The sequence below is a fragment of the Mesoplodon densirostris genome, chromosome X (assembly GCF_025265405.1).
Source record: "Mesoplodon densirostris isolate mMesDen1 chromosome X, mMesDen1 primary haplotype, whole genome shotgun sequence".
Lineage (NCBI taxonomy): Eukaryota > Metazoa > Chordata > Mammalia > Artiodactyla > Ziphiidae > Mesoplodon > Mesoplodon densirostris.
This window is the reverse complement of record NC_082681.1, coordinates 90,530,706-90,602,523: the sequence shown is the minus strand read 5'-3', so window position 1 is coordinate 90,602,523 and position 71,818 is coordinate 90,530,706. Positions and strand designations below refer to the sequence as shown.

General features: G+C 42.4%; 2 protein-coding genes and 2 pseudogenes across 4 annotated transcripts; 1 reads left to right on the top strand and 3 right to left on the bottom strand.

Annotated features, from left to right (window-relative positions):
- Positions 1-13,701: 13,701 nt before the first annotated feature.
- On the top strand, positions 13,702-40,854 carry GNL3L (G protein nucleolar 3 like). 3 transcript variants are annotated; one of them, XM_060087274.1, is made up of 16 exons: positions 13,702-13,803; positions 16,049-16,117; positions 22,913-22,953; positions 23,787-23,894; positions 24,636-24,752; positions 25,492-25,575; positions 26,108-26,243; positions 27,169-27,272; positions 29,423-29,567; positions 31,607-31,694; positions 32,181-32,355; positions 32,442-32,584; positions 32,892-33,028; positions 34,835-34,962; positions 38,486-38,705; positions 40,546-40,854. In XM_060087274.1, exons 2-16 carry the CDS (start codon positions 16,099-16,101, stop codon positions 40,626-40,628), a joined length of 1,728 nt encoding a protein of 575 aa, XP_059943257.1. In that variant the 5' UTR covers positions 13,702-13,803; positions 16,049-16,098; the 3' UTR covers positions 40,629-40,854. The 3 variants fall into 3 exon arrangements, with proteins under 3 accessions (XP_059943257.1, XP_059943255.1, XP_059943256.1); XM_060087272.1 differs by having other exon boundaries at positions 26,108-26,264; XM_060087273.1 differs by having other exon boundaries at positions 13,798-13,876; positions 26,108-26,264.
- An 11,117-nt stretch (positions 40,855-51,971) lies between these two features.
- On the bottom strand, positions 51,972-52,876 carry LOC132482477 (bax inhibitor 1-like). Its single transcript, XM_060087797.1, has one exon. It carries the CDS (start codon positions 52,792-52,794, stop codon positions 52,081-52,083), a length of 714 nt encoding a protein of 237 aa, XP_059943780.1. The 5' UTR covers positions 52,795-52,876; the 3' UTR covers positions 51,972-52,080.
- Positions 52,877-57,206: 4,330 nt separating this feature from the next.
- Positions 57,207-58,527, bottom strand: LOC132481691 (ubiquilin-1-like; annotated as a pseudogene).
- A 3,882-nt stretch (positions 58,528-62,409) lies between these two features.
- On the bottom strand, positions 62,410-63,196 carry LOC132481891 (small ribosomal subunit protein eS4, X isoform-like; annotated as a pseudogene).
- Positions 63,197-71,818: the final 8,622 nt, after the last annotated feature.

Below are 71,818 nucleotides of genomic sequence, written 5' to 3'. Positions count from 1 at the left end.
CCATGATCAGGTGGGATTTATCCCAGGGATGCAAGGATTCTTCAATATATGCAAATCAATCTATGTGATACACCATATTAATAAACTGAAAATAAAAAGCATATGATCATCTCGATAGATGCAGAAAAAGCTTTTGACAAAATTCAACAAGCATTTATGGTAAAAACTCTCCAGAAAGTGGGCATAGAGGGAACCTACTTCAACATAATAAAGGCCATGTATGACAAAACCACAGCAAACATCATTCTCAATGGTGAAAAACTGAAAGCATTTCCTCTAAGACCAGGAACAAGACAAGGATGTCCACTCTTACCACTGTTATTCAACATAGTTTTGGAAGTCCTAGCCATGGCCATCAGAGAGGAAAATGAAATAAAAGGAATACAAATTGGAAAAGAAGAAGTAAAAGTGTTACTGTTTGCAGATGACATGACACTATACATAGAGAATCCGACAGATGCCACCAGAAAACTACTAGAGCTAATCAATGAATCTGGTAAAGTTGCAGGATACAAAATTAATGCACAGAAATCTCTTGCATTCCTATACACTAATGATGAAAAATCTGAAAGAGAAATTAAGGAAACACTCCCATTTACCACTCCAACAAAAAGAATAAAATACCTAGGAATAAACCTACCTAGGGAGACAAAAGATCTGTATGCAGAAAACTGAAAGACACTGATGAAAGAAATTAAAGATGATACTAACAGATGGAGAGATATACCATGTTCTTGGATTGGAAGAATCAATACTGTGAAAATGACTATAGTACCCAAAGCAATCTATAGATTCAATGTAATCCCTATCAAATTACCAATGGCAGTTTTTACAGAACTAGAACAAAAAATCTTCAAATTTGTATGGAGACACAAAAGACCCCAAATAGCCAAAGCAGTCTTTATTATTTTTTTAAAATTTATTTATTTTATTTTTGGCTGCGTTGGGTCTTTGCTGCTGCGCGCGGGCTTTTCTCTAGTTGCAGCAAGCGGGGGTTACTCTTCCTTGCGGTGCACAGGGTTCTCATTGTGGTGGCGTCTCTTGTTGAGGAGCACGGGCTCTAGGTGTGCGGGATTCAGTAGTTTCAGCACGCGGGCTCAGTAGTTGTGGTTCGCAGCTCTAGAGTGCAGACTCGGTAATTGTGGCGCATGGGCTTACTTGCTCTGTGGCATGTGGGATCTTCCTGGACCAGGGCTCGAACCCATGTCCCCTGCATTGGCAGGTGGATTCTTAACCACTGCGCCACCAGGGAAGCCCTAGCCAAAGCAGTCTTGAGGGATAAAAATGGAGCTGGAGGAATCAGACTCCCTGACTTCAGACTATACTACAAAGCTACAGTAATCAAGACAATATGGTACTGGCACAAAAACAGAAATATAGATCAATGGAACAGGATAGAAAGCCCAAAGATAAACCCAGCACCTACGCTCAACTAATCTATGACAAAGGAGGCAAGGATATACAATGTTGAAAAGACAGTCTCTTCAATAAGTGGTGCTGGGAAAACTGGACAGCTACATGTAAAAGAATGAAATTAGAACACTCCCTAACAACATACACAAAAATAAACTCAAAATGGATTAGAGACCTAAATGTAAAACTGGACACTATAAAACTGTTAGAGGAAAACACAGGAAGAACACTCTTTGACATAAATCACAGCACGATCTTTTTTGATCCACCTCGTATAGTAATGGAAATAAAAACAAAAATAAACAAATGGGACCTAATGAAACTTAAAAGCTTTTGCAAAGCAAAGGCAACTACAAAGAAGACGAAAAGACAGCCCTCAGAATGGGAGAAAGTATTTGCAAACGAATCAACGGACAAAGGATTAATCTCCAAAATATATAAACAGCTCATGCAGCTCAATATTAATAAAACAAACAACCCAATCCAAAACTGGGCAGAAAACCTAAATAGACATTTCTCCAAAGAAGACACAAATGGCCAAGAATCACATGAAAAGCTGCTCAACATCACTAATTATTAGAGAAATGCAAATCAAAACTACAATGAGGTATCATCTCACAGCAGTTAGAATGGGCATCATCAGAAAATCTACAAACAACAAATGCTGGAGAGGGTGTGGAGAAAACGGAACCCTCTTGCACTGCTGTGGGAATGTAAATTGATATAGCCAGTATGGAGAACAGTATGGAGGTTCCTTAAAAAACTCAAAGTAAAATTCCCATATGACTCAGCAATCCCACTACTAGGTATATCCCCAGAGAAAACCATAATTCAAAAAGACACATGTACCAAAATGTTCATAGCAGCTCTATTCACAATAGCCCGGAGATGGAAACAACCTAAGTGTCCATCATTGGATGAATGGATAAAGAAGATGTGGCACATATATACAATGGAATATTTCTCAGCCATAAAAAGAAACGAAACTGAGCTATTTGTAATGAGGTGGATAGACCTAGAGTCTGTCATACAGAGTGAAGTAAGTCAGAAAGAGAAAGACAAATACCGTATGCTAACACATATATATGGAATTTAAGAAAAAAAAATGTCAAGAAGAACCTAGGGGTAAAACAGGAATAAAGACACAGACCTACTTGAGAATGGACTTGAGGATATGGGGAGGGGGAAGGGTAAGCTGTGACAAAGCGAAAGATAGGCATGGACATATATACAGTACCAAACGTAAGGTAGATAGATAGTGGGAAGCAGCCGCATAGCACAGGGAGATCGGCTCGGTGCTTTGTGACTGCCTGGAGGGGTGGGATGGGGAGGGTGGGAGGGAGGGAGACGCAGGAGGGAAGGGAAGTGGGAACAGATGTATATGTATGACTGATTCACTTTGTTATAAAGCAGAAACTAAAAAAAAAAAAAAAAATACACATGCACCCCAACGTTCATTGCAGTGCTATTTACAATAGCCAGGTCATGGAAGCAACCTAAATGCCCATCGACAGACGAATGGATAAAGAAGATGTGGTACATATATACAAGGGAATATTACTCAGCCATAAAAAGGAACAAAATTGGGTCATTTGTAGAGACGTGGATGGATCTAGAGACGGTCATATAGAGTGAAGTAGGTCAGAAAAACAAATATCATATATTAACACATATGTGTGGAATGTAGAAAAATGGTACAGATGAACCAGTTTGCAGGGCAGAAATAGAGACACAGATGTAGAGAACAAACATATGGACACCAAGGTGGGAAAGTGGCAGAGGCATGGTGGTGTTGTGATGAATAGGGAGATTGGGATTGACATATATACACTAGTATGTATAAAACGGATAACTAATAAGGACCTGCTGTATAAAAAAATAAATAAAATTCATAAATCCAAAAAATAAAAGAAAACAAAAAAAAATTGAGTGTTAACTGATAAAAAAATCACAGAAAATAGACTACAAAGTAACATAATTTTAATATATAAAAATATAGCTAAAAAAGAAAATAAAACTTAATGTGACAATATTAACACCAAACATCTTTTGTGTCAATAAATATAAATGGTCTTAGCTCATCTATTTAAAGAAAAACGTTTTTCTGTTGGATCCCTGAGCAAAACCCAACTATGTATTCAAGAGAGTCAACTAAAACAAATAGATTCAGAGAGGTTAAAAATACAAGTAGGGCAAAGGTATACCAGTCAAATGCAAATAAAGCAAGCAGAGGTTGTAATCTTAATTATCAGCCAAGTTAGAAAGTCAGAATGAAAGGCATTAATTGACTGTCAATGTCATGAAAAGGAAAGACTAAGGAACTGTCCACAGGTTGGAGGAGATAATGATGACTAAATGCAATGTGGGATTCTGGTTTGGAGCCTGGAACAGAAAAAGGATATTAGTGGAAAAACTGGTGAAATCTGAATAAAGTCAGGAGTTTAGTTAATAGCAACGTACTAATGCTAATCTCTTAGTTTTCACAGATGTAGTCATATAAGATATTAACATGAGGGGCAACTAGATGAAGGGTTCTATAAAACTAAAATTATTCTGAAATAAAATACTTATTACAAAAAAGCATTAATGGAGACAAAAAAGGCCACAATTCACAATGAAAATATAAAGTTATGAGTATTTTTGTATCAAATAACATAGCAACTTTCACAAAGCTGAAATATTAAGAGATACAAGGAGAAATAGATAGTAGATTGAAACACACTAAAAACAGGAGAAATTTAACTCACCTTTCTCATTCCAGGACAGATCAAATGAACAACAACAGCAACAAAAACCCAGTAAGAATACAGAAAACCTAAACAACAAAATCAATATTAGGCCAAGAAGAAAATCTCAATAAATCCCAAAAGGTAGAACTAATACTGACAATGTTCTCTGATCACAACTGGATAAAAGTAGAAATCAATGTAAAAAAGATCTTCCATCTGAATATATAAAATTCTCTGTCAAACAATTCTTGGGTCAAAGGGCAAACTGAAACCAAAATTGCTGAACTTCTAGACAATAATAATAATGAAAACATTACGTATCAGAATCTATGGGTACAGATGAAGCAGCAGTCAGAGAAAAGTTCATTGCCTCAAAATACTTATACTAAAAACAAGGGAAAAAATTAAATGAACCCAACTCAGAAAGTTAGTGAAAGAGAAACAGAATAAACTTAAGGGGAACAGAAGGAAAGAATTAACAAAGAGAAAAGTTCAAATAAAAGAGTTAGAAAACAGGTAACAGTAGAACTAATAAATAAATAGATTAACCAATTCTGTGAAAAAGAAATACATAAGCCATTAAATAATAATCAAGAAAAGGAGAAAGCACAAAGACACAAACCAGGAAATGAAAAGTTGGACATAACCATAGTAAGAGGACTTTTTTTTTTTTTTTTTTTTTTGCGGTACGTGGCCTCTCACTGTTGCGGCCTCTCCCATTGCGGAGCACAGGCTCCGGACGCGCAGGCTCAGCGGCTATGGCTCACGGGCCCCGCCGCTCCGTGGCATGTGGGATCTTCCCGGACCGGGGCACGAACCCATGTCCCCTGCTTTGGCAGGTGGAGTCTCAACCACTGTGCCACCAGGGAAGCCCCAGTAAGTGGACATTTTAAACATTATAAAGGACTTCCTCATGCAACTCTATGCAAATCATTTTAAAGATCTTGAAGAAATGGAAAACATCCTAGGAGAATATAATTTACCAAAACTCTAAAAGAGAAAAGTCCATATAGACCAATTTCCATGGAAGAAATAGAAAAAGTTATAAAGAGATACTTTCCCCCAAAAGCACTGGGCCATGATGATTTCACTGGGGAAGTCTGCTAACACTGAAAAGCAGATCATTTGAATGCTATTTTTATTTTCCTGATCCTAGATAAAGAAGGAACACTTTCATATTCTTTTTATGAAGTGAGTATAACATTGATATCAAGATCTAACAAAGATTTCACAAGAAAAAGATATAAACCAATCTTCACTTATGAATATCGATGCAAAATCCTAAATAAAATATTAGCAAACAGAATCCCTGACTATGTGGAGTTTATTTCCAAGAATGCAAAAATCATTCAATATTAGGAAATCCATTAATACAATCTAACATATTGTTGAATCTAAGGAGAAAAATCGTATCATCATTTTCAGAGATGCCAAAGAACTATTTGACAAAATTCAATACCCATCCTTTACAAAAAATTCTTTATAAAAATTTCTTCCTTAATATAATTATGTCTGCCTATCTATCTATCTATCCACCCATCCATTCCCAAATCCAGCAATCCAGCACTTCACTTAACCAGTAAACACTAGCAGCATTTATATGCTAAACTCACAAGGGTATCTACTCTCTCCACTACAATTTAACATTATATTGGAGGTAGCAAAAGCATTGTGATTAGAAAAGAAAAAGAAATTAGAAATTACAATTGGAATGGAGGAGGTAAAGCTATCATTACTTACAGATAAGACTGTAGAGCCAGAAAACCCGAGCAAACCAATAGAAAACTATTACAAACAAGAGAACTCAGCAAGGTAGCAGGATATAAAATTAATATATAGAAATCATTCAGTTAGAAGATATATGGAAGAGAAGGCTCCATTTATCATAGCAACAAAAAAGACAAAATAATGTCTTAGTCTGTTGGGGCTGCTATAACAGAATACCACAGACTGGTTGGCTTATAAACAACCGAAATTTATTATTCTCAGTTCTAGAGGCTGGGAAGTCCAAGATCAAGACACTCAAAGATTTTATGTCTGGGGAGGGCCCACTTCCTGGTTCATAGACAGCCATCTTCTCGCTGTGTCCTCACATAGCAGGAGTGGCAAGGGAGCTCTCTTGGGTCTCTTTTATAAGGGCACTAATCCCAGTCATGAGGGCTCCAATCTCATGATCTAATCACCTGCCAAAGGTCCTACCTCCAAACACTATCACATTGGGGATTAGGTTTCAATGTAAAATTTGGGGGGTGGGGGCAGACACAAACATTCAGTCTACAGCAAATACGTAGAAACAAACTTAACAAGAAATGTCTAAATCCTTCAAGAGAAAACATTTGTAACACTCTGAAGAAACAAATAGAAAGGCACCCCATTTGCTTAAATAGGAAGACTCAAAATCATAAAGATGTAAAATTAACTTATAAATTTAGTATAAGCTAATTAAAAATACCATATCTTTTCTTTTTCTGAAACTAGACAAGCTGAATTAAAGATCAAATGGAAAAATAACAAACAAGCACAGCCAGAATATCTCTGAAAAGGAAGAACAATGATGGGGGACTATTGCTACAATAATTCTCTATAAAAAACCAAAATGAATATTTAGATACCCAAACTTAGACAGAGTCTATGGTCAGCTGAGAGGTTCTACGTGCTGGATCAGGCTCTGTTGATCTCAACTCTGCCAGCTCATGTGTCTGCACTGAGCTGGTGGCTTGGCTGGAGGTTGGCTGCTATAGGATGCCTTGGCTGGGAGGACCAGGCTCATTTCTATATGTCTCTCACATCCCTCCAGCAGACCAGCCTGGGTATGTTCTCATAGCAGTGGCAGGGGTCCAAGAGAGGAAGCAGAATATGCAAGAGCTTTCTCAGGTCTCTGCTTATATCAAATTTGCTACTATCCTGTTGGTTGAAGTAAATTATATGGCCAAACTCAGTCAGTATGGGAGGGCACTACCAAAGGGTGTGGAGACACATAAAAAATTGGGGTCATTAATGCAATCTATCACAAAAGTACAAATCAAAATCTAGAATCCATAAAAGAAAACATAGATAAATTTGTTTACATAAAAATAAAGTAAAATTTGCTTGGAAAAAAAATCCATTAGCAAAGTCAAAAGAACAACAAACTGGGAAAAAAATACTGACAACTGATATCATTCACAAAGGTCTAATTTCTCTAATTATATAACAAGCTTGTAGAAATCGAGAAAATAAACAGAGCGTATAAATAGACAACTCACAGGAAAAGACAAAAATGACCCTTAAACATATGAAAAGATGCTCAACCTCACTAATCGTAAGAGAAATGTCAATTAAAACTAGAGTGAGACACTGTTTTTCACCTATGACATTGGCAAAAATCCGAAAGTCTTTAATGATACACTTTCTGAGTGAGGTGGTGGTGAAACACATAAACTCATACATGGGTGGTAAGTGCAAAATGGTACACCTACGGAGGGAAATTTTGGCAATATCTACCAAAGTTACAAATGGGATTCTTAGAATTTATCCTATAGAAATATCTGCATACATATGAAATGTCTATTCATTATGGCACCATTTGTAATACCAAAGGACTGAAAATACCCTGAACATCCATCAGTAGGGTACTGCAGTTATTAAATCAACTATTACGCATCCACATAATGTAATGGTTTCTCAGCTTTCAACAGTTTCAAGTCATACTACATGACTTTCTATGTAGTGGAAACTTTCTAATGCTCTGATATGTAAGGACCTGCAGGATGTATCACGTGAAAAAAGCAACATGTATAACTGTATGTATAGTATAGTATGTCACCTTTTGTGTAAGAAAGAGGGAGCTGGAATAGGATATACATTTATACTTGTTTGTATCTGCATAAAGAAACACTGGAAGAATTAAAAAAAATGAATAAAACTGGTAACTGTGGGCGGTGTGTATGGTGGCAACTGGGTAGAATGGACAAAGATCAGTGACAATTCTCAAAGTATAATTTTTATATAGTTTTGCTATTCAAAATGCGTGTATATAATCTATTCAAAAAATAAAAATATTCAGGGCTTCCCTGGTGACGCAGTGGTTGATAGTCTGCCTGCCGATGCAGGGGACACGGGTTCGTGCCCCAATCCGGGGGATCCCACGTGCCGCGGAGTGGCTGGGCCCGTGAGCCATGGCCGCTGAGCCTGCACGTCTGGAGCCTGTGCTCTGTGGCAGGAGAGCCCACAGCAGTGAGAGGCCCACGTACCGCAAAAAAAAAAAAAAAAAAAAAAAAATCAGAATAGTAACAAAAACTGTAAAGCCACTAGGAATTAACTTAGTAAAAAACACACAAAAATTCTAAAGAGAAAACTTTAAACTCTTAATAAAGAGCACAGATAGAAGGTCAACTGAACAAATGAGGAGATATTCCATGATCTTGGATGAGACAAGTTAATATTTTGATGGTGTCAACTCCCCCAAATTAATCTATAAATTCAGTGCAATCCTAATCAAAATTACAGTTGGTTTTTTGAAGAGCTTGATAAAATTTTTAAAATTTATGCAGAGATATAGTTAAGACAACTCAAAAGACGACTAAAGAGGAGGGGACTTGCCCTATGAGATTTAAGATACATTACAAAATATTAAAAACAAGGTGGTATTAGTACAAGAACAGAAACAGACCTATGTGTGTATGTTTCATAATATATGACAAAGGTGGCATGGTAAATCAATGAAAAAGGAAGGATTGTTTAGTATTTGGTGGTGGGAAATGTGGCTCATTATGTGGAAAAAATAAAATTGCATACCTACCTATCACCACATATGAGCATGGATTCTAAATGGATTAAAACCTAAAGGTGAAAGGTAAAACTATAAAGTTAATAGAAAAAAAATAGAAGAATATCTTTGTGACCTAGGAGGAGGGAGCTACTTTTTAAGTAAAACCCCCCAAACCGGGCTTCCCTGGTGGCGCAGTGGTTGAGAGTCTGCCTGCCGATGCAGGGGACACGGGTTCGTGCCCTGGTCCGGGAAGATCCCACATGCCGAGGAGCGGCTGGGCCCGTGAGCCGTGGCTGCTGAGCCTGCGCGTCCGGAGCCTGTGCTCCACAACGGGAGAGGCCACAACAGTGAGAGGCCCGCGTACCGCAAAAAAAAACAACAACAAAAAAACAAAAAAACCCAAACCAAAAACCATAAAGCAAAAATGTGATGCATTTGACTACATTAAAATTAACAGTTTCTGTTCAAATATGGCTATCATGGGCAAAGTTAAAACAGGGGGAGAATCCTGTTGGTTTCAGGGGACTGAAACCAACAGGGGACTAATAGCTAGACTATATAAGGAACTCTAGCAGATCAACAGGAAAGATAGGAACCCTAATAGAAAAAAATGGCCTAACTATACAAGCAGGCAATTTACAGAAGAGGCGTCTGACACACATCTAAAGAGATGCTCAAAAATTAATTAGTGGTAATTCCCTGGTGGTCCGGTGGTTAGGACTCTGTGCTTTCACTGCTGAGGGCACAGGTTCAATCCCTGGTCGGGGGACTAAGATCCCACAAGCCGTGAGACACGGCCAAAAAAAAAATTAATTAATAATCAGAGAAATGTAAACTAAAGCAAGGTAAGATATAGTAATACCTATTAAACCTAATAGACCAGTAAAAACTAGAAAGCTGGAAAATGTTATGTGTCAGTGAGGATGTAGGGATCCAGGAATCTTTGTACACTGGTGGTAAAACTGGACTGGTGTAGCCATCCCAGAGAACCATTTAGCAGTATTAGTATTCTTAGTCAAACTAAGTATATGCACACTTCATGATGCAATCATTCTGTTCCTGGATATATGTTTCAAAAGAAATTCTCATACAGGCCAATAAGGAGACATGCACAAGGATGTTCATCACAGTATTACTTGTGGTGTCATGGAGCTGGAGGCAATCTTGCTGTCCATCATCGGGGGAACATTCAGGGAAAATGTGGTGAAGGCACACTGGTTAGCATGAGCAGTTAGAAGCAATGGATTAGATGTATACACAGCAATATGGATAGACTTTAAAAACAAAAGGCTGAATGAAAAAAGTAAGAAACAAGATTGAGATACCATTTATATAAAACAAAAATGCACAGACACAAAACATTCTCCACAGTGGGACAACCTGGTGTTATGTGCCTCCTGAGGAGACACAATATGAAGTAAGTGGTATCCTCTATGTACTGTTATTGCTGAAATTATTTAACCTGAATCTAATCATGTGGAAAGAGCAGATGAATCCAGATATTCTGTGGGACATTCTACAAGAAACTGGCCTGGACTCTTGAAAAGTATCAGTGTAATATCAAACACACAAAAAATCTAGGGGTACTATTTTAGATTAAAAGAGGTTAAAGTGCTACAACAACCAAACATAATACACAAACCTTAATTAGATACTGGGATCAAAAAATCAGAGCAGGTCTAAGAACATTTTGGGCTCAATTGGAAAATCTGAATATAGGGTATCTTTGATGGTATTATTGAATTAGTAAGTTTTCTTAGGTGTGATAATGGTATTGTGGTTATGCTGGAGAATGTCCTTATTCTAGTAGATGTGTGCTGAAGTTTTTAGGGGTGAGCTGTTATACTGCCTGCAAGAAGATGCATACATATACATATAAAGAGAAGTAGAACAAATTTGGCAAAATATTAAGAGTATATGGGCTTTCATTGTACTATTTTTTCAACTGTTCTGAATTTTGAAAAACGGAAAAATGAAAATTTTGGGGAAATACGTGCATGTAAAACAACAATACATATTTTGCAAGAACACATATATACAAAAAGCTATGTATAAAACACTTTAAAATGCTTACCTAGGGCTTCCCTGGTGGCACAGTGGTTGAGAGTCCACCTGCTGATGCAGGGGACACGGGTTCGTGCCCCGGTCCGGGAAGATCTCACATGCCGCAGAGCGGCTGGGTCCGTGAGCCATGGCCGCTGAGCCTGCGCGACCGGAGCCTGTGCTCCGCAACGGGAGAGGCCACAACGGTGAGAGGCCCGCATACCACACACAAAAAAAATGCTTGCCTACATGAAGGAAATGAGAGTGGGAAGTAGAGATGAAAGAGAATTTAAAAAACAACAAAAACCTCTCCCTAAAGTAACACTCACTCATTGAATACATGGAAAACAAAGAAAAGCACAATGAAGAAAACTAAATTCATTGATAATTTCATTTTCTCTGTCAGCAGTTCTCAAAATGTGGTACCTGGACTAGCAACAGCAGCAGCTTCATCATCATCAACTTCTTCATCTTCTTCATCATCATCATCATCACCATCACCACCACCACCACCACCACTACCACCATCACCACCAACACCACCATCACCACCTGGGAACTTGTTAGAAATGCAAATTCCTGGGCTCTACTACAGGCTTAACTAAAACACAATTCTGGGTGTGGGGCCCAGCATCTGGTATTTTAACAAGCTCTCCCAAGTGATTCTGCTGCAGCCCAAGTTTGAGAACCACTGATCTAGATTTAGACACTATTAATTTTGTTATAGATCCTCATAGTCTTTCTAAAAAAATATGAAATACTTCAGGCATACAAATAAGTATGAAGAATAATATAGCACACACCCATGTACCTATTACCCAGATAAAATATTAGACAGTCAAAGTCCCCTGTGTATTTCTCTCTCATTTTGTTTCCCAGAGGTAATCACCATTCTGCATTGGTGTTTAATTCCTTTGTTTAAAAAATATTGTTTACATATTTATGTAATTGATAAACAAAATAGTGCATTGTATTCTAGTTTAAAAAAATCTATATAAATGATCTCACACATCATGTATCCTTCCACAACTTGCATTTTATCACAGCATTATGTTTCTGAAATTTATCTGGATTGATATACCCAATTCTGGTTCATTTTTTTCACTGTTGTATATAGTATTCTGTTGTGTGGCTATACCACTATTTATTTATTCTCCTTTTGGTGAACTTTTAGATTGTTGAGATTTTTTTCTCTATTACTAACAGTTCTGCAATGAATATTGCTGGGTCCCAGGGCCATCTTTAACTATTCTGATGACTTCTTGTTTTCCAAAGTAGTAATACCAATTTTCATTCCTATCAAAGACTTCATCACAAATTTTTTCCTCATGGTTTGTGCATTTGGGACTTTGTTTAAAAAGTCCTTCCACAGTCCTAGGTCACAAAGATATTCTCCACCCTCTCATGTGGAAATAAATAGGGATCCAGTTTTAGTTTTCTCGTTATGGTGAGCCAAACTTCCCAGCACTATCTACTGAAATGTCCATTTCCCATTGATTTGTGGTGTAGGCCTGTAAACTTACCCATTTAACAAACATTTGCTGAAGCATGCCTTGTACCAGTCTTGTGCTGGGTCCTGCTGAGGGTGCGAAGATATATGGCCCCTAGTCTCAGGGAATTCACTCTCCTGTGGAGATACAGCCACATAAATGATTACAGTACTAAGTGATAAATGCAACAACGTGCTCTGAGTTTCTCAGCTGGGAAAGTGCATAGAAGCGACAAGAGTTAGGTCTTAAAGAAAAAGGAAGAATTTGCTAATGCAGGGGGGAAGGTGGAGGTGGCCAGGGCTGGTCTGGGGTCCAGAGGAGTTGTGTTTCTCTAGGGTAAGAGTTTAGAAGCCTTCCATGGACGTAGGGGCAGTGAGTCCTTCGTATGTAAGAGGTAGGAGTAGGCAGAGGAAGTTATTTTCTGCCTGGATATGCTAGAGGTTGATATCCTTGGGGTAGAGGGGCTCGGCCTCACCCCAAAGTTTAGGCTAGAGGAAGAGGAGTGGCTGGAACTAAATTATCAGGAAGAAGACATTTTCAGACTGGTAATTACTTTTTTAAGGGGGAGACCTCATTCTCCAGCCAGGTCAGGAGCTCCCTGAGATGGCTTCTGAAGAAACCCTTACTTGTCCCCACTCCAGAGGTAAATCCATTCCCTCCAGCAGACGCTGCTCTGGGGCCTGAGGGAGGGAGGGAGGGAGGGAGGGAGGAGGAGGGGAAGAAGGCAAATGGGTGGGAGAGGCTTCCAGTTGTTCGGTTTGTAGGCCTGGCCGTGGATCTGCGCTGCAGCAGAAAGAGCTCTGAGTGGCTCCCTCAGGGTTCCTCTGGGACCCCGCAAGCTGGGACGGTTGCTGGGAGCAGCTAACGTAGTCATTTCAGGTGGGTATACTCAGCAAAACATGTGACCCTGGCGGCCATTTTCTCACACCCTGCCCGTCGCCATCTTCCGTTGTAGACAAAGGCACCGACCCCCCACCCTTGTCTGATGCGGCCTTGGCGATCACTTGGTCACTAAGATTCGAGAACACACATATTTAGGGCCACACATATTAGAGGCCCGCAGACAATAACTTGGCTTACAAGTAGGTTATATGGCCACACCAGCCAACGAACTGTTGCCGCCTCGCCGCCTCCCCGCCTCGCCGCCTCGCCGCCTCGCCGCCTCCCCTGCTCGGCCATTTCCTTACTTTACGGAGCGTCCGGGAGGCGGGGCCAGCGCGGCCCCGGGGAAGGGACGGGAGGGAGCGAGCCGTCAATCCTAAGCCCCGCCCCCGGGTGCGCGCACAGTGAGGCTGGGATCCGGAAGTCGTAGTCTAATGCCGCGAGCGCCGACAGTGTTGTGCTGACTTCTCTTCTCAGATCTCCGCCGGAAGTGGAGGTAAGACACGACTCTCTTTTTTCGTGGTGAACGCTCACCCAGCCGGCCGCGCGGAAAGGATCAACTATTTCAGGTGAAACCCGAGGCGCCCTCTGCCCTGGAATAGAGAGGTGAAGAGTCGGGTTCCTTCCAGGGTAGAAGGGCCCGGATGAGAGGCAGGGCTTGCTCGGCCTGTGGACATGCGCCCAAACACATTCTTGCGGGGTGAGGGGCACAGACGCACCTCATCTGGACAGGTGTAGACCCCTGGACACACTGTATGGAGAGTTACAGACCCCACTTGTGTGGAGAAGCGTCGAGTGCCCTCCTCCTTTTAGGGTAGTGAGGTTCCATTCCGTATTTTCCCGGTGTAGACGGGCGTGGACACCCCGAAGGTGTGGCGACATCGACCCCACCCGTAAAGAGACACATCTCCCTTCTCACGAGGCTTAACGGCGCAGATTTCTACCGGCGCTAAGGCACACAGATCCGCCTCGGCGCGCACCTTTTCCCTTAGGCAGAGGCTTTGATGTATTTACCCCCACCCCCGCCCGACCACCAGAATAGAGGAGCTCCGAAATTTTAATATATAGAGGAGTGAGCCTCCTTCCCTTAGCGTCAAGACCTAGAGACCTCCCTACCTCGCCCCCGTGTAACTAATTGACCAGTGTCCCGCCCCCACTCCTGCAGAGGTGGTAGACCACCCCTCCCTAAGTGTTTGGAGGCACAAGTCTCATCCCACAGAGAAGCACGGAGATTTACCCCTTCTAGGCTAGAGTGAGTCCCCATTATGGAAAATCAGATCTCACCACCTCCTCCCCGACGCTGGCTTACTGAATTTGTAAAGGCTTTACCCACCAAAAATGCCCTGCAGCAAACAACAGGAGACCTTAACCCACGAAGAGACAGTCAGAACTGCCTCTCCTGGGGTCCCCGGGGAAGAAGGGCTCAGATTTATTCTCTTTTTTACGTAGACACAGATCATCCCTCCTCTCCTCCCTTCCCCAAGGATTTAGAATCACCAACTGTAGGAAAGGAGAGACCCCCAAGGGAGCAGAGAGGTGCCCTCCAATGTTGAGAAGCAGTGACATCACTGATCACCCCATATAGTGTGTGCATGTGGGCTCCCCCCTTATCCGAGGTAGAGGAGCTCAGATCTTTTTCTCCCTATCCAGGAAAAATAACCACAGGAACCACCCCCCCCACCACCTACTGTAAGGGCCATTCCATTGAATGTATAGCTGCATTCCCCCCTCCCCCGTGCAGAGAACCAGAGGTCCTTTTCCTTCAATATTAACACACTGCTGACTTCAACCCGTACACAAGATAAACAGATCGTGCCCCATCCCATCTCCCGTGGAAGGGGCTAGAGTAACCCACTGCAGGCAAGGTGCAGACCCCATTCATGCAAAGCTGCATAATTCCCCCCTTTGTTAGCATGGCACTAATGTCACCTTGTAGTGGAGATCAGTATATCAGTCCCATCTCATGGCCCTCCCTAGCGTAAAGCGACTCAAAGTACCCCCCAGCCCCGGTCCCTGCACAACTTACAGATGTACAGACTTGTGTTCCTCTCCCATGCAGCGGAGATGCACACAGCCACTGTGCCGGTTTATCTAGTCCCTCTGTATCCTGGAGTAGAGTGACAAAAGGCATCCTGCCCTCCTCCCCCCTGTCACCAAGGAACAGACCCCAGCCATACATACAGGTGCACATTTTTCCCCCCTCCCCCAAGATTTTGCACTGACCTCAGTCCGCATAGACATACAGATAAAAAGCCCTATTCTGAGGTCCCTTTTCCTCAGGGTAGATTCCTGGGATATGTCTTTCCCTCCCACTTCCAGGGTAAATGAGACATAGAATCCCCTATTTGGGGAAAAGAGGTGCAGTTAATACCCTATGTAGAAACAGATTGTCCTTGCGTACCCCTCTCCCCTTAGAGAGGTTTAGTGCTAGTCCCTTACCTAGGGTATCATATCTGATGCATTGAGGCACTGACTCCACCCAGGAAGACAGATTTAGACCTAATTTCCCTTTGGGTAGTGTGACACTACCTTCCCTGTAATATTATTATTATAATTAATTATACTCAGCCATACCAGGCGCCAGCTCCAGTATAACCCCTTCTCTCAGATTCCTCTAATTGTTAGGGCTTCCTTATCATGTTCTTTAACATTTTATTTTGCCTTCAGGGGGCTCAGAAGGGGCTTATAGCATTGTGGTTCCACTCTCTGTCTTCACATTGGTTCTTCTCCCATTCCAACAGGAAAAAAAAAGCCTGCAGATTTGAATCTACCTGCTTTCAAGCTAGTCATCATGATGAAACTTAGACACAGTGAGTTTCTTTTACCACTCCTTCCCAATCCTAAGCTTTAATGAATATTTATAGTATTAAAAAAAATTGCCCAGTATGGGGCTTCTCTGGTGGTGCAGTGGTTGAGAGTCCGCCTGCCGATGCAGGGGACACGGGTTCGTGCCCCGGTCCGGGAAGATCCCACATGCCGCGGAGCAGCTGGGCCCGTGAGCCATGGCCGCTGAGCCTGCGCGTCCGGAGCCTGTGCTCCGCAATGGGAGAGGCCACAACAGTGAGAGGCCCGCGTACCGCAAAAAAAAAAAAAAAAAAAAAAAAAAAAATTGCCCAGTATGAACCAGATCATTCAGTCTGTCTTTTACGTATGGTATTATTGTTGTCTTCCCAACTTCCTTCTGAGGTACAGCTCCCCTTATCCCCCATACCCATTTTACAGATAAGGAAACTGAGGCTCAGCAAGGTTAAGTGACTTGACAAAGAGACTGCAGGTGAATAGCAGTAAATACCGTATTACACTGCCTATAACCCCAACACAGCCTAGCATTTTTCTTTATAAGTTGTACCTTCAAGTTGGTATCATAGATTGTACTAGTGGTTAAGAGCATGGACTCTGGAGCCAGACTGAGTTTGAATCTCAGCTCTTTCACTTATTACTTGTGCGGCCTTGGGCAAGTTACTTACCTTCAGTCTAGTGGGGGAAGAGGTAAAAATAGTTCCTACTTAATAGTATTTGCCTAACAGTGTTGTTGTGAGGATTTAATGAATTAAAGTAGGTAGAACACTTAGAACAGTGCCTGGCACATAATTAGCGCTCTGTAAGTATTAGCTTTAAAGATTCATCCTTCACTTCTCTTTGGAGTTTAGCCCCTCAGAGGATACATACACTGTCTGCCACTGAATTATTGTCTGACCTCTCTTGAGCTTTGGATTTTTCTTCCCTATAAAACAGACAGTGTGGATAAATTGCTGTTCTTTCTGCCTTCAGGACTCTTTCCCTTTCCTTCTCATCCTTTAACGGGATAACTCTTGCTTGTTTTTCGGATTTCAACTTATACATCATTTCCTCTGGGAATCCCTCCTGTTAACCTCCTCCCTTGGTTTCCACTTGTCTGTGTACCCACAGGAACCAGGGCTGTTGACTCTATGATTGGGGCTGTCTCTTTCACAACACTGTTAACTGCTCACTGACATCTGGTTCATCTTTGTGTCCCAAGGGCCCAGCATGACCAGGCATAGCTATTTGGCACTTACTGTATGCCAGGCACTAGAATGTCTCAATTAGTAGTGCTAACTCAATCCCCCCCCCTCCTCCCACCATGATGCTTACAGCCTAGAGGGAGAAGACAAATGTGATGCATGGACTCTTCCTTATAAGAGGGAAGGCAAAGGCAGTAGGACAGGTCTGGTTCTGTGCTTCCCTGCCTTTATCCTGCTATAGCCCAAGCAGAAAATGATAACATTTGGATAGCACACAGGATAGACTGGATGAGAATTGTGCAACCCAGTGGCCTTGTATTCTGTGTGAATTGTGGCCCTGCCTATGTAGGGCTTGGTGAAAAAAAATTGATTTACTTTATATAATCATAAAAATTTCATCAAGAATCAGACTTTGGTTATGTTAATACCAAAAGCAAATAATCATTTTTTCACGCAACACAAGAAAAGTGAACAAAATTAGTTATACTCTATTTAAGAATATCAAATACAAGATAATAATAGAATTATTATTTTTAAATTAATTTTTATTGGTAATAGAATTATTAATAGTGATGAAAAACAATAATTACCTGGTGAAATAGAGTATATGCATACAAAGGAACCCTGGGAGTTTAAAAAAATGAGGAAGTAGTATATGGAAAAACTATTATATGGAAAAACTGTTAGATGGAAAGATCTCCAGGATTTGTTAAGTGAAAAAAGCATGTTGCTGACAGGAGTACATAGTATGTTTCCTTTCCTGGGAGAAAATGGAAGGAAATAAGAATATATGTTTGTATTTGCATAAAGAAACTGAATGATGCATGACAAACTAATAAAGTGGTTTCTTGTGGTGAGGGGACTGCAGTGGCTAGGGACAAGTGTGGGAGGGAGATCTCTCAGAATACATGGTTTTATTTTTATTTATTTATTTTTCATAATTTTTATTGGAGTATAGTTGCTTTACAATGTTGTGTTAGTTTCAGGTGTACAGCAAAGTAAATCAGTTATACTCATACATATATCCACTCCTTTTTAGATTCTTTTCCAACGTAGGCCATTACAGAGTATTGAGTAGAGTTCTCTATGCTATACAGTAGGTCATTAGTTATCTATTTTATATATAGTAGTGTCTATATGTCAGTCCCAATCTCCCAGTTTATCTCCCTCCCTTTCCCCACTGGTGACCATAAGTTTGTTTTCTACATCTGACATGGTTTTACTTTGGAACCATATGACTGTATTACCTGTTAAAGAACAATCATACATATCTGCATTAGTGGGAAAATGGTGACCATTAAATTAAATAGAAAAACTTTACATGTGCACACAAAACAAAGACTTTCACTGTTAAATTGCAACTGAAGTCTTGATCAGACTAACTAGGTTGATTGCAGCAGAAGATGGGCGAGGTGCTTCATGGTGCAGCTCCCTACACCCTGGGCTAGAGATACCTTGGACCCAAATGGTAATGATAATGATTAAATCTGAGAAGGTTATTGAGAAGACCTAGAAAGAGTGTTCAGATACAGTTTCAACTGTTGTACGTTTTTGAATGGCTATTAAAAAGGAGGGTATGTTTTATCATTTAAAAGATTTACAACCATCAGTGATTGGTGGCACAGGTATGTAATCCATCGTAATGACAGACTGGAATGTAAGCTGCACAGGGAGGGAAATAGGGTGGCCTTTGAATAAAGAATGGAGTGGCGCCAGTGTTTTGGAAGTCTCTAGGAGGTTGAACAAATGTGCTTGAAGATAGTTGAGAGGGGTGTCTGAGATTGCTTTCTGAAGTACAAGCAGTTATAGATGATGATCATAGATGTCACCATAGCAATGGGTGGGCAGGTGGCTACATGGAATGGGGATGTCAAGGAAGTGGGAAACCTGAGAGTTGGAAGGGGCCCAGTGATCACCAAAGTTGCCCAGGTTGATGATGGCAGGAGTTCAGTTGAAAGTAAAGCTATGGACTTCCCTGGTGGCGCAGTGGTTAAGAATCCGCCTGCCAGTGCAGGGGACACAGGTTCAATCCCTGGTTGGGGAAGATTCCCACTTGCCACGGAGCAACTAAGCCTGTGCACCACAACTACTGAGCCTGCACTCTAGAGCCCACGTGCCACAACTGCTGAAGCCTGTGCGCTCTAGGGCCCGTGTGCCCCAACTGCTGAGCCCACATGCTGCAACTACTGAAGCCCGTTCACCTAGAGCCCCTGTTCTGCAACAAGAGGAGCCACCGCAATGAGAAGCCTGTGCACCACAGTGAAGAGGAGCCTCCGCTCGCCGCAACTAGAGAAAGCCCACGTGCAGCAACGAAGACCCAATGCAGCCAAAAATTAAAAAAAAATAATTAAGAAAAAAAAGCTATGAGCTAGGTGCTTCAATAAAAGAGGAAAAGTGACTCATAGGTGACAGGCATAGCAGCAGTCTCAAAAAAAGCAGGATTCCCCCCCGCCCCCCTCTTTTTTAACAAGGGGGAGAAATTGGTTTGGCAGTGGTGAGTCTGCAAGATACCTCCTGCACCTACTGGCTCCAAGGTATTCATGTTCATATAAACTAATAGCCACCTTTCAGGTCTGCAGGTGAAGCAGTGTCCTCAGGGGAGAGCTGAGTCTCTATTAAGGCAGGAGTTTGAGGAATTGTTCCCAAGAAAAGATGGAAGAATTAGGGGAGTGCTGATCTCCCAAGTGGGAGTTTCAGAGGGCATAGTGGGAAGTCGGATGCAGGGTAGATGGAGGATGGGGGCAGAGTCACTGCCAGGCTGGGGATACAGGGATGTAGTGGGATGAGAGTATGGGAGATGATGGATGAATGGAGAGATCCACCTTTGAGTATTGATATGAGAGTTGGTGGATGGAGATATTGGTGGTCAGAGAGATTTAAGGAAATTCTTCAAGGTCATATAGCTAGGTAGGTATTGAGCCAGAACAGGAACCTAGGTATGGCTGGCTAAAAAATGGTAGCTGTTTTCTCTCTGAAGCTATTAAAAAACAGTAACAGCGGCTCCTGGGTGTTGCAGTGTTATGAGTGGTGGCTGCACCCCTACCCTCTTCCTCGCTTCTCCTCCCCACTCCTTCTCCTCTCTGAAGCAGATGTTTTTCCCCACTTTAAGTGATGTATCTTCTTTCATCGTGTGCCTGTATCCAGTGCAGGCCCTCATTTTCCAGGGAAATTAGACTGATGGAAATTGTTGAGTAAAATGGCCAGACCTGGTTCCTTCCAAACCTCACATTCTTTTCATTGCAACATGAGTACTTTGGAAGAAAAGGAGACTTGGGATCTGATTTTTTTTTTGTTATGGGGAAATTCAGCCCATTCACATTCATGATGATAACTAATATGTTTGGTCTGATTTTTACCATCTTATTTTATATTTTTTGTTTGTTTCTTCTTATTCCCTTATTACTTTAAAAAAGTTTAACAAGTTAAAAAAATCCTCCACCAGGACTTAAAATTATGTTGGTAATTGCATTCGTATTTATATCAAGCATAACTAAATTTTTCTATCACTTTACCAAAGTTAAATAATTATTTTTGCCCTACTCTTCCAAAGTGAGACCTTTAGCATGATTTTATGCTTATTTTTGCTGGTATACTTCCTCAAGTAGTTTTACCAGAAAGGGAACACAGGTGGTAATCTTTGCACATGTCTGTCTTTTACCTTCACGTAAGAGTGATATATTGATCAGTTATAGGAATTTAGCTTGGAACACGGTCCCTTGTCTCAGTACTTTGTAATGGTTATTCTTCTGTCTTAAGTGTTCAGAATTGTGGATTTGAGAAGGCTGTCTGCTTCTCTCACCTTTGTTGGGAATGCCTTCTATTTGGAAGTTTACAAGATTTTCTCTTTATCCTTGGAGTTCAGAAATTTCAACAGTGTATGCCCAGGGCATATGTCTTTTTTGTTAATCTTGATGCTCCATGCGCCTTTCTAGTCTGAAGCCTCAATCCTGTTTTCAACTTGGGAAACTTTCATCTATTATTTTAAAAAATAATTGCTTCTCCATTTGTATCTTTTCTCTTTCCGGAACTCCTGTTAATTTAGATACTAGCTCTCCTGAGTCCATTCTCCATTTTCTGTTTTTACTTTTTTTGTTTTTTTTTTTAAGTTGTGGCACGCGGGCCCAGCAGTTGTGGCTCGCAGGCTCAGCCACTCCGGGGCGTGTGGGATTCTCCCGGACCAGGGCCCGAACCCGAGTCCCCCGCACCGGCAGGAGGACTCCCAACCACTGCGCCACTAGGGAAGCCCCTGTTTTTACTTTTCTTTGGATTTTTGTCCTGTTTTAAGCAAGCTCTTCCCTTGACCTTCTAGCTTATTAATTTGGTTATTAGTGATGTCTGTTCTTTTTTTTCACTACATCAATTGAATTTTTATTCAATATCAAATTTTGGGAATCTTTTTCTCACACAGTTCATTTGAAGTATCTTCTTGAATCTCTTTAAGAACTTGCAGTAGTGTTTATTTATTTAATTAATTTATTAAAAAAATTTTTTTGGCTGTGTTGGGTCTTTGTTGCCTCGCACGGGCTTCTCTCTGGTTGCGGCAAGTGGGGGCTACTCTCTGGTTGCAGCAAGTGGGGGCTACTCTTCGTTGTGGTGTGCGGGCTTCTCATTGCGGTGGCTTCTCTTGTTGCAGAGCATGGGCTCTAGGGCACAGGCTGAGTAGTTGCGGCACACGGCCTCAGTTGCTCCGCAGCATGTGGGATCTTCCCAGACCAGGGCTCGAACCTGTGTCCCCTGCGTCGGCAGGCGGATTCTTAACCACTGTGCCACCAGGGAAGTCCTGCAGTAGTATTTAAATCCTCTGTTTCCTACATTAACTCTGCTTTGGTGTGAACCACCTAGTGTGATTGGGGAGCCTGTTCTCTGATAATCTCAAGCTGCTCCTATATTTGTTTGTAGCATATATCCTGACCTTCCAGAACCTCCCCCTCTAAGAATTCCTTTAGCCCCCTTGCAAATGGTGAGAATTAAGGGAAACCATTCTTTCTGAGAGGCCAGCTGTGAAGGAGATGACAGACGGGACTCCTCATTGAAGTGGGAAGAGGCCCCTTAAGTTCCTGGGCTTTGTTAAGGCGTGATTGTAGAAGGTGAACTCTCTCCTCCTTAAATCAAAGGGAGGTTGCAGTTTAGCTGTGTAGCGCAATTCCCTTTGGAGGCAATGACATGAGCAGGGTCAGCAGGAAGGGACAGTTCTCTCCCCATGTGCTGAGGGCATCTCCTCTGGCTTAGCTGGCTGGGACTCCTCAGAGTCCCTAACCAGGGTCCCTAACTCTAACCCTCAGATCACTTTCCCATGCTACCAGCCCCTCACCTCAGCCTGGTGCCAAAATTGTTGAGCTGCCCCAGCTAGAAGTTGGAAGAGAGAAAGAGGAGTCAGAAGCACACATTCAAGTTGCTCTCTTCACAGGATTCCTTTAAGAACTGTTTCAGTTTGCACTGAATACCCCAAACATTTATATCCAGTACCTCCTCTGACACTGTTGCTGCCAGCTCCGTGTCTGTCCTGTGTGCCTAGACAGACATGGTGTCTGAGGCTTCTTTAGGTTCCCAGTGTGGCCTGACCTCCATTAAGGTTCAACAAATGTTGGGTAGGTGGATGATGGCGGTTTTTTTTTTCTTTAGAAAATAAAAAGCCAGGTAAAAGTTCCAAAGGCTGCAAGAAGGTAAGTTGGTTCCACGCTCAGGTAAGGTATACCCATTGTTGGTGACAAGGTCAGGAACAGGTTACCCACCCTAGAAGAGGCCCACAAAACCAGGTAGATATTGGGTGACTCCAAACAGAGCACTGCACTGGAATCAGTAGATCTGGCTTTCCCTCCCTCTCAGGGTGGCTTCAGCAGAGAAGCAGCAGCATTTATTAAGTTCCCACCACAAGCCATATACTGCCTTGTGCTTGGTTTACCTTGGTTAGGGATTGTCATCATCCTATTTTTTAGATGAAGAAACAGCCTCAGTGAGAAAGTTCTTAGGTTCAAGGTAGCACAGCTAGGACTTGAGTCTATCTAATTCCCAAGTCCCTATTGCTCATGGAGAGGAGGGAGGTTCAAACAGTCTTTGGCCCCAGCTCCTGGATCTCCTGGTCCTGCTGAGAAAGTTGTGGACAAGTAGGACTTGGGTCAGAGCAGCGGTTCTCAAACTTTAACTAGCCCTCCAGAATCACCTGGAGGGCTGGTTAAAACACAGATTGCTGGGCTCTACCCTTGTGTTGCTGATTTGGTGGGTCTGTCTTGGCATCTGATAACTGGTATTTCTAACAAGTGCCTAGGTGATGCTGTTACTGTTGTTCCAAGGGCTGCAACGTCCCTGCCTGGCTAGGGGAAGAAGGGTCTCTCTCTAGTCAGATGGGCAGACCTCTGGGGACAGAGCCCTTTTTGTTTGCTTCTCTCCTCTTTCCCCCAACAACTACACTTCTGAGCAGCTTTAACACCCACTGGGAAGGGTGATTTCCATGGGTTCATTAGGTCTGTTCATTTTTTCCCTGTTGTGTGGTGACCAGCCTGCAAAGCAGAATGGGAAGAAAGCAGCCACCAAAGTGGCCTCCGCTCACCAGTTTGTTCACTCCAATGATCATGCCAGTCGGGAGGCTGAATTAAAGAAGAAGAGGGTAAGCCCTTTCCCTTGGAAAGAGAGGGCCTGGCTTGACTGCCAGGTCCACAGAAATGTTGAGAGGCAAAGGCCAGAACTGTTAGGGTTGTTAGAGGCTGTTTGTGGAAAGGGGAAGAGAGGGCGGTTGCCTTGATACTTGATTTAGTGTCTCCATTTGCTCACCTCCCAGTCCATGGCTGTCTGGTTTATGTTCTCATTGCTCCACTGGAATGACCCCTGCCAGCTTCACCAGCATGTTCTCTGATATCAGACTCATGGATAGCTTTCTTCCCTCATCTTATTCAAATTCTCAGCATTTCAGACCATGATTTTTTTTTGAAACACTCTCACTTTGGCTTTCCTGTCATCTCACTCTCCTGAATGTCCTTCTTTCTTTTCTGCAGTCTCTTTTGCTGCTCTGTAAATTATGGAGCATCCCAGGACCTTGTTTTCTTTTCCTCTCTGGTCTTAAGTGCTTCCCGCTACCTAGAACACATTCTCTCTCAGCTTCATACACCTTCCTTGTATTAGTGTCTGCCATGCTTTCCCTTCCTTCATCTCTTTGTCTTTTTCTTTCTCTCAAACCCCTTATCTCTTGCTGTCATATCTTCTCCCTTCCTGTATCCCTGCTCCTCCCACCTGTGCCATGTCACACTGTTTTCTCCCTCTGTCACCTGCTCCCTGTTACTCTTGGTCTTCCATCCCTCCTTTAGACTGCAGACCTAGTCAGCTACAGCCCTGGTGTGCGTTCACTTGTTAGGTTGAGGAGATGAGGGAGAAGCAGCAGGCTGCCCGGGAGCAAGAGAAACACCGACACAGGACCATTGAAAGCTATTGTCAGGATGTCCTGCGACGCCAGGAGGAGTTTGAGCACGAGGTAAGAGAGCAGTCTTTGCCCCTGGGTAGGACTGGTGTGGGTTTGCTCAAAAGCATCTTTTGCCATTGATCTGTGAAAAGGAAAGAGGAAGGGTGTGAGATTGTTGGAGGGGGAGTAGGGAATCAGTTCAGAGAGGACAGGAAACAGTAGGGACATGGAGGGAGGGTGAGAGGGAGGTGAAGAGCCTTATCTGTGACTGGACAACCCTGGTTAGGTCCTTTCTCCCAAGCTGGAACCCAAAGACTGGGGTCTGGGAGTGGGGAGGCGTTGGACTAGGGGACAGGGGGAGAGAAGGAGTGAGAACATGAGGGGAAAGTTAAGAGAAGAGTCTTCCTTCTAGGACTTCTTACTGCCTTTCTGGCATATATTCTCATCTCACAGAATATATACTTTCCAACTCAAAGTTCCTTTTCTAATATAAAGTACACATTTTGCTTCCTCCATCCCACATTCCCCATAGATTGTTTTTCTCACTTATACCTCCCTCTTACATTCCTCCCTTATACACTCAGGTGCAATCCCAGGCCTCTAGCTGGTGCTCGAACACAGACTTACAAATAGGCACACACATGGACCATGTGGGTCTGTCCTTTCTTCTTCTAGTTCCTGGCTTTGTTCGCTGATACAAGCTGCTCTTTGGTGGATTGGGACTCACATGGCTCTCCCAGCCTCCCATGGTTGCCAAAGACAGCTCTCACTCTCTTTCCTCCCCTGGACCATTGTCTTTTTTTCCCTTTAGGAGGAAGTTTTGGAGGAATTAAATATGTTTCCTCAGTTGGATGATGAGGCCACAAGGAAGGCTTATTACAAGGAGTTCCGTAAGGTATGGAGGCCCATTTCTTTTTTTAAAATTTTTATTCATTTATTTATTTTTTGACTGCATTGGGTCTTTGTTGCTGTGTGTGGGCTTTCTCTAGTTGTAGCGAGCGGGGGCTGCTCTTCGTTGCAGTGCGTGGGCTTCTCATTGTGCTGGCTTCTGTTATTGCAGAGCACAGACTCTAGGCATGCGGGCTTCAGTAGTTGTGGCACACGGGCTCAGTAGTTGTGGCTTGTGGGCTCTAGAGCGCAGGCTCAGTAGTTATGGCGCTCTGGCTTAGTTGCTCTGCGGCATGTGGGATCTTCCTGGACCAGGGCTTGAACCCGTGTGCCCTGCACTGGCAGGCGGATTCTTAACCACTGTGACACCAGGGAAGTTCCGGGGGCGCACTTCTTAAGGCCCTTTAGGGAGGGCATCAATCCAGTCCTGTCTCCTCTCTGCTTCTGTTTTTCCTAAGGTGGAGACCTCTTCTTTCATGGGCCTGTTGATTGCTACCCAGTTCTTTCCCTGCCTTCATCCCTCATTCCCTGTCCTGCAGGTTGTGGAATACTCTGATGTGATTCTAGAAGTCCTGGATGCCAGGGACCCATTGGGCTGCCGCTGCTTCCAAATGGAGGAGACTGTCCTGCGGGCAGAAGGCAACAAGAAGCTGGTCCTGGTCTTGAACAAGATTGGTGGGTGTTGGACAGTATTGGGTAAGGCAAGGCAGGGGCCAGGCCTTGTTGAAAAACTAGCTTGGCCCAGACCCTGACACTCAGCAACTCAGTGGTATCCATAACAGTTGTGCAAGGTAGGAATTCTTGTTCGAGTTTTTAAAGCCAGGGATTTGAGAGGTGAGGTCACTTGTCTAAACACACACACACCACACACACAGTGCAGCAGAAGTTGGGAATGGAGTTAAAGCCTGTCTGCCTTTCAGTCCCCTGTTTTTGCCATTTTGAGCTTTATCTGTGACTGGCCAACCCTGGCGAGTTCCTCTTTTCTCCGAAGCTGGAACCCAGACACTGGGGCAGAAGAGCACATCAGCTCACGAGTCACTCAGGTCTGGGTCTCATCCCAGTTTTGCTGTCTGTTTTCTCTGGGATCTTGGACAAGTTATGTCACCTGAGAGCTTCTGTTTCTCTAGGTGTAAAATGGGCTGTGATTGTCCCAATCTCACAGGATTGTTGGAGAATTAATGATAAAGTGCTTGGTACATACATGTTCAGTTCTTCATAAATGGTAGGCATTTTTGTCAAGGTTATTCTTGACATTTGGCCCAACCTAGAATGATCCAGGGAGGGGATGGGAAGCACAATCTTTGGGAGGCCTCTGGTACCCTGGGCCCCCTGGTCTGGAAGGAAGGCATCTAGGACCATACAGCTGGTTACCCATTCTCCTTGAGGAAACAGAGGTCTCCTCATGGAGGGCCAACTGGTCCCCTAGACTAGACTGTCCTTTCTAACTCTAACCTGGGGACTGGACAGGGACTGTGAGTGCTAGGGAGATATCTGTTGGCAGGAGGTGGGCCAAGTCTTGGATGTGGGTGGCTGCATCTTTGGAGTGAGCCATCGAGGTGATGTTCTCCTCTCCAGTCCTCTCTGTTCCTATTTTCCCCAGACCTGGTCCCCAAGGAGGTTGTGGAGAGGTGGCTGGAATACCTTCGGAATGAGCTGCCAGTCGTGGCTTTCAAGGCCAGCACCCAGCATCAGGTCAAAAACCTGGTAAGCTGGGGCCAGGGACATCTAGCCTCTTTCAGGGTAGCCTGGGGCTACACTGATTTCTAATTATATCATTAACATAGAAATGTGTTTCCAATGGAAGATATTAAAGTATACAGAAACATTTGTTGCTTTGATGGAGAGAAACTGGGTCCTGGGGGACATTTGTTTTTTCAGTTTTGCACCAGGTATAAAACTTATTTATTTAAAAAAATAAAGTAGAAAAAATAAAAACAATTACGGTTGACCCTTGAACTAAACAGGGGTTAGGGACATCCACCTTCTGCACAGTGGAAAATCTGTGTATAACTTAGAGTTGGCCCTTCATATCTGCAGTTCTGTATCTGCAGATTCAACCAACTGCAAATCATGTAGTACTGTAGTATTTACTAGAGAAAAAATTTGCATATAAATGGACCTGTGCTGTTCAAACCCGTGTTGTTCAAGGGTCAACTGTATAGATGAAGCTTGAATATCCTTACGCTGGTACCTCTAATTCCAATCTCCTTTATCTATACCCAGAAGCAACCACCATTGTTAGTTTGGTGTGTATCCTTCTAGATATTTTTCTGTGCGTTATATTATATGTGGATGTGTTTATATATAAAGAGAAAATAGTGTTTGCGAGTATCATATATGTCATCCTGCGTTTTGTTTTTTTCCCCCTTGAAGATCTTTCTATAGAGTTCTACCTTTTTGATGCTAAATAAAATTAGTTTCCAATTTTTTTAATTATTATAACCAGTACTACAACATGTATTCTTACACGTCTTGGCTAGTGGGCAAGTGTTTGTGTAGGTTGGGCACTGAGAGGTAGAGCGGCTGGGTCATAGGCTTTTTGCATTTTACATTTTCCTAGTCACTGACAAATTGCTCCCCAGCACCCCACCTCCTCCACCCCTACCCCTCAGTGGCTGTACCAGTTTATCTTCCCACTAATGGGATAGATGAATGTGTGAGAGGGCTTATTTCCCTGCACCCTCGCCAACATTTGATATCATTCAACATTTATTTTTTATTTATTTATTAAAAAAAAAGATATCTGCATCTGTTCTTCTTTGCTGCATTAGCTACTGTGCCGGCTCACCAGCACGATTCAGCACGTTAAATGATTGTCAATAAACCACGCTGCAGCGGCGGCTCCCGAGTACGGGGAGGGAGGCTCAGGCCCGGCCGACCCTCCCCGCGGGGCAGGCCGAGCTCGCCGGATGTACGGACCGACGGACGCCTGGGGTCGCCGACGGAGGGCCAGCAGGCCCCCAGCCGAAGGCCTGGGCACCGGCCCTGCCGGGGGCGCGAAGGCCGCCAGGGAGGGCGCGACCGCCCGATCAGGCCTCAGGGGCAGAGAGTCTTCAGCCGGCGACCCCGCCGCCACCCTCGCTCGGTGCCCCTGTGACGCGCGGGTCCTCGCCTCATTAAACATTTAAATCTTTGTCCATCTGGGAGAAACATGATATCTCCTTTATAATTTTTTGGCCTTTTTCATGGCAAAAATGTGATAAGCATCCTTTTTTAACAGCTTTCTTTCATTTGTGTTCCACTTCAAGGATATAGCTCCTTAATCTGTTTCTTATTAATAGATATTTGAGTCAATTCCTATTTTGAAGTACTGTGGTGGGTAAGTAAGGACAGAAGAAGAGCTGAAAGGGCATTGTAGGCAGAGGAGGTTGCATCAGGAGTAAGGAGATGGAGGCCGAAATGGCCTTGTCCTGTGTGGGGAATCAAGGGAAGGTAGACTTTATGTGGGCCAGGCACTATCTCTTCTCTCCACAGACAGGGAGGCAAACGTCCCCATTGTGTAGGCGAGGTTCACTGAGGCCCAGAGAATGGAATCAGAATTTGCCAGACACACGCCTGCGAGAGGCAGAGCTGAACTCAGACCTGGCCTGCCTAGAGGCAACGATGCTATCCTGCCCCTGCTGAGGGAGGCAAGAGACAGGCAGGGACAGAGAAGACTGGAGATGCAAAGACAGTGGGGAAATAGGCCTCGTGGAAGCAGGGAAATGGCAGGTATTCAGGGCCTGTGTGAGAAGCCCTCTCCTTCAGGCTGGGGGTCTCAGTGATCACAGGGAGGTGGCCCTGAAAGTTGGAAATCTGAGCTGAGACCACATCTCCCGCCTGATGCCTCTTCTATAATACCCCTCATTTTCCAGAATCGCTGCAGTGTGCCAGTGGATCAAGCCTCCGAGTCACTGCTGAAAAGCAAAGCCTGCTTTGGAGCTGAAAATCTCATGAGGGTTCTGGGGAACTATTGCCGCCTGGGTGAAGTGCGCACCCATATCCGTGTGGGCGTTGTGGGTAAGGCCTTGGGGGAGGTCATGGGACCCAGGCTTCTTCCTTGTGCAGGGGCTTCACTGGGGCAAAGGATTCTGGGAACTTCATGTTACTTTTGTGGGGGGAGGAGAGGAGCTGTTCAGGAAGGGTCTTGTGATTTGTCATTTGGATATAGGTGGACGTGGGAAGGCATACTCAGGATCACCACCGTGGTTTGAGCGTTAGAACCGTGGACCAAATGTGCGGGGCCAGGCTTGGAGTTGGCCGCATCTCATTCTACCAGAGCTGTGGGAGGGAAGGGTGAACACCTCCTTTTCATAGATAAGAACTCTGGGGCTCAGGGGAGGGAAAGGGATTGTAGGGCTCAGCCTTGGGTGAGACAAGGCGGAGCTGAGGCTCAAACCTGGAACCCAGGGTACTGAGGGAAGGCTGGTGGGAAGGGAACAGGGAAATGGAGAGAGGCAGAGAGAGACCCGCAGGGAGAGGAAGTGAAGCTGGACACTGAGAAAAAGGTGTAGATTTGCATACCTGAATAGACACAGAAGATTTGGGAAGCCAAATGGTGGGATTGGTGGGGAGTGGAAAGGGAAGACAGATGTGAATGACAGAGGCATGCAGAGAGAGGGAGATATGATCACAAAGACGTGTGCACAGAGACTTGCAGAGAAACATAAGAGGGCTAGAGACCCTCCCATGTAAGTAGAGAGGCAGACATGCATACCCAAGGAAAGAATGAGTGAGAAAAACACAGGGATAGAGAGAGATTCAGAGGGAGATACACATAGAAAGAGGCAGGAACAAAGATGCAGACACAGAGGAATGCACCCCCAGACCTATGCACACATACAGGTCCACAAACACATGTACACATCCACATGTATGGAGACATGTACAGACCCAGAGGCAAAATACATGCAGACCAAGCTCTTCCCATACACTCACCCAACTCTGCTTCCCCTCCCCAATCAAATAGAGCCACGGAGAGGCACGTGCCTGGATACACTCGACCCTCAGACGTAGTCACACCCCAGAGTCGCAGAGACAGATACACGTCTATGATGAGACGGATATATATGTATATATAGAGAAATAGAGACAACAGAGGGCATTAGGGAGGCACAGAGAAAAAGAGACACAGTGGAACACGTATGGAAGGACATACATGTATAGAGACAAGCCCATGGAGAGAAGGAACATGTACAGAAAGAGCTGAGAGGAGTTGACATAGAGGGAATTACAAAGAGGGAGAATTGGTGGGGTGGGGAGAATTAGAGAGAAAGGACAATGGCCAGAATGAGATACAGTGAGACAAACCGGCAGAGAAAGAGGTGCTTAGATACACAGAGATACACAGACAAAGAAAGATATGATAGAGAAAAAGATGGAGTGGGAAAGACAGAAATGGGAAAAGCAGTGGTATTTAGAATGAGAACAACCAAGAGACAGAAGATATACAGAGACTTCCGTACACGAGGGATATATACACAGGCACATCTGTGAGGGAGCAGTACATATGTAAGTTCTAGCACACAGAGAAAGAGAATGGTGGGAATGAGAGACCCAGTGAGGAAGAAATACACAAGGACATCCATAGGCTGAGAGGTGCTCACAGATGCCCAAACAAAAAAACACGCACCACAGGCAGAAAGCTGCTCAGAGACTGACATCTGGAGATGAGCTCCCCCCACCCCCTGCCAGGCGAATTATACACCAGGATGGATGGTTCTGTCTTACAACATTTCCCAGTGTCCACCCTCCACTGGATTTTGTCACAGAGGCCTTGCATTGAGCGTCTTTCCCAGGTTGTTTGTAGGTAGGCGGTGAGTGTCACATCTAGAGAGAGGGACATGTCTAGCCAGGGTGCTCACGTATGGAGGAGAGGGGTAGAAAGGCCATGGAGGGGCTTGGTCAGGGCCTTGGATGGGAAGGCAGGAGGCCAGGCTCTTTTTTTGGTTTCCCCATGGCCTGGTCACACTGCCCCTGCCTGGGCCTCCCACACACAGGCTGTCCCAGATATTCCCGCGGACCCTTCCTGCCCTGAGCCATCTGCTGCTCCTTTGTAGGCCTTCCCAATGTTGGGAAGAGCAGCCTGATCAATAGCCTGAAGCGCAGCCGTGCGTGCAGTGTGGGAGCCGTTCCTGGGGTCACCAAGTAAGCACCTGCCTGCTCCCCCACTTCACAGATCCTTCACCCTACCATTCCCCCAACTCCCACGCCTTCAGCCCCTGTCCCTTATCTTGGACCAGCCTTTGATTCTTCCCTGGGCATGGGAGTCCCACTAATAGCCCTCATTTACCTGGCACACCTTGGCTGTGGGCCAGGCACCCAGCTGGGTGTTTCCCCCACTTAGCTCCCTGAAGCCTCCCCGACACCACGCAAGATTGGGCTCTGAATAAGCAGCTCCACTTCCTCGGTGAAGCAACAGGCTCAGAGAGTCAGAAGCTTGCCTGTGGTCCTGCAGCTCAGTCCCCGGTGGTGGAGGCTAGACTAGAATCAGACCCCACATCTCTCCACCTTCATCTGTGTGCCATCTGTCCCACCCTATCTCTCAACTGGGTGCTTGGAGCCTAGAGGATGCCAGGCACATCTGGGCTTATCACCGTCCTGTGTCCTCATATCTCCCCTCTCCCTCCCCAGGTTCATGCAGGAGGTCTACCTGGACAAATTCATCAGGCTGCTGGATGCCCCGGGCATTGTCCCAGGACCCAACTCGGAGGTGGGCTCCATCCTGTGCAACTGCATTCATGTGCAGAAGCTGGCGGATCCTGTGACCCCAGTGGAGACCATTCTGCAGCGCTGCAACCTGGAGGAGGTACGCGGGCCTCTTGCTTATGCCCTACCCTGCTCCAAGGGCCCTTCGTTCTTCCTCATGATTTCTCTTCTTCCTCTCTTCACCAGATTTCCAACTATTACGGTGTCTCTGGGTTCCAGACCACTGAGCACTTTCTGACTGCAGTGGCCCACCGCTTGGGGAAGAAGAAGAAGGGGGGCATATACAGTCAGGAGCAGGCAGCCAAAGCTGTCCTGGCTGACTGGGTGAGGTGAGGAGGGGGTAAGCGTAAGGATGGAGCCTGCTGGGAGTCAGGCTCCACAAAGGGGATCATCTGTGTTCACTGCAGCGGCGGGGCAGCCTAGCTTCTGGGGTAGGGAAGTCCAAGGCACCAGGTCACATACTGCTTGGCAACTTACGCCCAGTGATTATCCAGCAGCTCAACTTCTTGTTCAGAAGCAACTGTCTGGGTTTTCTAGTTGACCCTCAGTGTTTCTGACCTGAGAACTCATTCTCTCTTTGATTGGTCATTTGTTGTCTTAATGAGATCACCAATTTCTTCCCACCTCCCAATTCAGCGGGAAGATCAGCTTCTATACACTCCCACCCTCCACCCACACTCTGCCTGCCCATCTCAGTGCTGAGATCGTTAAGGAGATGACTGAGGTCTTCGACATTGAGGATACTGAGCAGGCCAATGAGGACACCATGGAATGTAAGTAAGGGCGAGTAGGTTGGCCTGCCTGGCACCTGGTCCTGCCCTAGTGGAGCCACACAGACCTGACAACAGGTCCCACATTTGACCTCCCCCTGCTCTGGCTCTACTCTGGCTTGGGGAAAACTGTTTAACTAGCTTTAACCTTAATGTCTTTTCCCACAAGGTGGAGAATTGTAATCTGGGTCACGGGAATATGGGGGTGGGGTCGGGTAGGGAGGCAGCTGGTTGTGGGCTCTTGGTAGATAGGAAAAAAAGCAGCACAGTACCTGGAACATGGTGAGGTATTTATGAAGTATGAGTTTCCTTTCCCCATCTCTTGAGGCCTGGAGTGGACTGAGATACTCCTCTCAAAAACCCCTTTTCTCATTTTGCTCTAGGTTTTGTCACAGCCATTGCATGTCCATTTCTAGAGTTTTACTTTTATCTGCATTGGCAGGTGAGACATCTGAGACACAGAAAGGTGATATTTGATAAATGGTCATTGACAGGCAGACGCGGCATTCAAACTAGCTCTCTTGCCTTGTTTTGAAGATTCTCCCAACTCAGTATCTAAGTGGTTAAAAGAATGGACTGCCTGGATTAAAATTTGAGTTCTGTTAGTTGTGTGGTGCTGTACAAGTTCTTAAGCTCTCCATGTCCAATGATGTCATCTGTAAGATGGGAACAGTAGCACCCACCTGATAAGATAGTTGTGAAGACTTATTTGCTATGTAAAAACACTGCCTGGCATATAGTACATGCTTGGTAAATATTAGCTGTTATTAAGATGGTTATTTGTTGAGGTACAGAGGTATGACTTTCAGAAACTCCTGTAGGAAGTTTGTTCTCTTCAGATACTCTACCATCTGCAGCTCTGGTTGATGGCTCCTTTCTTCTCTACCCCACCCAAGAAAGGTGCCCTTGCTCTCTGGGCCTGTCTGTGGACACTCCGGGGTAGTGGAGAAAGCCTTGGCTGGCCTGGCTTCTAGTTACCCTGTTTCTCTTGAGGGCCAGTAGCTTTCCTTCTCTGGGCCTTTTAGTGTGCTTGGATTACAAATGAGGACAAGAGGCTTGCCTACCCCCATGTGGCTTTGGGCAAGTCAGCCCTCTTTCCGAACTTTGCTTTTCTATCTGGTGGGTAGTTGGGAGGAATTAGTGCTCACATTTTTATGATGATGCTTGACTCCGGCTGTGCGTGAGGGCAAGCGGGGCTCTGGCAGTGAGAATGTACTTTGGCAAAAGATTGAGGTCCCAGAAATTGAGAAGAGGGAGTGGTTAATAGTGAGAATTTCCTAGTTGCCCTAGTGTTGAATCTTGAAGAGTGATTAGGGATTAGAGGCCCAGGGAAGGGGATGGGGCAAAGTTGAGAAGAGGTGGGAAGGTAGTGTGGGCCCAGGGCAATGGACACATTTGTGGTTTGCAGTGGAGGCCAGCTGTAGGCAAGGCACCAGAGAGAGAGGGAGAGAGGCCCGGTCCTGGGGAGGGAATCCCAGTAGCTGCCATTTACAGAGCAGTGTCTCAGGCCAGTGCACTTCAGGCACCCTCTGCTGTGATTCACAGCAGCCCTTTGTTATAGGGCTTGTGGCATTCTCATTTTCCAGATGAGGAAGCTGAGGCTCCAAGATCAGCTCCCAGCAGGCGAGTACCCTACTGCAAAACCCACATCTTGAATCCTTTGTCATGTGGCCTCCCAGCAGGAATAAAAGAGCCTTCCCTCCTGACTCCCCTGGGCAGCGTCCACATATCCTTTCCACTGAGGCCTGACCAGGGGGCTAGTAGCAGGGAGGAGCCAGGGCCCTGACAGTGGTATTTATTGTGTTAAAGGCTTGGCCACTGGAGAATCTGATGAGCTGTTGGGTGACATGGACCCGCTCGAAATGGAGATCAAGTGGCTCCATTCTCCGATGGTGAAAATAGCAGATGCCATGGAAAATAAAACCACGGTGTATAAGGTACCTGTTCTCTTTCTTCATGGCAACACTCTCCTCTACCCTGGGCTCTGGGAAATGGTCAGTCCCTTCCACCTGGCTCCCACAAGGTCCGCCTATAATACTGGGGAGATGCGGGTTGTTCATTCACACCCTGTGGGCTTCCTCAGTGCTAGGCAGGGTGCATCCTTTGCCAACCAGTGGCAGGTCCAAGGAGGAGGCATGCTCTCTCAAGCAGCTTTCCCAGCCCAGCTCTAGCCTAGAGAACAGGATCCCCGTCTATCCACCCGCTTGTTCAAGTTACAAACCTGGGCAACCCTGATTCTTCCTTCCTTCTAACTAGTATCCTGGATCCTATGTACAGTCAGTCACCAAGTCTGTGGCTTCTCCCTCCTAAATCTTAAGAGATGCTCTTGGCCTCTTTCTATTCCTACCATTCCTGTAACCCTAGCCTAAGCTTCCAGTTGTCTCCCACCTGGACATTTGTTCCATATGGCAGGTCCCAAAGGTCACCTGCCCTTTCATGGCTCCCCAGCACCTACAGGATCAAGTTGATATGCTGTGCTATGATCTCTGGAGGCTGTTTCAGCCTCTACGTCGGCCAGTCCCCCATCGCCACCCTTCAAGAGGTCACAGTTTAGTGGTTTCATCCACAGATATCTACACTGTGATGGGAGACACACAGGCTGGGGTTGGGGGCAGAGGTTGGGAAAGCATGGATCTAAGGGCCCTAACCTATACTACTTGTGGGTCAGGGAAGTATTCCAGCGGGCCTTGATGCTTGTGCCACGTCTTGAAGGTTGAGGAATTCTCTGGGCAAGGGGGGCCAGCAGCCTGTGGTCAGGGGCTCAGCCTGTGCGTGTGCCAAGACCCAAAAGGGCGAGAGCGTGTTATTTTGCAGAAATCACTAGTGGTCTGAGGTGGCTGGAGTGAGGGTAGAGGCGGGGAAAGATGAATCTGGTGTCAGATCATTGAAGGCCTTGAGTTTGACTTTAAACCATGGGTAATAGGTAAACACTGAAAGTTGGTTATGTTTTGTGGGGGAGGGGAGGCAAAGGGTTTAAAATTTTTTTCCCATTTTATTTAAGATATTTTTTTGATTAGGTACATGGTATAAAACTGAAAAGGTAGGATATTCCCTGGCAGTCCAGTGGTTAGGACTCCACGCTTTCACTGCTGAGGGCCTGGGTTCAACCTCTGGTTGGGGAACTAAGATCCCATGAGCCGTGTGGCGTGGGCACAAAAAAAAAAGGGGGGAAAGGTAAAGGGTATACAGTAAAAGTAAATCTCTCTCCTGCTTCTCTCTCCCAGCCACCCTGCCCACTCCTGAGTGTCCTTTCAGAGCGATTCCATCTTTATACACACATATACATAAAAACAGATAACATCTATCTCAATGCTTTTTAAAAATTATTTATTTATTTATTTATTTATTTCTGTGTTGGGCCTTCATTGCTGTGCGTGGGTTTTCTCTAGTTGTGGTGAGTGAGGCTACTCTTCGTTGCGGTACATGGGCTTCTCATTGTAGTGGCTTCTCTTGTTGTGGAGCACGGGCTCTAAGTGTGCAGGCTTCAGTAGTTGCGGCTTGCGGGCTGTAGAGCGCAGGTTCAGTAGTTGTGGCACACAGGCTTAGTTGCTCCGCGGCACGTGGGACCTTCCCGAACCAGGGCTCGAACCCATGCCCCCTGCATTGGCAGGCAGATTCTTAGCCACTGAGCCACCAGGGAAGTCCCAACAGATCAATTTCAATTCAAATAGTCGTATGCTGTTTTTATTGTTCTGTACATTGCTTATTTCAGTTACAAATTCATCTTGTAGATTGTTCCACATGATTACTTAAAGAACAGTCCTTCATTTTTAAAAAAGAAAATTATTTATTTGGCTGCATCGGGTCTTAGTTGTGGCACACGGGATCCTCACTGCGGTATGTGGGCTCTTTGTTGCAGCGCGAGGGCTTCTCTCTAGTTGTGGCATGCGGGGGCTCAGTAGTTGTGGTGCGTGGGCTTAGTTGCCCCATGGCATGTGAGATCTCAGTTCCCCGACCGGGGATCGAACCCACGTCCCCTGCATTGGAAGGCGGATTCTCAACCACTGGACCACCAGGGAAATCCTCTGTCCTCCATTTTTGATGGCTATATAATATCTGGAAGGGTTTCTTAAGCAGGGAAGCAACATGGTCAAGTTTATGTATTAGAACTATCACTCCAGTGGCTGGGGTAAAAATCAAGTTGGAAAGAAAGGAGCCAGAGTGGAGGTAAAAAGTCCAGGAAGGAAACTGTTGCCTGAGCTCTGTAAGAGGTGATGAGGCCTGCATTAGGACAGTGGAAGGAATCATGCCATTTCCATCTTCACATAGTTTCGAAAGTCCCGCCAGTGCTTATAGGAAAATCAGTTTAAAGTTGTGAGTTTAAGGCCATCCCCTGATATTTCTCACTGAGCCCATAAGCCCCAGAACATACCATTTTTCCTCAAGGACCAGCAGTAGTTCCCTACTCCATACTGCAAATTCTAGGCTCAGGTTCAGGGCCCTGAGTAGGGCCACTCGATTGCACAACTCCATTTAGGTGTGCTATATTGTAAATGGTGCCCCTTCCCACCCCCGCAACCCCATAGTTGTACAGTGGGGTAGCCTTGCCTTTTATCCACTGTAGTGTAGCAGGTAGTCATACATAGAGAATCCTGACTGCTTGGGTTCTCATTTATTCTACTGCTTACTAGCTGTGTGACGTTACGTGCCTTGTTTGTCAAAGACATTGTTGCAAGGATTAAATGAGTTAATACACAGGTGTGTGTGAGTACATGTATACATATACATATGTATGTATATGTATAACACACACATATATGTATATGCTTAGAAAGGTACTTGGCACATAGTGAGCTTCCTGTCAATATTACCTTTTACTGACCACATGTACCTTCTATTACAGCCAAATAGACACCCTTTTGGGTGCCCAGGTATGCTCTCTGCTTTTCCAGTGTTCAGTCAGGAATGACCCTCCCATCAGCAGAAGTATGTTGACCACCACCATCCCCTCAGCCTCTGTCACTTGTGCTGCATTTCTTTGGTGGGCACTTACCACATTCTAACTTGTGGTGTGGTTGGGTTTTTTCCTCTTTAGCCTGGTTGCTTCCCGAAGGTGGGACTGTATCCGAGCCATTTTTCCAACATTTCCCCATACAGAGCTAGGCACAAAATAGGTGTCAGAACATATTTGTTAAGTTGAGTAAGACCTTGAAGGGTCACTTGAACAAAGAATCATTGTAATACCAATTGTCATTGACAAGTAATTCTGCTTTTTCATTTTATTCTTGTAAAAGCCATGCAAGCTACCTACTGTCCACCCTTATTTGACAGATGAGCAAATTGTGGCTGAAAGGATAACTAAGCACCTGCTAGTCTGTGGTGGAGCCAGACTTGAAGCTTATTAGTTCTGTGTGGCTCCAAGGCTCCTGTTCTTATGCAAGCCTGTCCCTGCCTCCTCTGCAGAAGTCTTTGGAGGTACTCTGGGGGCCCAGACCTCACTGTTGTCCTCTCTTTCCCCAGATTGGAGATCTCACTGGGTATTGCACCAATCCAAACCGTCATCAGATGGGGTGGGCTAAGCGCAATGTGGACCTTCACCCCAGGAACAACAGCTCAGTGGATGTCTGCCCAGTGGACCGCCGCCCGATGCTACAGAGGATCATGGAGACAGACCCCCTGCAGCAGGGCCAGGCTCTGGCATCTGCCCTGAAGAATAAGAAGAAGCTCCAGAAGCGTACAGGTAGGGGTACCTGACCACCCCCCTGTGCTCCAAAAAGAACCTACCTGAGGCCTTAATTAGGGGCTCCTGAATGAGCATCTCTCTGTGTCCAGCCACAGGCCAGGGTTAGGGGGCAGGGATGGGTTAGGAGGCTTACCTGCTAGCACAGTGGTTCTCAAACTTTAGCTTGTATTAGAATTGCCTGGAGGGCTTATTAAAACACAGGTTTCTGGGACCCACCCCCAGAGTTTCTAATTGAGTAATTGGACCTTGGGTGGGTGGGTGGCAGGGCGCTGAGAATTTGTGTTTCTAACTGGTTGCCAGTTAGTGGTGATGTTGCTCCTCTGGGGACCACACTTGGAGAACCACTGGCCTAGTTTTTTTTTTTTTTTTTTTTTTTGCGGTACACGGGCCTCTCACTGTTGTGGCCTCTCCCGTTGCAGAGCACAGGCTCCCTACGCGCAGGCTCAGCGGCCATGGCTCACGGGCCCAGCCGCTCCGCGGCATGTGGGATCTTCCCAGACTGGGGCACGAACCCGTGTCCCCTGCATCGGCAGGCGGACTCTCAACCGCTGTGCCACCAGGGAAGCCCTGGCCTAGTTTTATGTATCAAATACCCACCATTTATTTATCACCTGCTTTCTATGTGTTAAGAAGCTTTCAGGCTATATATGTTTACTTAATCAATAGGCGACATACTCAAAATCCAAAGGGTACAAAAGAATATACAATGAAAATGTCTCCTTCCAGTCCCCCAGTCTTCCAGGCGTCCCTCCAGAGGCAACCAGTTAATTTCTCGTATCTCATTCCTGAGATAGGTACACAGGCAAATATCTGTATATTCTTTGTTCTCTTTTTGTAGACAGAGGCTAGTCTCCTGAACATACAGTTGTGCCACATCATTTTTCCACTCAATATATATTATAGATATTTCCCCATCAATTCACAAAAGAACTTCTCCCTTCATTTGAATGGTGGTCTGTTGCATGGCTGGTCCATTTAGGTCTTCATGCTATACTAATTTTCACTAACTCATTGCAAAAGTCTTATTCTCATTTGGTAAGTGAGGAAACTGGGGCCCAGAGACATTAAGTGACACACTCAAGGTATTTGATGGGGCCAAAATGCAAACCTAGATTTGACTGATCGCATGAGCCCTGTTCTTTGAACTAGACTATGTTCATAGGCGTTCGCTCTTGGCCTGGTTCCACGCCGAGTCCTGGGAATACAGAGATGAATTGCCCTTGAACTGCTGGTCTTATTGGGGAGTGGGGAGGAGACAAGAAAACAGACATTGGCAACACAACGTGATCACTGTGAAGACATAGAAAGCACAGTGAGGGAACCTAACCCAGCCTGGAGGTCGTGGTGGGGTAGGGGTGATCAGAGAAGGCTTCCAGGAGGACGTGATGTCTGAGGGGAATCCTGAGGAACAATAGGGTGTGCCTGGAGGATGGAGGTGAGCATTCAGGCTCAAAGCCCCTACTGCCATCCTGCCCCTTTGCAGTGAGAGCTTTGAGGGTCATGGCAGAGTGCTAATAAGTTCAACACAGTAAAAGAAAACAGCTGTTTTGATACTAGGAAGAGATAAAAATACTTGAAGCTCAGTAGTCTGACACTCTGAGATACAAGCTATTTTGGGGTGATCATTTCATAGGTAGACAAGTGGGTCTTCCTGTGAGGCTGAGCAGTGGCTGCCAGTAGCTCACCAGTTGTTTTGTTTAGTGTTGGGTGGGGAGGAGGCGGTTAGGGAGCCAGTTTGGGAGTTTGGTGCAGACCAAGGTAAATGTAGGCTAGCTCCTGCAGGCCTCCTGTTGGCAAGCCAGCCACCAAGTGACTGCCCATTTTTCTCCATCTTCAGATAAACTCGCCAGCAAGCTGTCTGCTTCCATGATGTCCGCCCTTGACCTCTCTGGCAACGCTGATGACAGTGCTGGTGACTGATCTCACCTCCTTCCCCCACTCCAAGCATCAGTCCTGGTGGAAATAACAGATGAAATGGTTTGCTTGTCCCTGAAGCACCTACATATTAAAAGAGCCCCTTCCCCCAACCCCCCTTCCCTCCATTCTCCAGGGAAAAAAAGTCCCAAGTGTCTGAAACTGACAAACCGAATACCCTTATTTAATCCGTACTCTGTTTTCAAGAGAAATAAAAAAAAAATTATCAGCAGATCCCTTATGCTAATAATTTATCCCCCACCTTATAGGTTGGGCTGGTTGGAGGGCCGACCCCTCACAAAACCCTCTTGGAGAGCTAAACATGCAACTGGAGGCTAGGCTGCTTGTAGATCGGGGGCTTCCTCGGTGGTGGTGGGGGTGATGATTTCTTTACCAGTCCACAACAGAGCTCAGCAGCAAGACATCCCTGCAGTGGGCTGCAGGTCACACATCTTCCTCCCACCCAAGCCCACAGATCCTCGCTTGGGTGGCAGCAGGAGTAGGGGGAACAGTGATGAGCCTTCTGAGTCTCTGGAAGGGTCTAGGGATAGAGTCGACGAAAGACAACACACAAGCCTGACTGGTGCTGAGGTGAGGTAAGCACTGCCTGTTCACACAAAGGGAAAATAAGGTACCTCTTGGTAGGTTGCTGCTGTGGGGCATTTCTGGGCAGACTGTGAGTTGGAATCGCTTGAACTGAAGCACTCTGGCTGGGACCCGTCATTGTGTGACTATGTCTCACCCAGCACCAGCATTTGAATTCCATGATTCAAAAGAGTTCTGGTATCATCTATTCATAGGCTGCATCCTCAAGAGCTGCTATATCAGGGGTACACCAGCAAACTCCTTTTCTGGTGTCTAGAAGACATTATACCCCATAAAAATATTAGCCACCTCTTCTGGGGAGCATACTCCATCAGACAAAGGCCCAGGCAGTGTCAGGGCCCCTCAGAAAGGGACTAGGGTAAATGATGGCAACAGAAACACAGTATCTTACTTCACCAGGGGTTGTTTGGGTTATGCATAGGACCTCAGTTCCCAGCGGTCTACCTGAGACTGGACGTGTTTGAAGGGGATGGGTGTTAGATTGCAGGCTTTGCCCCCCACCCCAAACTTCCACATCACCTGTGGATCCACAGCCACATCTTAGGCTTGCCTCTCTTGCTGTCACCCTATTCAAATCCTGAGACTGGAACCGTGTGATGGCCTGATAGGCCCTTGGTTGCAGGATGGTTGGCAGGGAAGTGCAGACCACTTCTGCATTCTGGGGCAGCCAGAGGAGAGAATTACATACTGCTTGAACACAAACTGTACCAGACCCTGGAAACCTGTTACCTCCTTTAGCCTTGAATACAGCTCTGCCAATAAGAGGTTAGTCTCCCCGTAGGAAAGATAAGTAGGCTCAAAGTTGTCAGGAAGTACCCAAGACAACATACTAAGTGGTGGTGCCAGGATTGGAACCCAGGTGTGATAAAAACGTTATGCAGTCCCTTTCCTCTGCATTGTACTGCCTTCTTAACATTAAGCACCTATGGTGTGCCAGCCTCTGTTATCAAGTCTTTTAAATACATTCTCTCTTTTTTTGGCTTTAAAAAATAGGGCCTTGACAAAATGCCACTCCAAATACTCTTTAATGGGGTCCAACTTACTTCACAGTATCCTATCAAAGTCTCCTGATAGATAATAGTGCTACAATGAAAAATTGCATACCAGGACAGCTAATGCCGTTTCATAACCATGTGGCAATTCATAATTTAACTTTAAAAATATTTTCTAGTACTCCTAAGAGATACTGGTAACTAAATACTAGGAATAAGAGGTATCTCGTTGAGTAAGAAACATCATGGGAACAAAATCTGGCCCAAGTCAAACAGAAGAACTAAAGTAGTCATGTCAGGATAAGAATTTGGGATTCCAGGGCCTCCCTGGTGGCGCAGTGGTTGAGAGTCCGCCTGCCGATGCAGGGGATACGGGTTCGTGCCCCGGTCTGGGAGGATCCCATATGCCGCGGAGCGGCTGGGCCCGTGAGCCATGGCCTCTGGGCCTGCGCATCCGGAGCCTGTGCTCCGCAACGGGAGAGGCCACAACAGTGAGAGGCCCGCATAACGCAAAAAGAAAAAAAAAAAAAAAGAATTTGGGATTCCAGATTTTCTACAGCATATCAAGTTTTTTTTAAAAAAATCATTTATGTATTTACTTATGGCTGAGTTGGGTCTTTGTTGCTGCGTGTGGGCTTTCTCTAGTTGCGGTGAGTGGGGGCTACTCTTTGTTGTGGTGTGTGGGCTTCTCATTGCAGTGGCTTCTCGTTGCAGAGCACGGGCTGCAGGTGCACGCGCTTCAGTAGTTGTGGCATGCAGGCTCAGTAGTTGCGGCGCACAGGCTTAGTTGCTCCGTGGCATGTGGGATCTTCCTGGAACAGGGCTCGAACCCGTGTCCCCTGCATTGGCAGGCGGATTCTTAACCACTGCGCCACCAGGGAAGCCCTATCACAAGTTTTTTACAATGCTATTTTTCGAGTCTTTTCCCTCTTGCTTTTTTTTTTTAAGTATAATTTATATACAATAAAGTTCACCCTTTATAGTATAAGTTCTGTGAGTTTGGACAGATGTATACAGTAGTGAACTACCATCACTATCAAGGTATAGTTTACATCACCCCCAAAACTCTCCGGAACTCTTTGTAGTCAACCCCTACCCCCACCCTCAGATTCTGGGAGCCCCCGATCTTTTTTCTGTCCATATAGTTTTGCCTTCGTGTGAATGTCACGTAAAAAGAATCATACAGCATGTAGGCTTATTTTATGCCCATAGGCATAGAATAAAATAACCTTTGGTGTACTTAGAATAAGATAACCTCTGGTGTACAGTTCTATAAGCTTTGACAAATGCACAGAGTTGTGTAACCAACACAATCAAGGTATAGAACAGTTCCATTACCCTCTGCTCTCCCCCATCAAATTCATCCCTGCTACTTTATAGTAAAAACCTCCCTACCTCTTAACTCCTGGCAACCCTGATTTGTTTTTTGTCCCTATAGTTTTATCTTTTGGAGAATGTCATATAGATGGAATTATACAATATGTAGCCTTTTGAGACTGGCTTCTTTCTCTAAGCACATTTGAGATTCATCTACATTATTGGGTTTATCAATAGTTCCTTATCTGAGTTACACTCCATTGTATGGATGTACCACCATTAGTTTATCCATTCCCCAGTTGAAGGGACATTGGGTTGTTTCCAGGTTTGGGTGATTACAAATAAACCTGCTGTAAACATTTGCAGGGATTTTTTTGTGTTTTCATTGCTTTAAATTAAGCTTAGAGTTGGTTTGCTGGGATATATGGTAAGTATATATTTAACAGTCTCAGAAACTGCTAAACTTTCTCAAAGTAGCTCTACCATTTGGCATTCCCATCAGTGTGTGAAAATTCTCCACACCTTTTTCAGCAGCTGGCATTGTCAGTTTTTTGACATTAGCTAATCTAGTAGGATGTAGTGGTATCTCATTGTAGTTTTGATTTGCATTTTTCTACTGACTAATGATTTGAGAGTATTTTCATGTGCCATCCAAATATCTTCTTTGGTAAAATGTTCAACTCTCTTGCACATTTTGTATTGGGTTGCTCATTTTATTGTTGAGTTTTGAGAATTCTACATATAATCGGATAAAAATTCTTTATCAGATATATGTATGTTTTGCAACATTTTTCCCCAGTCTGTGGCTTGTCTTTTCATTCTTTAAAAAGTGTCTTTTTTCATTCTGAAAAAGCTTTTCATTTATGGCCACACAGCATGCGGGATCTTAGCTCCCCAACCAGGGATTGAACCCGTGCCCCCTGCAGTGGAAGCCCGGAGTCTTAACCACTGGACTATCAGGGAAGTCCCCTGAAAAAGCTTTTGAAACATTTAAAATTTTTAAAAATATTGTGGTAAAATACATATAAAATTTACCATCTTAACAATTTTTAAGTATAGAGTGGCATTAAATACATTCACATTTGTGAAACCATCACCACAATCCATCTTCAGAACTCTTTTCATCTTGCATAACTGAAAGTCTACCATCTAAACACTAATTCATCCTCCCCCCAGCCCCTGACAACCACCATTCTACTTTCTGCCTCTGAATTTGATTACTCTTGGTACCTCCTATAAGTGGAATCATACAGTATCTATCCTTTTGTGACTAACTTATTTCACTTAGCATAATGTCTTCAAGGTTCATACATGTTGTAGCATGTGGCAGAATTTCCTTTTGAAGGCTAAATAATATTCCATTGTAGTTTACACCATATTTTGTTTATCCATTTACCCATTGATGGACACTTGGGTTGCTTTTACCTTTTAGCTATTGTGAATAATGCTGCTTTAAGTATGGGTAAACAAATATCTATTTGAGTCCCTGCTTTTAATTCTTTAGGGTATGTACCCAAGAATGGGATTGCTGGATCATATGGTAACTCATTTTTAATTTTTTGAGGAACTGCCATACGATTTTCTGTAGAGACTGCACCATCTTATGTTCCCAACAACAGTGCTCTAGGATTCCAGTTTCCCCACATCCTCACCAACACTTTTTCTTTTCTTCCTTTCTCTTTCTTTCCCTTCCTTTCCTCCCTCCTTCCCTCCCTTCCTTCTTTTTCTTTCATCATCCTAAAGGGTGTGAAGTGATACGTGATTTTGATTTGCATTTCCCTAATGATTAGTGATGTTGAGCATCTTTTCTTGTGCTTATTGGTCATCTGTATATCTTCTTCACCCATTAAAAATTTTTTTTATTGTTGAGTTGTAGAAGTTTTTTATATATTCTGCATATTAACTCCTTATCAGATATGATTTGCAAATATTTACTCCCATCTCCTGGATTGCCTTTTCATTCTGTTGATTGTGTCCTTCAATGCATAGTTTTAAATTTGGATATAGTTCAGTTTTTTCTTTTGTTGCCTGTACTTTTGGTGTCATACACAAAAAATCATTGCCAAATCCAATGTCATGAAGCTTTCTGCCTATGTTTATTTCTAAGAGTTTTGTAGTTTTCTCTCTTACATTTAGATCTTTGATCTATTTTGAGTTTTTATATATGGTATAAGGAAAGGGTCCAACTTCATTCTTTTGCATGTGGATATCCAATTTTCTCAACTCTATTCTTTATCTAAACAGTGTCTTTTGAAGAGAAGACATTTTAAATTTTGATGAAGCTTAAAATTTTTTATTGGCGTATAGTTGCTTTACAATGTTGTGTTAGTTTCTGAGGTACAGCAAAGTGAATCAGTTATATGTATACATATATCCACTCTTTTTTAGATTTCCTTCCCATTTAGTTCACCACAGAACATTGAATAGAGTTCCCTGTGCTATACAGTAGGTTCTCATTAGTTATCTATTTTATACATGGTAGTGTATATATGTGAATCCCAAGCCCCCAGTTAATCCCATCCCCCCTTCCCTTTGATGAATATTATTTTATTCTTCTATGGAATATGCTTTTGGTGTCATATCTAAGGAATCTTCGTCTAACATAAGATTACAAAGGTTTTCTCCTATGTTTCCTTTTATGAGTTTTATAGTTTTAGGCTTTACATTTAGGTCCATGAACCATTTGGGGTTAATTTTTGTATATGGCAGAAGGTATGGCACCACGTTCTTTTTTTTTTTTTTTTTTTTTTTTAGCATATAGTTACCCAGTTGTTCTAGCAGTGTGTGCTGAGAAGGCTATCCTTTCTCCATTGCATTGCTTTTGTACTTTTGTCAAAAATCAATTGTCTGTATATGTGTGGGTTTATTTCTGGACTCTCTGTTATGTTCCATTGATGTATTTGTCTACCTTTATGCCAGTATTACACTGTTTTGATTACTGTAGCTGTATATTAATTTGGGAGATCAGATAGTCTTAGGCCTTCAATTTTGTTCTTTTTTCAGGATTGTTTTGGCTCTTTGGGGGTCTTTTGCATTTCCACATGAATTTTAGAATCAGCTTGTCTATTTCTACAAAAGAGTCTGCTGGGATTTGGTTGGAATTGCATTGAATCTATAGATTAATGTGGGGGAAGAATTGAGCTCTTAACAATATTGAGTCTTTGGCTCATGAACAAGATGTATTCCTCCATTTATTTAGGCCTTTAATTTTTCTCAGCAATATTTTTTGTAGTTTTCAGTGTACAGGTCTATCACATTTTTTCAGATTTATCCCCACTTATTTCATATTTTTGGATGCTATTATAAATGGTATTTTAAAATTTTCAATTCCCAGTCATTCACGGCTAGTATATAAAAATACAATTGTAGCAGTGAATTTCCAGTCATTCGCTGTTAGTATATAAAGATACAATTGTGGGACTTCCCTGGCGGTCCAGTGGTTAAGACTGTGCACTCCCAATGCAGAGAGGACACGGGTTCAATCCCTGGTTGGGGAACTAAGATACCACATGCCTCACGGCATGGCCAAAAATGTATATACATATACAATTGGTTTCTGTATATAGATATTATATCCTGAAACCTTGCTAAACCTACTTAGTTCTAGTAGCTTTTTTCTAGATTTCATTATACTTTCTACGTAGATAATTGTGTTCTCTGTGAATAAAGATTGTTTTACTTTTTCTTTTTTGTTCTCTTTTTAAATTTGTTCCTATCTTCAAGATTTTTTTAAGGTTTTCTTTTCTTTTTTTAAAAATTTAAATACAGTTAATTTACAATGTTGTGTTAGTTTCAGGTGTACAGCAAAGTGATTCAGTTATACATATATAATATATATGTAATATATATATATATATATTCTTTTTCAGATTCTGTTCCATCGTAGGTTATTACAAGGTACTGAACATAGTTCCCTGTGCTATACAGTAGGTCCTTGTTGTTTACCTATTTTATATAGTACTGTGTATATGTTAATCCCAAACTCCTAATTTATCTCCCCCGTCCCGCTATCCCCTCTGGTAACCATAAGTTTGTTTTCTACATCTATTTCTGTTTGGTAAATAAGTTTGTTTGTATGATTTCTTTAGATTCCACAGATAACTGATATCACATGATATTTGTCTTACTCTGACTGACTTACTTCACTTAATATAATAATCTCTAGGTCCATCCATGTTGCTGCAAATGGCATTATTTTATTCTTTTTTTAAAAAAATTATTTATTTATTTATTTATTTGGCTGCATTGGGTCTTCGTTGCTGTGCATGGGCTTTCTCTAGTTGTGGTGAGTGGGGGCTACTCTTCGTTGCAGTGTGCAGGCTTCTCATTGCGGTGGCTTCTCTTGTTGCTGAGCATGGGCTTTAGGTGCATGGGCTTCAGTAGTTGTGGCACACAGGCTCAGTAGTTGTGGCTCACAGGCTCTAGAGCGCAGGCTCAGTAGTTGTGGCACACAGGCTTAGTTGCTCCGCGGTATGTGGGATCTTCCCGGACCAGGCATTGAACCCATGTCCCCTGCATTGGCAGGCAGATTCTTAACCACTGCGCCACCAGGGAAGTCCCTATTTTATTCTTTTAATGGTGGAGTAATATTCCATTGTATATATATACTACATCTTCTTTATCCATTCATCTGTTGATACACATTTACATTACTTCCACGTCTTGGTTATTGTAAATAGTGCTACAGTGAACATAGGGGTGCATGTATCTTTTCGAGTTAGAATTTTCGCCAGATATATGCCCAGGAGTGGGATTGCAGGATCATATGGTAACTCTATTTTTAATCTTTTAAGGAACTTCCATATTACTCTCCATAGTGGCTGTACCAATTTACGTTCCCACCAAGAGTGTAGGAGGGTTCCTTTTTCTCCACCCTCTCCAGCGTTTATTGTTTGTAGACTTTTTGATGATGGCTATTCTGACTGGTGTGAGGTGATACCTCATTGTGGTTTTGATTTTCATTTCTCTAATAATTAGTGATGTTGAGCATCTTTTCAAGTGCTTTTTGCCCATCTGTATGTCTTTGGAGAAATGTCTACTTAGATCTTCTGCCCATTTTTTAAAATTTGTATTTAAAACTTTTTATTTTATATTGGAGCATAGTTGATTAACGATGTTGTGTTAGTTTCAGGTGTACAGCAAAGTGATTCAGTTAGATATATCCATGTATCCTTTTTCAAATTCTTTTCCCATTTAGGTTATTACAGAATATTGAGCAACGTTCACTGTGCTATACAGTAGGTCCTTGTTGGTAATCTATTTTAAATATATCTGTGTGTACATGTTAATCCCAAACTCCCAATCTATCCCCTACCCACCCTTCCCCTCTGGTAACCATAAGTTCGTTCTCTAAATATGTGAGTTTGTTTCTGTTTTTTAAATAAGTTCATTTGTATCATTTATTTTTTAGAATCCACATATAAGCAATATCATATGATATTTGTCTTTGTCTGTCTGACTTATTACACTTAGTATGATAATCTCTAGGTCCATCCATGTCGCTGCAAATGGCATTATTTCATTCTTTTTTATGGCTGAGTAATATTCCATTGTAGATATGTACCACATCTTCTTTATTCATTCCTCTGTCGATGGACATTAGGTTGCTTCCACATCTTAGCTATTGTAAACAGCACTGCAATGAACAGTGGGATGTGTGAATCCTTTCGAACCATGTTTTTCTCTTGATATATGCCCAGGAGTGGGATTGCAGGATCATATGGTAACTCTAGTTTTAGATTTTTAAGGAACCTCCATAATGTTCTCCATAGTGGCTGTACCAATTTACATTCCCACCAAGTGTATAGGAGGGTTCCCTTTTCTCCACACCCTCTCCAGCATTTATTTGTTTGTAGGCTTTTTGAAGATGGCCATTCTGACTGGTGTGAGGGGATATCTCATTGTAGTTTTGACTTGCATTTCTCTAATAATTAGTGATGTTGAGCATCTTTTCATGTGTTTTTTGCTCATCTGTATGTCTTTGGAGAACTGTCTACTTAGATCTTCTGCCCATTTTTTGACTTGATCATTTGTTTTCTTGCTATTAAGCTGTATGGGCTGTTTGTATATTTTGGAAATTAATCACTGGTCAGTAGCATAGTTTGCAAATATTTTCTCCTGTTCTGTGGGTTGTCTTTTCATTTTGTTTATGGTTTCCTTTGCTGTGCTACTTCTTCATTTCTAATATGCATACCTCTATTTTCTTTTCTTGCCTTATTGTGGTGGCTGGAACTTCCAGTACTACATTGAATAAGAATGGTGTGTTTGGGGATCCCTGGCTTTTTCCTGATCATAGGGGTAAACATTCTGTCTTTAACCATTAAGTATGTTAGCTGTAGATTTTTTTGTATTTCCCTTTACCAGTATGAGATACAAGGTTTTTTGTTTTGTTTTGTTTTGTTTCAGGAATGGATTTTGGATTTTCTCAATTGTTTTTATACATTGATTGAGATAATCACATTGTTTTTCTTTTTCAGTTTGTTTTTATGGTGAATTACATTGATTGGCTTTCTTTTTTTTTTTTTTTTGTTAAGGAATTTTCTTTATTTTTTACAAATTAAGACTATGTAGATTCCATATATTTCTGAATCAAAAACACCTTTGTCTTCACAGTATGAGTTAGAGAATGCAGCCTGAGCTGGAAACCAAGGAACTAGAAAAGAAAGTGATAATTACAGTGATTACTGTATTAAAAACCTGTTAGGCATTTTCTTTAAAAGTAGTTTTTTATATCTTGTCATTCTTGGCACTGTTTCTAAAGAAAAACTCCTCATCCCAAGCAAAAAAAGCACAAGAGGTGGAGTTTGGCTTCAGGAGATGTAACTCAGATTCTCAGGCCTAGCAGAGAATCAACAAATGTATGGAGAGTTGCTATTGGGGGCTGAATGGGAAGGAAATCCCTTTTAGTAAATTCTCAAGCCACAGGCTGGAGACAGCAACTAAATCAGAGGGCAGCATCCTCTGCAGAAGCGAGCCATTCCGAGTCGCATGCCACTCCAGAAATCACACAGCCTGGGAACAAAACTGTTTCATGGGATGGCACAGTGATGTGGTGCACTGTGAACCAGTAGCCATTGGGTCAAACTGGGTACTGGTTGTGAACAGGGAAAGCCAAAAATGGTGTCCTACTAGCAATGAGTTTTCAATGGCTCAGTTCCCCTTACTTTAAAGCCCTGTGAGTAGCCAGAGCCACAAATACTCCCAAGGGTGCCTGATCTTCTGTGCCAGCTGGCTGTGGCAGCTCACAGGGAAGGAGCTGGTGACCCCATTAGTACTGCCCCCCTACACTTGCAAACACAGAGCTGTAGGAAAGCAGAAGTCTTGCAGGTTTGGTTGCCCAGCCCCTGCCTAAAGAAGGCTGCAGATTTCCAGAAACAGGTGAACAGACCAAAACCTGAAGTGCATCTGTAAAATGGACATTTACCTACTGCCCCAAATCTCTGGCCTGACACTACCTATTAGTGCCCAAGATCAGACAAAAACGCACCTAAGGACTGTTATGAATGCTGCCTCCCAAGCCATCACGGCCCGTGCCACTGGTGTGAACAAAGACCCACTCAGTTAATGGGGGAGATACTACTCTCCCCTGCCCCAAACAGGCCCTCATTTGGGTCTGTCTGGCAGGATTAGTCACAATTGCCTCAGAGGCTCAGCCATGCCGCCCCTTCTCTATCCTTCCTCTCCCGGGACCCTTAATCACAGCCACCTGGTAGAGGCCACTCAGTAACTAAGGTAGTGATCAATTTAACCAAAAAAAAGGGCAAGTCTGGGAACTCTACATTATATCTTGCCATACATAATCAGCCATTTCATAGATGCCTGACAAGAATTTCCCTTTGTGCTGAAACCCTCCCACCCCACGGATGGAAAGCAGGCAGATTCCGAGGGCCAGACAAGAGACTGGAAAGGGAACCTACACAAATCCACACTCCTTTCGTGACAGCAAGGCAGAAAGGCATGTATGCCAGACCAGCAGTGACTCCGGCAGCTCAGGGGAAGCAAAGCATCCACCAGAAGAGGCTTTTCATGTTCTCTGTAGGGGTTGGCAGCTCAGACATAATAAGCCTGAGTAACAATGGGACCAGCAAACGTCTTTCCAATGGAAAACACACTGCCTAGTCCCATAGGAAATGCGCATAAAGCAAACAACGCTGAGGGAAGAAGGGCGGAGCAAGGCGTCTCTACCAAACAGTTCAGGTCCACTCGTGAAGCTCAGTCGTAAAGCGGACTCCTGGAGTTTGCTTCCTCTGCGGATCCCGCTCCTCATCACGACGGACTGGCTGCCTGAGCAGAGGAAGAGGCTAGGGATGGGGGATGGCAGAAAAGGGAGCGGGGAAGAACCCCCAAAATATGAAGCCAAACTCCAAACTATATTTCGCTAATCAGTTTTTTGATCAAAAAATTCAAAATAGAGAAAACCACAACGTACAAAAGCTTTTCTGATGCTTTTCATTATCACAGAACACGCAACCTGTAATGTGTGCAAAGAGGAAATGAGGGGCGGAGGGAGAGGAAGTCAAATTGGGGAAGGCTGGATGGTCATTTCACTTCTTCTCCTTCTTCTTATCCTTCTCATTCATAGCCAGGATCATCATGAGTTTTCTGAAGAGAGTAACGAAATCTAAGAAGAGGTCAACGCAGTGCCAGATATAATCTTTATCTCCATTTTCAGCCTTTTCAATAATGAGCTGAGTATCAAAAAGGACAAAGCCACACATGACCACCAGCCCCACATACAGGTTTGCCTGGAAAAGCCAAATGGATCCAAAGAAAAGATTCCCCAGGGAAGACAAGAGCATCAGGCTCATGGCTGACATCAAGATACCTCCCAGAAACAGGTAGCTACGGCGCCTGGCATAGAGTGCACTCAGGGTGAAGCAGGTGAAGATCATTGCTGTGCCCAGGAAGGCGGTGGGAAGGATGCTGGGGCTGATGGCAATGCACAAGTCCAGAGCAGGGCCCAGGCCAACTCCTGTAAGGAAAGCAAATCCAGCAAGAAGTCCCAGTCTTTTTTGCTCAGTTTCATGGCTATGAGGTGTTGCCATCAGCCAAATCATCAACCCCAGGGAGCCCAAGGCAGAGAGCAGGCCAGCCTGAATGAAGTGGGTGACCACATGGACATAGGCCCCGGCAGCCACAACAAACATACTGAGGGCAAAACTGGCATAGACCTTCTTCAGGTGCTGCTGTGTCGAGGGGGTTATGTGGGAAAATTTAAGGAGTGCATCAAAGTTGATCTTCCGATCAAATATGTTCATGATGCTAGAGTCTGTGGGACACAGCCTCCACTCTTCTGACCCGCCGCTCAGGAGTCCAAACAGCTCTCCTACCACCGGATGTGCTTCTCTGATTGGCTTTCTAATGTCAAATCAAACCTTCAATCATGTGAATAAATCCCAGTTGGTCATGACTTTCACTGGGCCAAAATAAAAGTGTTGGCAGGGTCACACTCCCTCCAGAGATTCTAGGGGAAAATCCATTTCCTTGCTATTTCCAGCTTCTAAAGGCTGCTTAGATTACTAAGGTCATGTCCCCTTCCCCCATCTTCAAAGCAGCAATGTAGTATCTTCTCTATCTCACTCTAATCCTCCTGCCTTCCACTTATAAGGACTCTTGTGATTACACTGAATGCACTAGCATAATCCAGGATAATCTCCACATCTCAAAATCCTTAAGGACATCTGGGAAGTCCCTTTAACCACGTAAAGTAACATGTTCAAAGGTTCTGGAAATAAGGATTGTACATCTTTTTTTTTTTACTTTTGCATAAGAAATTTGAAAAATTAAGGTGTAGTTGATGTATATTATTATATAATTTTCAGGTGTACAACATAGTGATTCACAATTTTTAAAGCTTATAATCTATTTATAGTTATTATAAAATATTGGCTATATTCCCTGTGTTGTACTATATATCCTTGTAGCTTATTTATTTTATACATAGTACTTTGTACCTCTTAATCCCCCACCCTTCTTTTGCCCCTCTCCTCTTCCCTCTCCCCGTGGTAACCACTAATTTGTTCTCTATATCTGTGAGTCTGTTTCTTTTTTGTTATATTCACTAGTTTCTTTTTATTATTTATTATTTTTTATTATTTTTTAGATTCCACATATAAATGTTATCATACAGTATTTGTCTTTCTCTGTCTGACTTATTTCACTTAGCATAATACCCTCCAAGTCCATCCATGCAAATGGCAAAACTTCATTCTTTTTTTTATGGCTGAGCAGTATTCCATTGCATATATATACCACACCTTTATCCATTCATCTGCTGATGGACACTTAGATTGCTTCCATATCTTGGCAATTGTAAATAATACTGCTATGAACATTGGGGTGCATGTATGATTTCAAATTAATGCTTTCATATTTTTTGGATAAATACCCAGAAGTAGAATTGCTGGGTCATTTGGTAGTTCTATTTTTAGTTTTTTGAGAAACCTCTATACTGTTTTCCACAGTGGCTGCACCAATTTACATCCCCACCAACAGTGTATGAGGGTTCCCTTTTCTCCACATCCTCGCCAACATTTGTTATTTGTGTTCTTTTTGATGATAGCCATCTGACAGATGTGAGGTGATATCTCGTTTTATTTTCTTCCAATTTTCATTTTATATCGGAGTATAGTTGACTTACAATGTGGTGTTAGTTTCAGGTGTACAGCAAAGTGATTCAGTTATGCATATACATATATCTATTCTTTTTCAGATTGTTTTCCCATTTATGTTATTACAGAACACTGAGCAGAAATCCCTGTGCTATACACTAGGTCCTTGTTGGTTATCTCTTTTATATACAGTAGTGTGTATCTGTTAATCCCAAATTCCTCATTGATCCCTTCTCCCCACCTTTCCCCTTTGGTAACCATAAGTTTGTTTCCTAAGCCTGTGAGTCTGTTTCTGTTTTGTACATATGTTAATTTGTATAAGTTTTTAAGATTCCACATACAAATGATATCATAATATTTGTCTTTCTCTGTCTGACTTACTTCACTTAGTATGATAATCTCTAGGTCCATCCATGTTGCTGCAAATGGCATTATTTTGTTCTTTTTTATGGCTAAGTAATACTCCATTGTATATATGTACCACATCTTCATTATCCATTCGTCTGTCGAGGGACATTTAGGTTGCTTCCATGTTTTGACTATTGTGAATATGCTGCAGTGAATATTGGGGTGCATGTATCTTTTCAAATTATGGTTTTCTCTGGGAATATGCCCTGGAGTGGGATTGCTGGATCATGTGGTAGCTCTATTTTTAGTGTTTTAAGGAACTTCCATACTGTCCTCCATAGTGGCTGCACCAATTTACATTCCCGCCAACGGTGTAGGAGGGTTCCCTTTTCCCCACACCCTCTCCAGCATTTATTGTTTGTAGACTTTTTGATGATGGCCATTCTGACTGGTGTGAGGTGATACCTCATTGTGGTTTTGATTTGCTTTTCTCTAATAATTAGTGATGTTGAGCATCTTTTCATGTGCTTCTTGGCCATCTGTGTGTCTTTTTTTGAGAAATGTCTATTTAGGTTTTCTGCCCATTTTTTGATTGGATTGTTTGTTTTTTATGTATTAAGCTGTATGAACTGTTTGTATATTTTAAAGATTAACCCCTTGCTGGTTGCATTGTTTTCAATATTTTCTCCCATTCCATATGTTGTCTTTTTGCTTTGTTTATGGTTTCCTTTGCTGTGCAAAAGCTTTTAAGTTTAATTAGGTCTCATTTGTTTATTTCTGTTTTTGTTTCCATTACTCTAGGAGATGATTCCAAAAAAATATTGCTGCAATTTATGTCAAAGAGTGTCTAGCCTATGTTTTTCCTCTAGGAGTTTTATAGTATCTGGTCTTAGACTTAAGGCCTTAATTCATTTTGAATTTATTTTTGTGTATGGTGTTAGGAAGTGTTCTAATTTCATTCTTTTACATGTAGCTGTCCAGTTTTCCCAGCACCACTTATTGAAGAGGCTGTCTTTTCTCCATTATATATTTTTGCCTCCTTTGTCCTAGATTAGGTGACCATAGGTGTGTGGGTTTATCTTTGGGCTTTCTATCCTGTTCCATTGATCTATATTTCTGTTTTTGTGCCAGTACCATACTCTTTTGATGACTGTAGCTTTGTAGTATAGTCTGAGGTCAGGGAGCAGGATTCCTCCAGATCAAGATTGCTTTGGCTATATGGGGTCTTTTGTGTCTCCATACCAATTTTAAGATTTTTTTCATCTAGTTCTGTGAACAATGCCATTGGTAATTTGATAGGGATTGCATTGAATCTGTAGATTGCTTTGGGTGATATAGTCATTTTGACAATATTGATTCTTCCAATCCAGAACACAGTCTTTCCATCTGTTTGTGTCATCTTCGATTTCTTTTATCAGCTTCTTATAGTTTTCAGAGTACAGGTCTTTTGTCTCCTTAGGTAGGTTTATTCCTAGGTATTTTATTCTTTTTGATGCAATGGTAAATGGGATTGTTTCTTTAAGTTCTGTTTCTGATCTTTTGCTGTTATTGTATAGAAATGCAAGAGATTTCTGTGTATTAATTTTGTATCCTGCAACTTTACCAAATTCATTGATGAGCTCTTGTAGTTTTCTGATAGCATCTTTAGGATTTTCTATGTATAGTATCATGTCATCTGCAAGCAGTGACAGTTTTACTTCTTCTTTTCCAATTTGAATTCCTTTTATTTCTTTTTCTTTTCTGATTGCCATCGCTAGAACTTCCAAAACTATGTTGAATAAAAGTGGCGAGAGTGGACATCCTTGTCTTCTTCCTCATCTTAGTGGAAATGGTTTCAGCTTTTCACTATTGAGAATGATGTTAGCTGTAGTTTTGTCATATATGGGCTTTATTATGTTGAGGTGTGTTCTCTCTATGCCCACTTTCTGCAGTTTTTATCATAAATGGGTGTTGAATATTGTCAAAATCTTTTTCTGCATCTATTGAGATGATCGTATATGGTTTTTAGTATTTGGTTTTTTAATATGGTGTATCACACTGATTGATTTGCATATATTGAAAAATCCTTGCATCCCTGGGATAAATCCCACTGGATCATGTTGTCTGATCCTTTTAATGTATTGTTGAATTCGGTTTGCTAGTATTTTGATGAGGATTTTTATGTCTATGTTCGTCAGTGATATTGGCCTGTAATTCTCTTTTTCTGTGGTATCTTTGTCTGTTTTTGGTATCAGGGTGATGACGACCTCATAGAATGAGCTTGGGAGTATTCCTTCCTCTGCAGTTTTTTGGGAATAGTTCCAGAAGATAGGTGTTAACTCTTCTCAAAATGTTTGATAGAATTTGCCTGTGAAGCCATCTGGTCCTGGACTTTTGTTTGTTGGGAGTTTTAAAATCAGTTTCAGTTTCAGTACTTGTGATTGGTCTGTTCATATTTTCTACTTCTTCCTGGTTCAGTCTTGGGAGATTGTACCTTTCTATGAATTTGTCCATTTCTTCTAGGTTGTCCATTTTATTGGCATATAGTTGCTTATAGTAGTCTCTTATGATCCTTTGTTTTTCTGTGGTGTCTGTTGTAATTTCTCCTTTTTCACTTCTAATTTTGATTTGAGCCCTCTCTTTTTTTTTCTTGATGAGTCTGGCTAAAGGTTTATCAATTTTGTTTATCTTTTCAAAGAACCAGCTTTTAATTTCATTGATGTTTCCTATTGTTACAGACATAAACCCTGCTGAATCTGTAACAAGGCCTGCATTGCTCTAGGGTTTGACATTGCCAATAACTTCTCAGCAGTCTGCATCTGTGCAGCAAGGTCAAGGTTCTGGCTTAGTGACTGCATCATGCTTCTCATGTAGGGGGCAGACAACATATTTTACATAAGTTGTGACTTTTCAGTTATTTGTTGCAACAAGCTCTGCATTCCTGGTGTGTTGAACATACTTGCTCTTACTCCAGGCCCCAAATTTGGCACAGAACTCTGCCCAGCAGTGCCACTGACAGCACTACCACTAGTGCCTCCTAGGCACTTCTGAGTGCCTCCCTCAGAAGCTGATGAATTCTGAGAAGCCTGTGGAGCCCACGTTTTGGGTAATCGATCTCTATTTTCTGTACGGGCAGGTTAACTACCTTCACCTGAGGATATATTGCTCACTAAGGACCAAACTGTTCTTGTGCAGCACTCAGCATTGGTTCCTGAATATCTGGGTACATGCACCATAAAGTATTGTAGAATCCTCTGGGATGCTTCCTAGGTTGGTCAAGGCTCGGTCCTGGTTTCTCATTATTTCCTGCATCATTGCTGTATTCTTGGCAAGTTCCAATGTTTGTCTCATAATATCTGGATTATTCAGCATATAACTAATTTCTGGATTTCTCTGTATCAACTGCTGCATTTGTGGATTGGCCATAATTAACTGCCTCATCAGGTCAGGATTTGAAAGCATGCTCTGGACAAAGGGATTCTCCATGAACTGGACCATTATTTCAGGATTGGACACAAGTTGCTGCTGCACCTGGCTTTGTAGTTCAAAGAAGTTGGTAGTATTCAAACCCAAGCTACTCAGACCTGCAAGTCCTCTAAGGCCACCTAAACCAAAAAGGGTGCTAGCAGCAGAACCAAATGTGGAGTTGCTATTAGGAGCTGATGATGTGGTAGCACTGCTTCTACTGGTGTTTTTTTGCTGAGCTGAATGATCCTGAGGTCTGTTTTGTGTTTTGATGACGAGGTGAACAATAAGTACATCGTGAATTCCATGCTGACTCAAAGTATCTTGATCTTCTAAAACTTTTCCAGCAAATATCAACACAAGTTGGTTGGTATGTGATTTGAAACATTTAGAGATTTCTTCCTTGAACTGCAGGGCGGAGCTATTCTTGGACACTGTGAAGTACTCCTTCTTCTTCAGGGTCTTCAGGGTGACTTGCGTGATCTTGCGTTCTGTGGAGGCAGCGGTGGCAGGGGGGCCGGCACCTTCGGCAGCGGTGGTGCTGTCCTGGGAGCTTGGAGGGCTGAGACTTTCATCATTCTTGGCCATGGGACAGCAGTGCCTCAGGTGTGCAGGAGAGAGTGGGCGAGCAAAGGGAAGCCAGGCAACACCTGAGCTGGCCGGCTGGGACAGCGGAGAATGTGGGGCACACTGCCTCAGTGACAGCTGGGTGCAGGGCTGCCCTGGCAGGCTAGGGGGCACAGAGTTCAGTGTGGGTTCCAGCGCAGGCCCTCAGCACTTTAAACATGTAATCACCATTATATCTGATAAGAAATCGGCTGTTAATTTTTATTGAGAATCCCTTATATATGATGAGTCATTTATCTCCTATTGCTTTCAAGATTTTCTTCTTGTCTTTATCTTTTAGTGATGTGATTATAATGTGTCTTGGTGTGGATCTCTCTGAATTTAACTCATTGGAGTTCCTTGAGGTTCTTGGATGTATGGATTCATGTATTTGATTAAATTTGTGAAGTTTTAGCTATTTTTTTAAAAAAATATTTATTTAATTTATTTTTGGCTGCGTTGGATCTTTGTTGCTATGTGGGCTTTCTCTAGTTGCGGCGAGTGGAGGCTACTCTTCATTGCGGTGCGTGGGCTTCTCATTGCAGTGGCTTCTCTTGTTGTGGAGCACAGGGTCTAAGTGCATGGGCTTCAGTAGTTGTAGCATGCAGGCTCAGTAGTTGTGGCTCACAGGCTGTAGAGTGTAGGCTCAGTAGTTGTGGCGCATGGGCTTAGTTGCTCCACGGCATGTGGGATCTTCCTGGACCAGGGCTCGAACCTGTGTCCCTTGCATTGGCAGGTGGATTCTTAACCACTGTGCCACCAGGGAAGCCCCTATTATTTTTTCAAATATTCTTTTTCTCCATTTCCCTCCTCTTTTGCTTAAATTTCCATTATGCACACATCGATATGTTTATTACTGTCCCACAGGTCTCCTAGGTCTGAATCATTTTTCTTCATTCTTTTTTCTTTCTGCTCTTCAGATTGGATACTCTAATTGATCTTTTTTTTGATGATTCTTTTTTATTCCTGCAAAAATCTACTATTGAATCCCTCTAGTGAATTTTGTATTTCAGTATTTAACGTTACAGCTCCAGAATTTTAATTTTGTTCCTTTGTTTAATTTTTATCTCTTTATTGATATTCTTTATGTATTTAGACATTATTCACATAACTTCCTTAAGCTCTTTGAACATACTTAAGACAGTTGATTTAATATATTTATCTTTAAGTCTACCCTCTGGGCTTCCCTAGGAACAGTTTCAACTGATTGCTTTTTTCTGTATATGAACCATAGTTTCTTGGGTTTTGGCATGCCTCATTTTTTGTTGTTGTTGTTGAAAACTGGACATTTGCAGTATTATAATGTGTAAATAAATGAACAAACCACACAAAAACAAACACATAGATATAGAAAACAGAGTAGTGGTTATCAGAGGGGGTGGTATGGGGGGGTAGTGCAGAATGGGTAAGGGGGCTCAACTGTATGGTGCCGGATGGAAAATAAATTTTTGGTGGTGAGCATGTAGGCTATACAGAACTAGAAATATAATGTTGTACACATGAAACTTATATAATGTTATAAATCAGTGTTACCTCAGTAACATATATGTGTGTGTATATGTATGTATATCTAAAATGTGGCAACTCTGGAAGTCAGGTTCTTCCATTTTCCCATGTTTTGTTATTTTTGCTCTTTGTTGTTTTTTTTAATTTAGTGTCTTTTCTGAATTAATTTTGTAAAGCCTGTATTCTTTGTCATGTGTGACCACTGAAGTCTCTGCTTGGTGAGCAAAGTGGTTAGCTAATGACCAAAAGAGATTCCTTTTTTTTAAAAAAAAATAAATTTATTTATTTATTTTTGGCTGAGTTAGGTCTTTGTTGCTGCTCGCGGGCTTTCTCTACTTGCAGCGAGTGGGGGCTACTCTTCATTGCGGTGCCTCGGCTTCTCATTGTGGTGGCTTCTCGTTGCGGGGCATGGGCTCTAGGCATGCTAGCTTCAGTAGTTATGGCTTATGGGCTCTAGAGGGCAGGCTCAGTAGTTGTGGCCCATGGACTTAGTTGCTCTATGGCATGTGGCATTTTCCTGGATCAGGTCTCGAACCCATGTCCCCTGCATTGGCAGGCAGATTCTTAACCACTGTGCCAGCAGGGAAGCCCCCAACAGAGATTCTTTAAATGTCTGGAAATAGTAACACTCCTTGTCTTTTCTGAGGGGCTCTGTGTTTTTACTGGTGACATGCTTTTATCAGTTCATCAGGCAGTTTACAACTCTGTCTTGACCTTAACTTCCTACTAGCACAGAGCCTCATTAACAGGCAGAGGTGAGAGCCTAAGGCTTTCTCAGGTATTTCCCCAGTGTACACACAACCTTAGTCATAAACACAGATCTGCATATGCATGTGGCACTCTGATTCCCAGGAATACATTGGAGCTTTTCAAGGACCCTGTGGACATCTCATTTCCCAGCTTTTCATATAAAAATGTAAATTTTCTTTTCAATATTAAAAAATCTTTCTGGGCATTGGGGTTTTGATAGGAATTCCATTAACCCTGTGTATTAATTGGAGATAATTGACATTTTTGCTATAATAGGCTTTCTAAAGCTTGAACATGGTATGTCCCCACATAATTAGGTCTTTGATTTCTTTCTTCAGTGTTTTGTAGTTTTCAGCATACAAGTATTGTGTGTGTTTTGTTAGGTTAACATCTATTTAATTTTTTGAACAATTGTAATAGGGATTGTGCTTTTAATTTTAGGTTCCCCATGTTCATTGCTAGCATATAGAAATATGTTTGATTTCTGTATGTTTTTCTTGTATACTGTTACTTTGCTGAACTCACTTATTTGTACTAGGTTTTGTGTATGTGAATATCTTGGGATTTTCTATGTAGATTACTTTGCCTTCTGCAAATTTAGACAGTTTTATTTCTATATTTTCAGTATATATGATTTTTATTTTGTTTTCTTGCCCATTGTACTGGTGAGAACTTCCAGTATAATGTTGAAGTGGTGAAAGTGGAATTCTTGTCTTATTCCATATCTTAGGGGAAAACATTGTCTTTCACCATTTTGTTTAACATTATAGTTTCTTTTTTACATTCTCTGTGTCAAATTAAGAAAATTTCTGTCTATCACTATTATTCTGAGCATTATTTTTTATCATGAATGGACGTTGAATTTTTGTCAAAAGCTCTTCTGTATCAATTGATATGATTATATGATGTTTCTTGTTTAGTCTGTTGATGTGATGGATTACACTGGTTGATTACAAATGTGGAAACAGCCATGTTAGCACTGCATTAGCTTTATTCTTCAAATTTTGATATGATTTATTTTCATTTCCATCCAACTCAATCCAATTCAATGTATTAAAATTTTTTTTAAATTATCGAGATACAATACCATATCTTCTTTATCCATTTGTCTATTGATGGACACCTAGGTTGCTTTACTATCTTGGCTATTGTAAATAATGCTGCAATAAACATGAAGTGCACATAACTTTTTGAATTAGTATTTTTGTTTTCTTTGGGTAAATCCCCTGAAGTGGAATTGCTGAATTATATGACAGTTCTATTTTTAAATTTCAAGGAACTTCCATACTGTTTTCCATACTGGCTGCACCAACTTGTATTTCCACCAACAGTGCTGGAGTGTTCACTTTTCTCCACATCTTCACCAACACTTGTATTTTGTTGTCTTTTTGGTAATAGCTATTCTGACATGTGTGAGGTGGTATCTCATTGTGATTTTGATTTGAATTTCTCTGATGATTAGTGATGTTGAGCATCTTTTCATGTGTCTGTTGGCCATATGTATGTCTTCTTTGGAAAAATATCTATTTAGGTCCTATGCCCATTTTTTTAATGTGGTATTATCTTTAAGTACAAAGACTTTTCCAATCATGTCACTTAGAGATCATTTTATCCACTGCTGTGTTTGGCCACCAGTCTCTTGTCTCTCTCCTCAGCAATGGTAAGGCGGATACCCTTTCTATGAGGAAGAGAGATCCATGGTTTGTTGCCTTTGCCAATAATGAAAATGTTGGAGAGCCAGGTGGCAAAGCTGTTGCCACTGGCATCTTTCACATGAACTACATCAAAAGAACCAGGATGTCTCTCCCGGTTAGTGATCACACCAGTTCTTCCCAGGTTAGCACCTCCAGTCACCATGCACAGGTTACCAGTGTCAAATTTGATGAAATCAGTAATCTTGCCAGTCTCCAAATCAATTTGAATGGTGTCATTCACCTTGATGAGGGGATCAGGGTAGTGGATGGTGGGAGCATAATGGGTCACCAGATGAGGGATTCCTTTTGTCCCCACAAAGATCTTTCTCACTTTACACAACTTATACTTGGCCTCCTCAGGTGTAATACAATGAACAGCGAAGCGGCTCTTGGTGCCATATATCAGACGAAAATTCTCTCCAGTCTTGTCAATGCTGATGACATCCATAAAACCAGCAGTAGGTTATATCAGTGCGGACCTTGCCATCAATCCAAATGAAACGCTGCATGCAGATCTTCTTTATTTCATCTGTTAGGGCATACTTAAGTCTGTTCCTTAGGAAAATGATTAGGGGGTGACATTCCCCTAGCTTGTGGGGACCAGTAGATGTACGAGGAGCAAACACACCAGTCAGTTTATCCAGCATTCAATGCTTTGGAGCTGCTACATGCTTCAGGTGCTTCTTGGGACCACGAGCCATGGCTGCACTAGGCACGAAAAGAGCCCTATGCCCATTTTTTTAAAAAAAATAATTAATTTATTTTTGCTGTGTTGGGTCTTCGTTTCTGTGCGAGGGCTTTCTCTAGTTGTGGCAAGCGGGGGCCACTCTTCATCGCAGTGCGCAGGCCTCTCACTATCGCGGCCTCTCGTTCTGGAGCACAGGCTCCAGACGCGCAGGCTCAGTAGTTGTGGCTCACGGGCCTAGGTGCTCCATGGCATGTGGGATCCTCCCAGACTAGGGCTCGAACCCGTGTCCCCTGCATTAGCAGGCAGATTCTCAACCACTGCGCCACCAGGGAAGCCCCATATGCCCATTTTTTACTTGGGTTTGTTTTTTTGATGTTGAGTTGTATGAGTTCTTTTCATATTTTGCATATTAACCTCTTGTTGGATATATCATTTGCAAATATAATCTCTCATTTCCTTTTCATTTTGTTGATAATTTTTTTCACCGTGCAAAAGCTTTTTATTTTGATGTAGTCCCATTTTGTTTCCCTTGCCTGAGGAGACCTATCCAAAAACACGTTGCTAAGATAAATGTCAGAGAATGTATTGCCTGTGATTCTTCTATGAATTTTATGGTTTCAGGTGTTACATTTAAGTCTTTAATCCATTTTGAGTTTACTTTTGTACATGGTATGAAAAAGTAGTCCAGTTTGTTGGGGTTTTTTTTGGCATATGGCTGTTTAGTTTTTCCAACATCATTTACTGAAGAAGCTGTCTTTCTCATATTGCATATTTGTGCCTCCTTTGTCATAGATTAATTAACCATATAAATGTGGGTTTATTTCTGGACTCCTTATTCTGTTACATTGATATATGTGTCTGTTTTCATGCCAGTACCATACTGTTTTGATTAGTGTAGCTTTTTAGTATAGTTTGAAATCAGGGAGTGTGATACCTCCAGCTTTTTCTTCTTTCTCAGACTGTTTTGGCTACTTGGGTTTTAGTGTGTGTGTGATGCCATACAAAGTGTAGGATCCTTTGTTCCAGTTCAGTGAAATATTTCATTGGTACTTTGATAAGGATTGCATCAAATCTGTAGATCATCTTGGGTAGTATGGTCATTTTAACAATATTAATTCTTTCCCCCCACCCCCGGCTCTGCCACTTTATTTATTTATTTGTTTGTTTATAACAGAAAGTTTTTTTTAACATCTTTATTGGAGTATGATTGCTTTACAATGGTGTCTTAGTTTCTGCTTTATAACAAAGTGAATCAGTTATACATATACATATATCCCCATATCTCTTCCCTCTTGCATATCCCTCCCTCCCACCCTCCCTATCCCACCCCTCTAGGTGGTCACAAAGCACCCAGCTGATCTCCCTGTGCTATGCAGCTGCTTCCCACTAGCTATCTATTTTACATTTGGTAGTGTATATATGTCCATGCCATTCTCTCACTTTGTCACAGCTTACCCTCCCTCCTCCCCATATCCTCAAGTCCATTCTCTAGTAGGTCTGCATCTTTATTCGCATCTTGCCCCTAGGTTCTTCATGACCTTTTTTTTTTTTTCTTAGGTTCCATATATATGTGTTAGCATATGGTATTTGTTTTTCTCTTTCTGACTTACTTCACTCTGTATGACAGACTCTAGGTCCATCCACCTCACTACAAATAACTCAATTTTCTTTCTTTTAATGGCTGAGTAATATTCCATTGTATATATGTGCCACATCTTCTTTATCCATTCATCTGTTTATGGACATTTAGGTTGCTTCCATGTCCTGGCTATTGTAAATAGTGCTGCAATGAACATTTTGGTACATGACTCTTTTTCAATTATGGTTTTCTCAGGGTATATGCCTAGTAGTGGGATTGCTGGGTTGTATAGTAATTCTATTTTTAGTTTTGTATGGAACCTCCATACTGTTCTCCATAGTGGCTGTATCAGTTCACATTCCCATCAACAGTGCAAGAGTGTTCCCTTTTCTCCACACCCTCTCCAGCATTTATTGTTTGTAGATTTTTTGATGATGGCCATTCTGACTGGTGTGAGATGATATCTCATTGTAGTTTTGATTTGCATTTCTCTAATGATTGATGATGTTGAGCATTCTTTCATGTGTTTGTTGGCACTCTGTATATCTTCTGTGGAGAAATGTCTATTTAGGTCTTCTGCCCATTTTTGGATTGGGTTGTTTGTTTTTTTGATATTGAGCTGCTTGAGCTACATGAGCTGCTTGTAAATTTTGGAGCTTAATCCTTTGTCAGTTGCTTCATTTGCAAATATTTTCTCCCATTCTGAGGGTTGTCTTTTCGTCTTGTTTATTGTTTCCTTTGCTGTGCAAAAGCTTTTAAGTTTCATTAGGTCCCATTTGTTTATTTTTGTTTTTATTTCCATTCCTCTAGGAGGTGGGTCAAAAAGGATCTTGCTGTGATTTATGTCATAGAGTGTTCTGCCTAACAATATTAATTCTTCCAACCCATGAACATGGTATATCTTTCCATCCATTTGTATCATCTTCAGTTTCTTTCATCAATACCTATTCGTTTTCCAAGTATGAGTCTTTTACTTTCTTGGTTACATTTATTCCTAGGTACTTAATTCTTTTTGATTCAGTTGTAAATAGGCTTGTTTTAATAATTTCTCTTTCTGATAATTCATTATTATTGTATAGAAAGGCAACTGACTTCTGTGTATTAATTGTGTATCCTGCAACTTTACTGAATTCATTAATTAGTTCTAATAAATTTTAGGTGTTTTTTTTTAAAAAAAATTGGGGTGTAGTTGCTTAACAATGTTGTGTTAGTTTCTGCTGTACAGTGAAGTGAATCAGCTATATGTATACATATATCTCCTTGTTTGGGATTTCTTTCTCATTTAGGTCACCACAGAGCACTGAGTAGAGTTCCCTGTACTATACAGCAGGTTCTTATTAATTATCTATTTTACACATATTAGTGTATATATGTCAATCCCAATCTCCCAGTTCATCCCACCCCTTTTAGGTGGTGTCTTTAGGATTTTCCATATGTAGTATCATTTCATCTGCAAACAGTGACAATTCTACTTATTCATTTTCAATATTGTTTCCATTTATGTCTTTTCCTTGTCTGACTGCTGTGGCTAGGATTTCCAATATTATGTTGAATAAAAGTGAAGAGAGTGGGCATCTTTGTCTTGTTTCTGACCTTAGAGGAAATGCTTTCAGTTTTTCACCACTGAGCATGAAGTTAGCCATGGGCTTGTCTTCTATGGCCTTTATTATGTTGTGATATATTCCCTCTATACTCACCTTGTTGAGAGAGAGTTTCTATCATAAATATATGTTGACATTTGTCAAATGTCTTTTCTGTCTTTTGAGATGATCATACGATTTTTGTCACTCATTTTGTTACTGTGGTATGGCATACTGTTTGATTTGTGGATGTTGAACCATTATTGAATCTCTGGAAAAATTCCACTTGATTATGGTTACCATTCTTTTATTGTGTTGCTGAATTTTGTTTGCAAATATTTTTTTGAGGATTTTTGATTCTATGTCCCTCAGGAATGTTGGACTGTAATTTTCTTTTCTTGGTGTCCTTGTCTAATTTTGAGATTAAGGTAATGTTGGTCTCAAAAAATGCATTTAGATGTGTTGCCCCCTCCCTTTTCTATATTTTAGAAGAGTTTGAGAAGTATTGGTATTTATTCTTCAAATGTTTGGTAGAATTTACCATTGAAGCCATCTTATCCAGGGCTTTTAATTTTTGGGGAGTGGTTGGTCTATTTATATTTTCTGTTTCTTCCTAAATCAGTCTTGGTAGGTTGTATGTTTCTAGGAATTTATCAGTTTCCTATAGGTTGTCCAATTTGTTGGTATATAATTCTTCATAGTAGTCTCTTATTATCCTTGGTATTTCTGTGGTATCAATTGTAACATCTCTATAATTTCTGATTTTATTTATATGAGACTTGCTCTTTTTTTCTTGGTGAGTGCAGCTAAAGTTTTGTCAATTTTATTTATCTTTTCAAGGAATGAGCTCTTAATTTTATTGATTTTTTTAGATTGTCCTTTTAGTCTCTATTTCATTTATTTCCACTCGGATCTTTATTATTTCCTTCCTTCTACTGACTTTGGGCTTCATTTGTTCTTCTTTTTTCTAGTTCCTTGAGGTATAAAGTTAGGTTGTTTATTTGAGCTTTTTATTGTTTTATGATGTAAGCATTTATCTCCATGAATTTCCCTCTTGCAACTCCTTTTGCTGTAGCCCATATGTTTTGGTATGTTGTATTTCCATTTTCATTGACTCAAGGCATTTTTTATTTCTCTATTGATTTTTCTTTGACTCATTGGTTTTTCAGTAACATGTTTAATCTCCACTTATTTGTGAATTTTCCACTTTTCTTCTTCTAATTGATTTCTAGTTTCTGTAGTCCAAAAAGATGCTTGATATGATTTCAATTTTCTTAAATTTATTTTCTTAAGTTATTTTATTTTATTTTATTTTATTTTTTATTTATCTATTTTTTGGGGCTATGTTGGGTCTTCATTGCTGCGTATGGGCTTTTTCTAGTTGTGGCGAGAGGGGGGCTACTCTTTGTTTCGGTGCGCAGGCTTCTCATTGCAGTGGCTTCTCTTGTTGCAGAGCATGGGCTCTAGGCACATGGGCTTCAGTAGTTGTGGTGTGTGGGCTCAATAGTTGCGGCACACGGGCTCTAGGGCATGCAGGCTTCAGTAGTTGTGATGTGCAGGCTCAGTACTTGTGGCACATGGGCTTAGGTTCTCCACAGCATGTGGGGTCTTCCTGGACCAAGGATCAAACCCGTGCCCCTGCATTGGCAGGTGGATTTTTAACCACTGTGCCACCAGGGAAGTCCCTTAAATTTATTAAGACCAGTTTTGTGCCCTAACATATGATGTATCCTGGAGAACGTTCCATGTGTTCTTGAGAAGAATGTGTATTCTGTTTCTTTTGGATGGAATGTTGTGTATATTTTGTTAAATTCATCTTGTCATTTCAGGTCAATATTTCCTTGTTGATTTTCTGTCTGGATGATATATCCATTGATAAAAGTGGGGTATTAAAGCCCTCTACAATTATGTATTGCCTTTTATTCTCCCTTTAGGTCTATTAATATTTCTTTGTATATAGATGCTCCTATGTTGGGTGCATAAATATCTAAAATTATTATAGGCATACCTTGGAAATACTGAGAGCTTGGTTCCAGATCACTTCAATAAAGTGAATATTGAAATAAAGTGAGTCACATGAATTTTTTGGTTTTCCAGTGCATATAAATGGCATGTTTACACTACACTGTAGTCTACTGTGTCCAACAACATTATATCTTTAAAAAAAGTACTAAAAAATGCTGACCATCATCAGACAGTGCAGGGTTGTCATGAAGCTTTGAATTGTAAAAAAATGCAATGTCTGTAAAACACAATAAACAAAGGGCAATAAAATGAGGTATGCCTGTGTATCCTCCTGTTGGATTGACTCCTTTATCATTATCTAATGACCTAATTTGTATCTTATTGCAGTCTTTAAGTCTATTTTGTGTAAGTATAGCTACTCCAGCTTTCTTTTGGTTTCCATTTACATGGAAGATCTTTTTACATCCTTTAACTTTCAGTCTGTGTGTGTGTCCTTACATCTGAAGTAAGTCTCTTGTAGGCAGCATATATATGGGTCTTGTTTTTTAATCCATTTAGCCACTTCATGTATTTTGGTTGGATTATTTAGTCCATTTACCTTTAAGTTAATTTTTGAGAGGTATGTACTTTTTGCCGTTTTGTTCATTGTTTTCTGGTTGTTTTTTTTTTTTTTTTTTTTTTTGCAGTTCTTCTCTGTTCTTTTCTGTTTCTCTTGTTCTCTTCCCTTGTGGTTTGATGATTTTCTTTAGTGTTATATTTGGATTCCTTTCTCTTTATTTTTTGTGTATCTATTATAAGTTTTTTGATTTTGGTTACCATGAGGTTCATATATAACAATCTGTATATAAAGCAGATTATTTCAAGTTCATAGTTGCTTAAATTCAAATGCATTCTAAAAGCACTATATTTTAAATTACTCCCCCTTTTAATATTTTTGACAACCTATTTTACATCTTCTTATTCTGTGTATCCCTCAACTACTTATTGTACTTTTAGTTGATATTACTACTTTTGTTTTTTACCTTTCATTCTAGCTTCATAAGTGGCTTTGTTATATATTTGTTTTTACCAAGAAGATTTTTCTTTTGCATATTTTCTTATTTCTATTTATGGACTCTTCCATTCTGCTTAAAGAAGTCCCTTTATCATTTCTTGTAAGGCTGGTTTAGTGGTGATGAACTCCTTTAGTTTTTGCTTGTCTGGCAAACTATTTCTCCTTCAATTCTGAATGATAACCTTGCTGGATAGAGTAGTCTTGGTGTAAGTTTTGTCCTTTCATCACTTTGAATGTATCATGCCACTTCTTCCTGGCCTCCAAAGTTTCTGCTGAGAAATTCACTGATAATCTTAAGGGGGTTCACTTATATGTAACTAGTTGTTTTACACTTGTTGCTTTAAAAGTTCTCTTTATTTTTAACTTTTGACATTTTAATTGTAATGTGTCTTGGTGTGGATCTCTTTGGGTTCATTTTGTTTAGGACTCTCCATACTTGGATGTCTGTTTCTTTCCCCAGGTTAGGGGAGTTTTCAGCCATTATTTCTACAAAGAAGTTTTCTGCCCCTTTCTTTCTTTTCCTTCTGGAGGTCCCTATAATGCAAATGTTAGTATGCCTGAGGTTGCCCCAAGTTCCCTTAAACTATCCTCATTCCACAGAATTCTGTATTCTTTTTGATGTTCTGATTGGGTGATTTCCACTACCCTGTCTTCCAGATCATTGGTCTGTTCTTCCGTATTATCTAACCTTCCATTGATTCCCTCTAGTGTATTTTTCATTTCAGTTACGTGTTTTTCACCTCTGATTGATTCTTTTTTATACTTTATAATTTTTTTTTCAAGTTCTCACTGTGTTCATCCATTCTTCTCCAAGTTCAATGAGAATCTTTATGACCATCACTTTGAATTCTTTTTTTTTTTAAGGGGCCACCACTTCTTTTTTATTATTATTATTATTTTTATCTATTTATTTTTGGCTGCGTTGGGTCTTCGTTGCTGTGCACAGGCTTTCTCTAGTTGCCACATACAGGGGTTACTCTTCTTTGTGGTGCATGGGTTTCTCATTGTGGTGGCTTCTCTTGTTGCGGAGCATAGATTCTAGGCGCACAGGCTTCAGTAGTTGTGGCGCATGGGCTCTAGAATGCAGGCTCAGTAGTTGTGGCTCACGGGCTTAGTTGCTCCACAGCATGTGGGATCTTCCTGGACCAGGGCTCAAACCCATGTCCCCTGCATTGGCAGGCGGATTCTCAACCACTGTGCCACCAGGGAAGCCCATTTTTATTCTTTATAAATTATATTACTTATTCCCATATCATTAAGATCTATTTCTGAGGGTTTTGTCTTGTTCTTTCATTTTGAACATATTTTTTCTGTTTCCTCACTTTGCTTTGGTCTCTATGTTTATTTCCATGTATTAGGCAATATTGCTACCTCTCTCATTCTTGAAGGAGTGACCTAGTGTAGGTGATGATCCTTCTCATTCAACCTCGTCCTAGCACTTGGTTGTCTCAGAAATCTTTGCAGTTGTCTATACCACCTGATTTATTCTTGATATGCCCCTGATGTTGAGGATGTGCTGAGACCTCTCAGTGTTCCAAGGGGAGGAATCTCATTTAACACAAGTGTCAGTCTGATTGGAAGCCAGACCCTCAGGCAGTAGTTTTAAAGTATGCAGATATATACAGTCCAGTGGAGCCATAATTGTATTCTCTGCTGGCTTCCAGACCAGGAGACCTGGAGTTGTCCTCTGGGTAACAGCTGCAAAAATTGGGGCTCCTGACTAGTGTATAGGCTACACTCCAGGGAGCCTTGTTGAGCATTAGTGAGGCCAAGAGGGTGGGCAAGGATGGTGTCTCCCTGCTTATGTACCCTGGGAGCACCTCCTTAACCTCTAGATGTGTGGGAAACCTGAAGCCTCTACTTCATGGTGAAGTTCCAGACTAAGTAAATAGGCCTTTTTCACAGGAAGACTGAGACTGTGTTTCAGTCTGCTGTCTGTGCAGTACCCTGGTGTTGGTGGCCTGCTGAGAACTGTCTTTCTGATTGTTACAGTCCCATGGAGCTCTGGAATGCCAGCCCTCTTGGTCAACAGGGCCAGGCAATCAAGTGCTGTCCCTTTTGTGAATTGTACATGCCCAACAACTTTAGCTAGGAAGCTGGAGAGTGTATGGTGCAGAGCTTGTTCCCTTTTTTCAGAAAGGCAGTGGGAAAACGACTGCATACAGTTGCAGGCTTCAGCAACACAGCAGTAGAGTGCCTTGTCTGAGTGCATGTCAGCTTTAGGCCAGGTGTAGGAGAATGCTGAAAGTGCTCATATTTGCAAGACCCAGCCTGGTGGCAGGGAAGTGTTGAGTTGGCTTTAGGCTGGGAGAGGAATAATACTGCAACTTGTCATACTCGCTTGTCCCAGCCAGGGAATGGTGTGTGTGTGTGTGTGTGTGTGTGTGTGTGTGTGTGTGTGTGTGCTGCAACCACAGACATTCCCTAGCTTCAGCAAGGTGGTGGGATAGTGCTGTG

Coding starts and splice junctions, on each gene's coding strand:
- GNL3L (XM_060087272.1), top strand. Junction 31,695..32,180: donor GCCGTTCCTGGGGTCACCAA/GTAAGCACCTGC, acceptor CTCCCTCCCCAG/GTTCATGCAGGAGGTCTACC. Junction 38,706..40,545: donor GAAGCTCCAGAAGCGTACAG/GTAGGGGTACCT, acceptor CTCCATCTTCAG/ATAAACTCGCCAGCAAGCTG.
- LOC132482477 (XM_060087797.1), bottom strand. CDS start 52,794: ATGAACATATTTGATCGGAAGATCAACTTTGATGCACTCCTTAAATTT.